The sequence below is a fragment of the Spinacia oleracea genome, chromosome 4 (genome assembly GCF_020520425.1).
Source record: "Spinacia oleracea cultivar Varoflay chromosome 4, BTI_SOV_V1, whole genome shotgun sequence".
NCBI lineage: Eukaryota > Viridiplantae > Streptophyta > Magnoliopsida > Caryophyllales > Amaranthaceae > Spinacia > Spinacia oleracea.
The window spans coordinates 148,403,077-148,475,165 of NC_079490.1; the positions used below are offsets into that span (position 1 = coordinate 148,403,077).

The 72,089-nt window shown below is 39.1% G+C and overlaps 4 protein-coding genes and 1 non-coding gene across 7 annotated transcripts; 3 read left to right on the plus strand and 2 right to left on the minus strand.

The window, feature by feature from the left end:
- Positions 1-2,206: 2,206 nt before the first annotated feature.
- Positions 2,207-2,313, plus strand: LOC130460207 (small nucleolar RNA R71). The gene has a single exon (XR_008920148.1). It is a non-coding gene; the product is annotated as a small nucleolar RNA R71 (small nucleolar RNA).
- An 18,183-nt stretch (positions 2,314-20,496) lies between these two features.
- LOC110778874 (lanC-like protein GCR2) lies at positions 20,497-24,147 on the plus strand. Its single transcript, XM_021983418.2, has 6 exons — positions 20,497-20,968; positions 21,127-21,305; positions 22,495-22,606; positions 22,692-22,808; positions 22,916-23,227; positions 23,618-24,147. Exons 1-6 carry the CDS (start codon positions 20,792-20,794, stop codon positions 23,954-23,956), a joined length of 1,236 nt encoding a protein of 411 aa, XP_021839110.2. The 5' UTR covers positions 20,497-20,791; the 3' UTR covers positions 23,957-24,147.
- Positions 24,148-24,376: 229 nt separating this feature from the next.
- On the minus strand, positions 24,377-26,783 carry LOC110778875 (protochlorophyllide reductase). Its single transcript, XM_021983419.2, has 5 exons — positions 26,324-26,783; positions 25,975-26,073; positions 25,322-25,862; positions 24,833-25,191; positions 24,377-24,733 (listed from the first exon to the last, which is right to left on the minus strand). Exons 1-5 carry the CDS (start codon positions 26,375-26,377, stop codon positions 24,578-24,580), a joined length of 1,209 nt encoding a protein of 402 aa, XP_021839111.1. The 5' UTR covers positions 26,378-26,783; the 3' UTR covers positions 24,377-24,577.
- Positions 26,784-31,906: 5,123 nt separating this feature from the next.
- LOC130459868 (uncharacterized) lies at positions 31,907-36,461 on the plus strand. Of its 3 annotated transcripts, none has more exons than XM_056827487.1 (5): positions 31,907-32,608; positions 33,103-33,635; positions 33,728-33,910; positions 34,001-34,283; positions 35,098-36,461. In XM_056827487.1, the coding sequence occupies exons 1-5, from the start codon at positions 32,059-32,061 to the stop codon at positions 35,745-35,747; spliced, it is 2,199 nt and encodes a 732-aa protein (XP_056683465.1). In that variant the 5' UTR covers positions 31,907-32,058; the 3' UTR covers positions 35,748-36,461. The 3 variants fall into 3 exon arrangements, with proteins under 3 accessions (XP_056683465.1, XP_056683464.1, XP_056683466.1); XM_056827486.1 differs by having other exon boundaries at positions 31,908-32,608; positions 33,067-33,635; XM_056827488.1 differs by having other exon boundaries at positions 31,909-32,608; positions 33,067-33,635; positions 34,052-34,283.
- A 3,312-nt stretch (positions 36,462-39,773) lies between these two features.
- LOC110778873 (uncharacterized) lies at positions 39,774-43,597 on the minus strand. The gene is made up of 5 exons (XM_021983417.2): positions 42,921-43,597; positions 41,540-42,132; positions 41,078-41,257; positions 40,789-40,987; positions 39,774-40,656 (listed from the first exon to the last, which is right to left on the minus strand). Exons 1-5 carry the CDS (start codon positions 43,414-43,416, stop codon positions 39,953-39,955), a joined length of 2,172 nt encoding a protein of 723 aa, XP_021839109.1. The 5' UTR covers positions 43,417-43,597; the 3' UTR covers positions 39,774-39,952.
- Between the last annotated feature and the right edge of the window lie 28,492 nt (positions 43,598-72,089).

The following is a 72,089-nucleotide window of genomic DNA, read 5'->3' on the forward strand; positions in this document are numbered from 1 at the left end:
TTTTTGAGTTTTTTGAGTTTTTTTGGGTGAATTTGGGGATTTTGTGGGGATGAGTGAAAACTTAAATCGATTAGGTGTAGGTTGTAGAGGATGATGAGGGGATGATTTTGATGAAAATTTTGTTGAATTTGGTGGAGAATTGAGGGAGATATGGTGGTTGGAAGTTTTTTTTTTGAGGTTGGGGTTTAATGGAGGGAGAGAGAGAGAGTTAGGTTGAAGATGAAGAAGAAGTGAAGAAAGAAAGAAGAAACCGTGTACTTGTCGCTGAAATCGCATCTCGCCCGATCGGGCGACATTCCGCCCGATCGGGCGGTTTGCGATCCTTTTCTTCTGATCCGTACGCGCCCGATCGGGCGCAGCTCGCCCGATCCGGATCGGGCGATTTGCGATTGCCTCTTTTCTTGACTTTTTCTGCCCAGAATTCCTCCTTGACTTTTCCACGAATTTTCCTCAACCGCCCGATCGGGCAAAATAATTTCGCCCGATCGGGCATTCCACTCGCTAGACCGCCCGATCGGGCAGTATAAAATCGCCCGATCGAGCATTCCACTCGCCAGTCCGCTCGATCGGGCATGCTGCGCCCGATCGGGCAGAAATAAGCTTTATGAAAATCATCCGTGCGCGCCCGATCGGGCGCAGCTCGCCCGATCCGCATCGGGCGATTTGCAGTGTGCTTGGCCTTGAGCTTAATTTCACTTTCTCGAACTTGGGGCTTTAGGCCTGCACATTAAGAAACACCCAAACAGCGTAATGCCCTCTTCTCGCCTCACTAACACCAAAAACAATACTTAAACACACGTAGGTAATAGAAATACTTAAACACACGTAGGTAATGGAAAATACTAACTAAACACACAAAAATTAGAATCAACAATCAAGCTTATACTACTAAGGCAATAAATGGATAATGAAATACTCATCCCCTATTAGATTGATGTAATGTCCCCATTACACAATCTCCGTTTATGCGCAGACAATAGACATGAAAGGGATGAGAGCCACGACAGCTCATCGAATGGGGGCACCAAAGATGGTGCCACCTGGTGTCACATCGATTACCTTGGATGAGCTGTGTGGTGCGGGAAGTGACAGATCACGACCCCGATCGTGAATACGATGTCCACCGTTTACAGAACTTTCGGCCCCTTGGGTCGTGGCATCATCAATCCGTCCCTTCTTTCGAACCCATGCCGAAGAGTGTATACTCCGATCACCTCCACCTGCAAGACAATTTGAAACATGTGCTTTTTCCGAGGAGTTATTTGAGTTAGTATGAGTCAATTCGGTATTAAAATAATCATTAGAAATATTGACTCCAAAACATGACTCCTCTACCATAGGGTTCTTAGCAACATGGGTTAAATTGAAAGTAACCTTATCATCTCCCACATTTAGCGTCAACTTGCCATTCTTGACATCTATGATTGCCCCCGCAGTGTGTAGGAAAGGCCGACCTAAAATAATAGGAATTTGCCTATCCTCTTCCATGTCTAAAACAACAAAATCAACAGGAATAAAGAATTTACCTACTCTAACAGGCACATCTTCTAAGACACCTAGGGGGTATTTTACAGATCTATCGGCCATTTGCAGAGTTATGTTGGTAACTTTTAAATCACCCATGTTCAACTTAGTACATACAGACAGGGGCATGACACTAACACTGGCACCTAAATCACATAAGGCTTTGTCAATAAAAAGGTTGCCAATATTACACGGGATAGAGAAACTCCCGGGGTCCTTCAACGGGTTTTTATACCCCTCATTGTATGAGTTGGAATACGGATTGTTCTGCTTGTAGGACTGGAATGCATTGCATTGTTCGATGGAGCTTCGGCATACCTGTGCATAATGGCCCTGCATCCCACAACTATTACAGACATTAGCAGATTGGGCACTCATTGCAGCGACACTAGCATGTTGGGTGGATTGGGAAGATGCGATCTGTATATTGTCGAGCTTGTGATGTAGGGCAGTTAGCTGAGCAGTAAGTTGTTCAATAGAATTCATCTCATGCTTAACACCTCGGTCGGCAAAACCTCTAGGATTCCCATATTGGGCACTATGGATGGCCATCTCCTCAATCACCTCCAAAGCTCTAGGCACCTCCAGTTGCATAAATCTTCCACTGGCAGCTGAATCCAAAAGACACCTAGACTCATTACCCAGACCATTGTAAAACTGCTGAACCAGGAACCAGTCATCCAAACCATGGTGTGGGCACTCTCTTTGCAAGTCCTTGAATCTCTCCCAAACTTCGAACAAACTCTCATCTACTTGTTGAGAGATACCTAATATCTGACCCCTCAGACGAGCTGTCTTCTCAGGTGGGAAATATTTAACATAGAATGCGAGGGCCAAAGAATTCCAATCGGTGATTTTCATAGCTGCGCGGTTGAGACTGTTAATCCATAGCTTGGCCTTCCCACTCAATGAAAATGGAAAGAGTATCTCCATAGTCTGCTCCGGTGTTAAATTCTTCTGCTTAATGGTGGCACAATACTGAATGAAAGACTGAATGTGGAGATGGGGATCTTCACCCTTTTCCCCACCGAATTGGTGTCTCTCGATCATGTTTATCAGTTGGGGTTCAATCTTGAAATTCTCGACCGCAATGGAAGGCATGATTGCCTTGGGAAGCATAGACAGACTTGGTTTAGAATAGTCTGTAAGCCTTGGCACAAGTGGGGGTGGTGGTGCTTGGTCACCCATCTCTGAATCTGTATGGGATAGATTGCTAATCAGATGGTCGGATTCAGAGTCAGAATAGTCTCTCAACTGTTCAACGAATCTACGCCGTCTACGAAAGGTCCGTTCAGGTTCAGGATCGAACGAAGTCAGATCGCTGGTATGGACAGTCCTGGGCATAAACAAGCAAGAACTAGAAAACAGTCGTGAGATCCGGTCTCAAGGAACGGGAGTCCCTTGAGAAGTGACAAACAATAATCCAGAAAAACAATTAATAACAGAAAATAAAACCGTTTCCCCGGCAACGGCGCCAAAATTTGACAGGCTAAATCGCACTCCTATCAAAGATAAACCTAACGTTCACCAACTAAAAATGTAGCAAGGGAAGCAGGGATCGTATCCACAGGGAAACAATGTTCTTTCCACTATTAATTAACTAATCTAGACTACTGGTAACAAAGAATTGGATTGGTTTGTATATTAAGCTAAGGCAAATAATCAAACTGGAATATAACAATATTAAGGGAATCTAGGGCAGCGGTTCACCATAAATGCAGACCGGGATTGGACAACGGACAATAACAATTAATTAACAATCATAACTAGGAAAACATGCATCTCTCGAATCTTATGAATTCCTTAGGATATAACAACTAGCGGGCTCTCGCTACGTACTAGAAATAATTCCTATCTAATAGCCACAGACCAAAAACATCAGATTTATACCTCTCGGCGCATAATCTAAGGTTAATCAAACTCAAATCAAAATAGTCCGGCCGAACAGAATTGACGAGCAATAATAATAAGCTATAGAAATTATAATCAATCAATCAAATAATCAAGTCCACATATAATCCCAATCATGCATTCATGGATCTCCTAAACCCTAGAAATTAAACTACTCACTCATGATAACTAATAACAAAGCGATTAACATAATGGAAAACATGATCAAAGCAATAGAATAAATTAAAGTAAGAAACAATACCGACTTGAAGAACAATGGAAATTGAAAGCTTGCGTTTTTATATAAATCGAACTAAGTGTTTGAATTGATGTAGAGAGAAAAATAAAACTTAGAGAAATAAACTAAGGGTTTTTTTTTTGGAAAATAAGATGTTTACTAAAAATAAAAGGGCTAGTATTTATAGTTTGCCCAAAATACAAGCCAAAAACCGGAAAGAAAAAAAACGCGAAAAAGCATAAGGGGTTGGCGTCGCCCGATCGGGCGAATCACTCGATAGTCGGCCCGATCGGGCCAAAATCCGCCCGATCGGGCGGATTGCGAAATCTCCACAAAGCCTCCAGATTGACCGCCCGATCCGCATCGGGCGAGCTGCGCCCGATCGGGCGCGCGTTGATGAACTTGCCTTGCTTATACTTCCTTCCGATGGTTGCATTTCGCCCTCAGCTTCCAGGGCGATTTGCAATCTTCAATGTATCTCGCCCGTATCACCAAGTCTAACTCCCGGGGCTCAACCATAAGCATCTAAGGCTCCCGAAAGTCGACGATGGAGGTCCCGAACTTCTCGGACTCATATAGTGGCCTTGATCAACAATGAAACGGGTCTAAAACGACCCATTTCTCATAATCAAACCTGAAACTCAAGGCACACTCAATAACACACATTAGTACTAGAAACGGCTCCTAAGAGCACGTTTGATACATAGAAGTACTAAGGGACGGGGGTAAAAACTCTATATAAAACGCATATATCACTTGGCTTGCTGGGCGATGGCCTGGCTTCGTGCTGGGCCCTCGTCCGGCAGGCTTCGTCCGATGCTTATTCGTACGATACGCTTCCGATTAAATTTCCGATTCCGGAATTCATTTCCGATACGAACAATATTTAACATTTCCGATTCCGGAATTAATTTCCGTTTCGAAAAAATATTTAATATTTCCATTTCCGGAATTATTTTCCGATTCCGGTAATATTTCCGATTCTGACAATATTTCCGTTTCCGGCAATATTTCCGATTCTGGTAATATTTCCATTTCCGATAATATTTTCCGATACGTACCATGTTTCCGTTTCCGGCAACATCTACGACTTGGATAATATTTATATTTCCGATACGATCCATATTTCCGTTTCCGGCAATATCATCGTTTCCGGAGTATTCATTTCTTGCCTGTGACGATCTCAGCTCCCACTGAAACCAAGATCCGTCGATTCCGAATATCCATAGATAGAGTATTTAATGCCATTAAATACTTGATCCGTTTACGTACTATTTGTGTGACCCTACGGGTTCAGTCAAGAGTAAGCTGTGGATTAATATCATTAATTCCACTTGAACTGAAGCGGCCTCTAGCTAGGCATTCAGCTCACTTGATCTCACTGAATTATTAACTTGTTAATTAATACTGAACCGCATTTATTAGACTTAACATAGAATGCATACTTGGACCAAGGGCATTATTTCCTTCAGTCTCCCACTTGTCCTTAGGGACAAGTGTGCATTTCCTAATTCCTTTGTCGCTCGATGCTTGCTCTTGAACATAAGGTAAGAGTTGTCATCCTTATTATGTCCAGAGGTGTTTCTCGGTTTCAGAGTTCAACTGATCAAATAAACAGATAATCATAGCCTATGATTCATCCGAGCACGGCCATGCATTTCACAGTTTCTAGCTCTCCGAGTGGCCTTGTACAACTTTTAAGCATCTCATCCCGATTTATGGGAGGACAATCCCAATCTTGTGATCTTGAGATTAGACTTCGTTTGATAGGTGATTACCTGAGCGTTGCCTTTATAGCCTCCTTTTACGGTGCGACGGTTGGTCAACGTCAAAGCAACCAGTTCTCAAACAAGTAATCTCAAATCACTCAGGTATTGAGGATTTAGTGTCTAATAATTTAATGAAATTTACTTATGACAGATTTTCATCTCTTACAGTAAAGTTTCATAGGTCTTGTCCGATACTAGTCTTCCCAAAGTAAGTATCTATGCAAATGATTATAACATTGCCATGTCCACATAGTTCAAGAAACAGAACTACTAGTCATCTTGCATTCTAATCGTCTAACGTTTTCTATGCGTCCAATTTTATAGAAAACTCCGACTAGGGACCATTTTCAACCTTTGACATTCAAGTTCACTTGATAGACATTTCTTAGTCACAGGACTGGTCCTGACAGTCTATCTTGAATATATCGTCAAATTGAAGGGACTCATCATTTAATAAACCACAAATTAAATGGAAAAATGAATTCTTTTCATTTATTGTGAATGATTAACCAATAATGTTTTACAAAGATTTAAACTCTAAAACTTTAAAACATTAAACAGAGACATCAAAGCCATTCTCCAATATGCTTGATTCCCATAGCTGCAGTGTGCGAGTTGTGCTTCGCCTGCGGCAGAGGTTTAGTTAATGGATCTGATATGTTGTCATCAGTTCCAATTTTGCTTATCTCGACTTCTTTTCTTTCAACGAACTCTCGTAGAAGGTGAAATCTACGAAGTACATGCTTGACTCTCTGGTGGTGTCTAGGCTCTTTTGCCTGTGAAATAGCTCCGTTATTGTCACAATACAGGGCTATTGGTCCTTTAATGGAGGGGACTACACCAAGTTCACCTATGAACTTCCTTAGCCATATAGCTTCCTTTGCTGCTTCATGTGCAGCAATGTACTCCGCTTCAGTTGTAGAATCCGCAATGGTGCTTTGCTTAGCACTTTTCCAGCTTACTGCTCCTCCGTTGAGGCAGAAGACAAACCCAGACTGTGATCTGAAATCATCTTTGTTGGTTTGGAAACTTGCGTCCGTATAGCCTTTAACAATTAATTCATCATCTCCACCATAGACCAGGAAGTCATCTTTGTGCCTTTTCAGGTACTTCAGAATGTTCTTGGCAGCAGTCCAATGCGCCTCTCCTGGGTCTGACTGGTATCTGCTCGTAGCACTGAGTGCGTACCCAACATCCGGGCGTGTACATATCATAGCATACATTATTGAACCAATCAATGATGCATATGGAATCCCATTCATTCGTCTACGCTCATCAAGTGTTTTCGGGCACTGAGTCTTGCTTAGAGTCATTCCATGAGACATGGGTAGGTAGCCTCGCTTGGAGTCCGCCATCTTGAACCTATCAAGCACCTTATTGATATAAGTGCTTTGACTAAGTCCAATCATCTTTTTAGATCTATCTCTGTAAATCTTGATGCCCAATATGTACTGTGCTTCTCCTAGATCCTTCATCGAAAAACATTTCCCAAGCCAAATCTTGACAGAGTTCAACATAGGAATGTCATTTCCGATAAGTAATATGTCGTCGACATATAATACTAGGAAAGAAATTTTTCTCCCACTGACCTTCTTGTATACACAAGATTCGTCTGCGTTCTTGATGAAACCAAAGTCACTGACTGCTTCATCAAAACGTATATTCCAGCTCCTGGATGCCTGCTTCAATCCGTAGATTGACTTCTTTAGCTTGCATACCTTTTTAGCATTCTTTGGATCCTCAAAACCTTCAGGCTGTGTCATAAACACAGTTTCTGTTAAAACGCCGTTTAAGAAAGCAGTTTTGACATCCATCTGCCATATTTCGTAATCGTAATATGCAGCGATTGCTAACATTATCCGAATAGACTTTAGCATTGCAACTGGTGAAAAGGTTTCATCGTAATCCACACGTGGACTTGCCTGTAACCTTTTGCAACCAAACTAGCTTTGAAAACTTCAAGTTTCCCATCCTTGTCCTTTTTCAGTTTGAAAACCCATTTGCTTCCAATGGCTTGGTAGCCATCTGGCAAATCGACCAAATCCCATACTTGGTTTTCAGACATGGAGTCTAATTCAGATTGCATGGCTTCTTGCCATTGCTTGGAGCTAGGGCTCGTCATAGCTTGTTTGTAAGTCGCAGGTTCATCACTTTCAAGTAATAGAACGTCATAGCTCTCGTTCGTCAAAATACCTAAGTACCTTTCCGGTTGAGATCTATATCTTTGCGATCTACGCGGGGTAACATTTCTAGATTGACCATGATTCTCACCAGATTCTTCTAAAGATCTCTGAGTTTCATCCTGAATGTCATCTTGAGCATTCTCTAGAGTTTGTTGTTCGACTCGAATTTCTTCGAGGTCTATTTTTCTCCCACTTGCCATTTTGGAAATGTGATCTTTCTCCAAAAAGACACCATCTCGAGCAACAAACACTTTGTTCTCAGATGTATTGTAGAAGTAATACCCCTTTGTTTCCTTTGGATAGCCCACAAGGATACATTTGTCAGATTTTGGATGAAGTTTGTCTGAAATTAATCGTTTGACGTATACTTCACATCCCCAAATCTTAAGAAAAGACACATTTGGAGGCTTTCCAAACCATAATTCATATGGAGTCTTTTCGACAGCTTTAGACGGAGCTCTATTTATAGTGAGTGCAGCTGTATTTAGTGCATGTCCCCAAAATTCTAATGGAAGTTTGGCCTGACCCATCATTGACCTGACCATGTCTAGCAAGGTTCTGTTCCTCCGTTCCGACACACCGTTCCATTGTGGTGCTCCAGGAGGAGTCAATTCTGATAGAATTCCACATTCTTTCAGATGGTCATCAAATTCATAGCTCAGATATTCACCGCCTCTATCAGACCGCAGTGCCTTAATCTTCTTGCCTAATTGATTCTCTACTTCACTCTGAAATTCCTTGAATTTGTCAAAGGATTCAGACTTATGCTTCATTAGGTAGACATAACCATATCTACTGAAGTCATCAGTGAAAGTGATAAAGTAGCTGAAACCACCTCTAGCATTTGTACTCATTGGTCCACATACATCTGTATGGATTAAACCCAATAGTTCATTTGCTCTTTCTCCAACTTTAGAGAAAGGTTGCTTTGTCATTTTGCCAAGTAAACGTGATTCGCATTTACCATAATCCTCTAAGTCAAATGGTTCTAGAATTCCTTCCTTTTGAAGTCTTTCTAAGCGTTTCAAGTTTATATGGCCTAATCGACAATGGCACAGATAGGTGAGATCTGAATCATCCTTTTTGGCCTTTTTGGTATTTATGTTATATACTTGTTTGTCGTGATCTAATAAATAAAGTCCATTGACTAATCTAGCAGATCCATAAAACATCTCTTTAAAATAAAACGAACAACTATTGTCTTTTATTAAAAAGGAAAATCCCTTAGCATCTAAGCAAGAAACTGAAATGATGTTTTTAGTAAGACTTGGAACATGGAAACATTCTTCCAGTTCCAAAACTAGCCCGGAGGGCAACGACAAATAGTAAGTTCCTACAGCTAATGCAGCAATCCGTGCTCCATTTCCCACTCGTAGGTCGACTTCACCCTTGCTTAACTTTCTACTTCTTCTTAGTCCCTGTGGATTGGAACATAAGTGTGAGCCACAACCTGTATCTAATACCCAAGAAGTTGAATTAGCAAGTATACAGTCTATAACGAAAATACCTGAAGATGGAACGACTGTTCCGTTCTTCTGATCTTCCTTTAGCTTTGGACATTCTCTTTTGTAATGGCCTATTCCATCACAATAAAGACAGCTTGATGTGGACTTGTCCTGCTTTGATTTAGCATTGCCCTTGGACTTTCCACCTTTCTTGAATGGTCTCTTTCTAGCCTTGAGTAAATCTTTGGCTTCACAGTCCAGTACTATTTCAGCCTTTCTGACAAGGTGAATAAATTCTGCAACTGTTTCTTCTCTTGGTTCACTTAGGTATAGTTGCTTGAAGCGACCAAACCCACTGTGTAGTGAATTGAGCAAGAAAGAGACTGCCATCCTTTCGCTTATTGGTGTTCCTAGTAGACTTAGGCGATCAAAATATGAACACATAAGATCCACATGGAACCTCAGTGGGACGCCTACCCTCTGTTTAGTGCGAAGGAGCTGAACATGTGTTTCTTGGACCTCCATCCTATAACACCTGTTGGGAGAACTAACCTTTAGACCAGACATTGATTCAATCAACTCATGGACGTTCAGGTCCCTGTCCTCCGTTCTTCCACGACAGATATCCCTCAGATTCTTGATGAGCGTAAAAGGTTCATAGGCTACAAACCTTTTAGCCCAATCATCAGGGATATTGTTCAGCATGAGACTCATAACCTTTTTGAGATCCGCATCCCAGGCGTAAAATCTCTCAGGGGTCATGTCTCTGGCATAGTAGCTTGGCATGGGATGTGACAGTACATACTCAAGTCCATTGAGTTTGACTATTTCAACTAGCTTAGCTTCCCATTCAAGAAAATTTGTCAGGTTCAGCTTGACCATAAGCTCAGAACCCATGATGATGTTTTGATTGTTGTTTGCCATATTAAAACTACAATTGAAAAGAATAAACAAATAAATAACCATTCACAGTTTCTCTTAATAAACTTAAATTCTAGCATACATGCATAATTCAATGTTTATTAAGCATTTTATTCAAATTATGTGTTCCGGCAGGTGTGAATAAAATGATTCCAAGATCCTAAAATCATTGAAGAACTAAGCACAGTTTGTCGACTTAATCCTAGAACATCTTAGGTAAGCAAAAGCCTTTTGCTAATAGTCTAGAAACTATTCTTGGTTGATAGGTACGTCTAAGAACTTATTAGGTAAACCTATCGAATTTGCCACGACATAAAAGGACTCCTTACTTATATCGTTGAGTTTCACCAAAACTAACATGTACTCACAATTATTTGTGTACCTTGCCCCTTTAGGACCAATAAGTAACACCTCGCTGAGCGAAAACTATTACTAGATTGATGTAAAGGATATCCAAGCAAGTGTATATTTTGGCATGGCACCTTTTAACTCAATTTTTAAGTTTGGAACTTAAGGCTCTTACTATGTTGGTTAGATTTTAAGTGAACTAAAATCCTTAATCATGCAACATAATCAAGCTTTTGATCTCATGCATTTTAAGACATATTTAAAAGCAATAAATAACTTAAAACATGCATAAGATATTTGTGATCTAGTATGGCCCGACTTCATCTTGAAGCTTTAACTTCAAAGTCCGTCTTGAAAATCTCCGTGGGAGGCACCATTTTCTTCAAATAGGATAAGCTATAACTAATTACAACTATTTGATGGTTCGCAGACCATATTTGAATTGAAAAATAACTTTGGTACTTTAGACCAATTACATTCAAATTAATGGTACGCAGACCATATTTTCTATCCTATTTGGGCCATACTAGTCACTTCATAACCTGCAAAACAGTACATATACAATATATACCATTCACCCATTCATTATCATGAATGGCCCACATATCTGGTTAGTAAAACACATTATGCATCACGTAAACATTTGTAGCAATTAATCAAGGGCACCAATAATCTACCAATTATTCAGTCCTTATTAATTCTAATCAAGTTGTTTTAACCTTAAGGATTTGTAGACCTAATCAAGAGTTTATGACTAAAATACGCTCCCACTCAAACCAATAAATTCATATGCTTTACTAATTTTAAACATAAAAATGTATTTCTAGTCTAACCGGAAACATACAAATTTAATTAAAATTTAAAGCTCATATAAATTTATAATTGAATCCAAAAGTTTAATTTAATTTCAGTCGTGTTTAAATTAATTCATGATTTTAATTTTAGTAAAATAATTAGAATAAATAAAATTTATTATAATTACAATATTCAAAATTAAAATCCAAGAAAATAATTTAAATTATTAATTTTAAAATTAATTAAAATTACGTGAACTGAAATTTTCAAATTAAACATTCAAAACGATCTAATCGTAACACAAACACCCTACGCATTGCACGCCCATGGGCCGCACGCACACAGCCATCGCTGGCCATGTGCGCGCAGCCCATGCGCTCGTCGCATAGCTGCTGCATCTCCATCGCAAGCCATCGCACGCTGTGGTGCTTGCTGCGCGCGCGCCAGCGCTCGTCGCACGCGAGCCATTGCTCGCAGTGCGCGCGAGCCATCGCTCGCTGGGCGCGCGACATCGCTCGCTGTGCGCGCGAGCCATCGCTCGCTGTGCGCGCGACATCGCTCGCTGTGCGCGCGAGCCATCGCTTGCTGTGCGCGCGAGCAACGCTGGGCGCAGCGCTCGTGGCACGCGAGCTTGCGCTCGCTGCGCGCGAGGCTGCGCGCTCTTGCGCGAGGCAGTGCGCGTTGTGGTGCAGCTCGCTTGCTGCCCACACGCGACTGCCTTGGCTCGCCCTTCGCCCATGCCCATTCGTCCATTGCTCGTGGCCCACGACACAAGGCAGGGCTGCTGCCTTGTGCTCGTGCACTACGCCCTTGCTCATTGCATTCGTGCCGCACGGGCGACGAGCTCCCTTGCTCGTCGTCGCATGCCCGCATTATACAACACCCCTTAAGGGTAACACGAAGCGTCCATTGCTTTGTGCGTGCAAGTTATATGAACGAATCGCATAAAAAATTTAAAATTTATAAAATTAATGACAAATTAATAAATATTATTAATTTCATAATTTTAGGGCGAAAAATCGAAAATTTATTATCCAATTGATTTCCGATTGTTATGGATTCAAGCCTAGGTCATAAAAATTTAAAATTTATCATAAATATACAATTTTTATGGTGGTTTTTAATCATGGGTTTCTAATTAAATTACAATTAATTATGAAAATCAAATTAATTCTAAATTATTCTAATTTTCAACAAATTAATCATAATTACAAATTAGATTGCATAATTAACAAGACTAGGCATTCAAACTTGTTAAACATATGCAGTAGGTCAATCAAAAATTCAAGATTTATCAACAAGAATCGCAAATATTTAATTTAACATCTTAAATTTACGAAATTTTGCATTCGAAAAACTAAAACCTTCGAAAAGTCATAGTTAGGCTTCGAATTTGAGAATTCTGGGTTCGGCAGAAAAATACCAATTTTGTCAAAATTTTAGAATGCCTTTTACATGCGGAATTGACACAAAAATCACTCGATTTGGATGAGTAACGAAGAAACTGCCGAAAAACTGCGTACGTATAATTAAATAAACGCAATTTGCAATTAATTAACAATTACGAAAATTAATCACCCCTTTTAATTCTTGCAAATTTGTAATATTTAACCATGTTCATGCAATTTAAATTATGAAAATAATAAGGGGCTCTGATACCACTGTTAGGTTATGATACATATGATATTACATAAATCATGCGGAAACAACCATTAACCCAGGATTACATATTATTTACACATAATCATATAGCATAATTTAGATGCATACTCTTTGTTGCGTGCCCTCCCTAGCTGCGCCCGAACCGAGCAAGAAAGGGTCTTTAGGACTCCAAGTGTCGTCCCTCCGTAGATAGTCCACAGCACGTCCGGATCCGCCTTAAGATTGACCAACTAGAATCGCCCTTAAGGTACTAGAATTTTCGGCACTTTTGAGCAAGATGTGTGGCTGAATTTTTCTCTCAAAAACTCACTTTGAATACTTTTAAACTCGTTATAAATTGTGAACCCAGGCCACATATTTATAGGGTTATGGAAAGGGAATTGGAATCCTATTCAGATACAAATTAATTAAACCTAGAATCCTACAAGAACTCTAATTTAATTAATTTATCAAATAGAATTAGGAATTTAATCATTAACCGAACTCTGCACGTTTTAGGAAACGTGCACGAACACAAACACTTACGCACACACACACGGCAGCCACTATGGGCCGCCCATGCGTGCGTGCGAGCAGCAGCCCACGCAGCGAGGCCTGCGCGAGCCACAAGCCCACGCAAGCATCCGCGCGCACTGCGCGCGCTGTGCGCGCTGCGCGCGCTGCCACGGCCTGCTGGGCCTGGCCTTGCGCTGGGCCTGGCGTGGCCTTGGCTGTTCGTGTGGCGCGCTTGGCTTGCTGGGCGATGGCCTGGCTTCGTGCTGGGCCCTCGTCCGGCAGGCTTCGTCCGATGCTTATTCGTACGATACGCTTCCGATTAAATTTCCGATTCCGGAATTCATTTCCGATACGAACAATATTTAACATTTCCGATTCCGGAATTAATTTCCGTTTCGAACAAATATTTAATATTTCCGTTTCCGGAATTATTTTCCGATTCCGGTAATATTTCCGATTCTGACAATATTTCCGTTTCCGGCAATATTTCTGATTCTGGTAATATTTCCATTTCCGATAATATTTTCCGATACGTACCATGTTTCCGTTTCCGGCAACATCTACGACTTGGATAATATTTATATTTCCGATACGATCCATATTTCCGTTTCCGGCAATATCATCGTTTCCGGAGTATTCATTTCTTGCCTGTGACGATCTCAGCTCCCACTGAAACCAAGATCCGTCGATTCCGAATATCCATAGATAGAGTATTTAATGCCATTAAATACTTGATCCGTTTACGTACTATTTGTGTGACCCTACGGGTTCAGTCAAGAGTAAGCTGTGGATTAATATCATTAATTCCACTTGAACTGAAGCGGCCTCTAGCTAGGCATTCAGCTCACTTGATCTCACTGAATTATTAACTTGTTAATTAATACTGAACCGCATTTATTAGACTTAACATAGAATGCATACTTGGACCAAGGGCATTATTTCCTTCACTATATCCCCTATTGACAAGAATTTCAGGAGCAACGTAGTTTGGGTTCAGCCATCACGCTGTAAAATGTTCTTCAGCAAAAGCACGCAGACATCTGTAGGTGGTCTGGGAACTTGAACCATGAGTGGATTAGGGCCAGCTAGAGACATAAATATCACTGCAGGGCCAACTTTGACGTACTACAGCTTATGACTATAAATTAAAAAAAAGCATAATCATGAGGAAACATTCAATAATGGCACAAACAAGAACTAAAATCTATAGAAGATAGCAAATGGTAACAACAAGTGACCTGCTAACTCATAATGTCATGTGTGCGACCAAGCTCAAGAAAACATTACCTAGATTCTGTTAAAGAACCCCATTTCTCAATGCACCAACTTGAGCAGAAACCCTTGCAATTGGATCTGCCATATTCTTCTAATTCTCAGACTGATGTCATAGTTGCTGCAGCCTGCAAGTCGAGTTGAACAATTGCATGATAAACATAACTCGAGAAAAGTTACTGAAATTGAAAGAATCACCATATAAGTCTCAATTCTTAGTACAAAACAAAATGTGTAAAATAGAATTTAAGCATCACAAACTTTTAGCAAATGTGAGAATCTCGTCATTCAGGCTGGTCACAAACCCTAAGACCCACTTGACAATAACACGTGTCGCGATAAAACAAACAGCACTTGGTAAACAATTTAACAGGGAAATATAAGGAAAATAAAGCTATTGAAATACATGTGAATCTACAAAGTTAGTAAAAAATTAACATAAAAGACAAACCCGAAAACCAGTTCCAGAATAAGTTCCAGAATAACAGACCCAAATATCCTGTCTTATTCTGACGGCACAACTTTTTAAAGCTTGCTACTACCCCTGATTCTTATTATAATTGTCAAACCTATCTTGATTTCAAACACATTAGATTGTGGTGGCGAGCCATACTCTAACACTGGTTAATTCAAGAAAAAAGTAAGAAACATGCACCGATAGGACCATTAAACATGCAAATCAATGAAAGAAAAAACGGGAATAAGTTGATAAATTCATATATAAATTCAACGCAAATGAAGCAAAAAAGATATTAAAGCTAGAGAAAGAGACACACACGGAGGGGAGAGAGATAGAGAGGGAGAGGGACTGAGGGGGGGGGGGGGACATCATCATGATAGCCCTCCAATCAATCTTTTCAAAATCATACACACCCATCAACCACATCAGTGTATCAAAAGAGGATGCCTAAAGAAATTATTTTTACTCAAGTACTCCGTATATACTAATTTCACTGTAAGTTAAAGCACAACTTTTTAACTACACTATAAGTTATTTAAAGTCATAATCATTCCATCAATACAAACAATTGAAACGTTTAAAGGGCCAGCTTAGAAGTTGCTTAGTTTTTCGTATTTGTGTTTTCTCCCATTTCCTTTTACCCAATATTAATGACAAAGCATACTAAGAAAATTATAATTGCTTAACACTTTATCTGGCTTCCAAAATTTTACAAATCAGTAAAGACAATAAGCATTACATAACTTCCTATACACCACGAATTGGATTGCCTTCTTACTGGAATGATATGCAACCCAACCTAACACGCATATCTTGCATACCACACCTAAAATTCCTCTAAGATAGCCTAACCTCCTTTATTGATCCCATATTACAAAGCATATCACTATACAAAGATCAGATTTTCATAGCATATCATTATAAAGTCCAGATTAGAACCCCAGACATATCTTGTGGTTTTTACGATTAGTCAAACAAAACCCAAACCATCAAGACCTCAAAAACAAACCCCAGATCAGAAAGATGTAAACATAAACAAAGAGACGATAGCAAAACCTATAATACCTGAACAAAAGCATGAGCATGGGTAACATCCAATGGCCTTTCACTTCAAGACTGTATACATTCAAAGAAACAAAATGACAAAAACAAAAAACTGAATTAATCAAAATTAAAACGATAATCAACAAAAATTCTCAGATTACCAATTCTAGAATTCGAAATATTGTCACAGCAAACTTTAAGATCAAAAAAAAAAAGAGTATTACCTGAAGCAATACATGGAAAAGCCCTTGGTTCTGGAATTGCAAGATTGTTCATCTCCTATGCATCCACAGAAATTAACAGAGCTACAATCAATAATAGAAAAAAGGCAACTGAAAATCAAAGATGAAGAAAATTGAACAAAAGTGGAATCAATTGAAATCAAAATGATACGATTTAATCATAAAATTAACATATTCATGCAACAAAAACGCTAAATCAATTTGCCAATTCACTTAAAAACCCAAATGCAGCAATTACAACCGAAAATAGAACCCTAATGTAACAAAACCAGAGAAGATAGAATTATACCAGGGAGGAAGAAGACGAAGCGAGAGTGTTGATTGCAAGCTGGAGGAGGAGAGAAAAATCCGGCAATCGCAATCCATAGCACATTTTTTTCTTCAATTTCTGATCTTCACATTCGTAGAAGACAGAATAATCTGGAAAGTACGTGAAGATCAAAAATGGAAGAAAATTAAGAGGAGAGATCGAAGAAAATTAAGAGGAGAGAGCACCGACATTCGACATTCACAGAGGAAAGAGAAAGGGTGAAGAAAGAGGGAGCAACTCATCAGGAGTTCTGGGAAACCCGCAAAAGAACAAAGAGGAAGGGAAGCAATGGAGGTGAAGACCGAAGAGGGAAAGTGGCACAAGATCAACGGTGGATGAAGAAGCGACGTGGCATAAGATGGACAGAAGGGCAATGAGTAATAAAGAGATATGAGTGGGGGCAAAAAAGGCAGAACACTATTGCTGCAATAGTAACTCCAAGTTTACATGTTTTAAAGTGTTAGGATACGGTCATACATGGGCCCACATGATTATTTTTAACAATCTCCCACTTGGGCCACATGTATTACCTTATGTAATATGTATAACCTTATGAGCTCAAAATCATTGCTATCGTTACCAAAGGTATCACTGAACAATCTCGTCCACTAATAATGCCAACATAGAACCAAAGCGACTTTCGTCATCTATATTGTGACTAAGCCCTCAATGATCACGTATATTAACATAACCAAATGATATAGATCAAGTATGGATGTGTAGCATGAAAATTTCATGAAATGTGATCCTAACATGCCTATTTCCTACTAGTCCTACCAAAATCTTAAGTGAGATCATACCACAAACTTAAAACTTTATTTCTGCAGAAGCATAAAATCCAAATACTAAATATGTTTCTTTAAGCAAATGAACATTCTAATACAAACTCCCACTAAACCTGAACATCATCGAATTATATAACACCCATATGAGCAGTGTGCTCGTGAAAGACCTTGGGTGGTAATCCCTTAGTAAGTGGATCCGCAACCATAGAGTTTGTTCCTATATGTTCCATAGACACTTTTCCACTCTAAACTCTTTCTTTAACAACACGAAACTTAATTTCAATGTGCTTTGACTTTGAAGAGCTCTTGTTGTTATTAGAAAATAACACTGCAAACCTATTGTCATAAAGAATCTTTAGTGGTATTTCAATACCATCTACAATTCGCAGTCCAATGACCAAATTCCGAAGCATAGAGCATGATTAGATGCCTCAAAGCATGCGATAAACTCTGCTTCCATAGTAGAGGTTGCTATAAGTTCCTGTTTAGCACTCTTCCAGGATATAGCACCTCCAGCAAGCAGATAAACATAGCCTGAAGTGGATCTAGAACTGTCTTGGCATACAGCATAATCGGAGTCGGAGTACCCAATGATCTCTATATGACTCGACCTCCTATATGTGAGCATGCAGTGTTTTGTTCTCTGAAGATATCACATAACCCTTTTGACTGTCTTCCAGTGATCCATTCTCGGATTGCTTAAATATCAGCCTAACATGCCAACAATGTACGCAATATCCGAACGCGTACAAACTTGAGCATACATAAGAGTCCCCACTGCCGAAGCATAAGGAATCTCTCGCATTTCTTTACTTTCAAATTCAATTTTGGAAAATTGATCGAGACTTAACTTATCTCTTTTAGCCACAGGGATATCACCTGGCTTACAATCTTGCATGCCAAACCTTTTAAGAATCTTTTCGATATAGTTCATTTGTGATAATCCAAGAATACCTCGAGAACGATCTCGATGTATCTCAATTCCTAATACAAAGGATGCTTCACCAAGATCTTTCATTTCAAACTTGTTTGATAGAAATCTCTTGGTTTCATGCAATAAACCTATATCATTACTAGCAAGCAATATGTCATCAACATACAAGACCAGGAAAATGTGCTTACTCCCACTGAACTTATGGTATATACAATCTTCAACTGCATTCATCTCAAAACCAAATGAGAAGATTACTTCATGAAACTTGAAATACCATTGACAAGAAGCTTGCTTATGTCCATATATATATGGATTTCTTTGCATACCATTTTCTTTGCATCTCCTAAAACAAAGTTTTCTGATTACACCATATAAATTGTCTCATCAATATCACCATTTAGAAACGCAGTCTTTACATCCATCTGATGTAACTCAAGGTCAAAGTGTGCCACTAGTGCCATTATTATCCTAAAAGAGTCTTTCGATGAAACTAGAGAGAAAGTCTCTTTATAATCAATGCCTTCCTTTTGAGTATATCCTTTTGCGATAAGGAGAGCTTTATATCTCTCTATATTACCCTTTGAATCCTTTTTTATTGTAAATATCCACTTACAACCAATAGGTTTCACACCTTTAGGTAATACAATGACTTCCCATAAACCATTGTCTTTCATGGACTTAATCTCCTCATTCATGGCATCAATCCACTTTTGAGAATTAGGACTTTGCATGGCTAGCTTGATGGAAGTTGATTGGATCACCTTCCTGTATTTAAGAGCCATCCTCATATTCCTGAAGAAATATAACATAATCATCAGGAATTGCACTTCTCCTTTCTCTAGTGGATCTCCTTATGGAATTTGTTCTTGAGGTGCTTGAGTTTGTTCTTAAGGAATGACCTGTGTGACTTGTTGATCTTGATTAGGGATATCTTCGATATTGTCTTACTGCTCTTGGACTGTTTCTTGAACAATTCCAATAACTGCATCTTGATCATTGTTTTCAACAATGGATGAAAGTGGAACGAATTCCTCTTCGAAAACAAAATCCCTAATATCTCTCCCCCCCAAACTCAACAACCTCAAAGAACCGGGCATTTCCCGTCTCAAAGATTGATCTAGTAGTGGGATCATAAAATTTATATCCTCTTGGCCGTTCAGAGTATCCCACAAAATAACTACTAACTGTTTTTGAGTCCAGCTTTTTTTCATTTGGCCTATAAGGCCTTGCCTCAGTTGGACATCCCTAAATATGTAAGTGCCTTATACTGGGCTTTTTCCCAGTCCATAACTCATTAGGGGTTTTAGTAGCTGCTTTTGTAGGAACCCTATTTAGGATGTAAGCAGCAGTCTTTATTGCCTCTCCCCAGAATGATTCTGGTAAGGTTGTGTGACTAATCATACTCCTTATCATGTCCTTTAAAGTCCGATCACGTCTCTTGGCTACACCATTCATGGTAGGAGATCCTGGAACTAGTGGAAAAACATTTAATTGCATCGCTGCATTTGCGTCGCCATTCTAAACATGTGACGCAAATGACAAATTTTAGCACAAAAATTAGTCATTTGCCACAGTGTTGATCCATTTCTTTCTCACATTGTGTTGCTAATAAGACCTCAGTATCGCAAAATATGAACTTTGCGAATAATTTTTAGTGCCTACTATTTGTAAAATTCCGCACGCATCGCGTGCATATAATACTAGTAGAGATATGGTGAATCCAAGAGCGGCGAACATGGCTTGATATGGAATAAACACATGCAACATTATCACACATATGTACATTGTATGGCAAGTTCGCAACCACCCCGTGTAAGAATATACTCCCGAAGAACCCGAACTATATACAACAACTTTTGTGTAAGACCGCCTTACCGAAAAGACCACTTTGATTGTTTAACTAATATGTTGCATTGCTTAACTAATTGGTTTCGGTGCTTAACTAATTAGTTTCAGTACTTAACTAATTGATTACAGTGCATAACTAATTGGTTTTATTGTTTAACTAATTGGTTTTATTACTTAACTTATATGACACAAATGTGGTCTTTTGTGTAAAACAGTCTTATATAAAAGTTTGTAAACTATATAAGCGTTACACATTGAGGAGTAACATTAATGTGAATATTTTGCGAACAAAAAAGGGTATTTTTTTTGGAGAATCTCTCCACAGTTTGCATCACGTTTTTCCTTTCTGGAGTAGTAGACTCCAGTTGCGCATGAATTTTCCCAGTGCTCCTTGTCTCATTCACAGTTCCATACACACGAATCTCACATTATAGTAAAGCAATGCAGAAATTGCATAACCAACAATCTACAATGAACCACCTGTCCCTTCATTTCTCTCGAATCTTCCAAGAACCTTCTTTATTTTTATTCCTTCTTTCTTCTCCTGAAATATCCCACCTCTTTGATCATCATTCTCCTGAAATAGCAGAGAACCAAAACTTCCGGCAACAATTTAAGGAGAGAGAATGGAAACTATGGCGGACCGTTTCTTTCCTAATGACATGCTTAACTATATTCCAGAAGCTACGGTTATCGCTTCTTCATTACCCGAATCAGGGGATTCTCTCACTAGGCTTCTTCATCTTCCCTATAAATCAGTCTGCGAAATTTTGAAGAAAACCGCGTTGGTTATTAAAGACGCTGTATATTTCTGTCTTTTCTTTCTGGGTTTTCTTTACTTTGAACTGCAATTATTGTTTTTATATCTGGCTTTAGTTTGAATTCTCTGAAATTTGGGGGTGCACACCAAGTGTTCGATAATTTGCCTGAACTAAAATTGTGTTTTGAACGTTTTGTTTAGGTGGTGAGAGAAACGTGGACGAAGAGTGGTAAAAGGGTGCAAGATTATTCGCTTTACACTGGTGCTTTAGGGACTGCTTTGTTGCTGTTTAAAGCTTATCAAGTGACAAATAACAAGGGTGATCTTGCTCTGTCATCTGAGATTATTAAGGCTTGCGATTCTGCTTCTCGTGGTTCCAAGTAATCTATCATTTTTCTCTTGATTTCATCTGAATTTGTTTGTTTTGCTGCTCAAAGTTATACGATAGCAGTTGTCATTGAAAAAATAGAACTTTTTAAAAGAGCAAAATTTGGATGATCAAAGGCTTTGATGCCTTTGCAAGATGGTTGATTTAGTACTAGACGAAATTCGGTCCCGAGTCTTCTGACACCATTCCCAACACATGAAACAAGTGAACTAGTTGGCTACACTATATATACTGTTTGGGACAAATATGGGGAACGAAGTAGTTTGAGTTTGTCATGTGTTTGAAGAATAATTATTTCTAGTATGGGTGGAGACTGTGTGGCCTTTTCTGAGTTTGAATTCGTGATTATGATTTAATAGTGGATGTAATGAGAACCGTACCACGCAAGGTTATAACTTCGTATAATGACTACACTGCTATTTCATTTTCAGATTGTGACATAGTCTATGTTAAGTTTCACTTGGTATGCTAACGTGTTCTACATGGAGCCTTTGCTGTGTCTGATTTTCTGCTTTCCGATACGGTTGCCGACACTAATATTTTGGATAATTGATATCAGCCAAAACTATGTTAACTTGTGTGAAGAAATTGTTAAGTTCATGTTTATGGTATCTACATCTTTAAATTCAAATAGTACTTGTATTAGAGTGTTCTCTTATTTTTGTTCAAACCATGGATTGAAATATTCAAAAAAATAATAATTCAATGTAGTGTGCAAGTGCATCAGATATCGGTTGTTTTCATGAAATTACTAAAACATATTGAAATCTACAAGCTTTACTTGGTGAGCTCTTTGGCTATGTTTTTTCCACCAGAAACCCCTAAACTGAACTTATCTTTAGTTGTGAATTGTACTACTACTTACTAGCCCTTATGAGCCTTACTTGACTTTATAACCCTTATCTAAACTTGACCAGAAGCTTATATTTGCGAGGTGATGGAAAAGGGCATAATCATAGGGAAATGAAATTGAAGGAAACATAGCAAATGTATGATGGATGCCTTGCATGAATTCGTAGTTGCTACCTTCACAATATATTATGTAGAAAGGAAGCCTCTTGGTGTTTTTTGTTGCATAGTGCAAACTGTATGTCTGTACGTGACTTCAAAATTTTTAACTTTTGGTATTATGTGTAAGATTATACATTAATTTTTGCTTTTTATTGACAATCTGATCTCAGAAATGTAACTTTCATATGTGGGCGGTCTGGCGTTTGTGCTCTTGGTGCTGTTGTTGCAAAACAAGCTGGTGATGAACAGTTACTGGATTACTACCTGACGGAGTTCAAACAGGTACCTTTTAGATGAAAAGTTATATACATTTTTTATGTAGACACTTTGATCTCAATTTAAGGACTATTATTTTTGTTCTGAGCAGATAAGGCTTCCTACTGACCTTCCATATGAGTTGCTTTATGGAAGAGCCGGTTTCTTGTGGTCATGCTCCTTCGTAAACAAGTATGTTGGAGAAGGCACCGTATCTAGTGCCACCATGGTACGTTCTGTAATCTTGTTTGTATACTCTTTTTACCAGAGTTCTCTCATCTCTGCGTAATAATCCTTACTGAACACTAATCACTAACGTGTCTGTAAACTGTCCAGAGGGAAGTCATCACAGACATCATGAAAGCGGGAAGAAAATTAGGAAAGGGAAGATGTCCATTAATGTATGAGTGGCATGGGAAAAAGTATTGGGGTGCTGCACATGGTTTGGCTGGAATTGTGCATGTATTGATGGATATGGAACTGACACCGGAGGAGCAAGAAGATGTAAAATCTGTGCTACGGTATATGATAAGGGGTCGTTTCCCAAGTGGGAACTATCCTTCTAGTGAAGGAAGTGACTCAGACCGTCTTGTCCATTGGTGTCACGGTGCCCCTGGGTTAGCACTTACCCTAGCAAAAGCATCTCAGGTAAAATCAATATTCTGCATTAGTTTACAGACTTTCTCCTATGGGATGTCTTCATGTCAACTCTCCCTTTTCCCTTTGACAATTTTGGATAAGAACAAAAACAACAACAAAAAATACAATAAGTTTTGCTTGTTATATACGGAGTACTACGTACCTTTTTCTACATCTATGAGAAGTTTTGAATACTTGTGCTCGATTATAGTTACCCTGTGTAATATAGGAGTACTCTGTTCTTCGTATGATGAGTTGTATTGGAATGTTCTTTTTTTTTTGGTTTTATCTTTAATCAAAATTGGAGTGATGTTTAATTACTTATATCTGTTTAAGTAATTTCTTTTATAAATGTTTGTTTGATCATCTATATTAAGAATCACCTTTTGAACTCTGCAGGTTTTTGGAGATAAGGATCTGCGGCAAGCTGCTGTAGATGCTGCAGAGGTAGTGTGGAATCGAGGTCTACTTAAAAGAGTTGGGATCTGCCACGGCATAAGTGGAAACACCTATGTATTCCTTGCACTCTACCGTCTAACTGGAAATGCTGAGTTTTTGTATAAAGCTAAAGCATTTGCATGTTTTCTGCAAGATAGAGCTAAAAGGCTCATTGCTGAGGGGTTTATGCATGGAGGTGACCGCCCTTACTCGTTGTTTGAAGGAATTGGGGGGATGGCTTACCTCTTCCTGGATATGATTGAACCTGCTCAAGCAGGGTTCCCTGCTTATGACCTGTAGCTACATATCCGTCATAAGGGCATGTACATGTGCTGTACTTTTGTAGAAAAATACTCGACCACAGGACAAAAGTTTGTAATTGACCACAGCTTATAGGCATACATATAGTCTATAGAGAGTTCAGTATCTTGTATTCTGGCTTCTGTTTTTCTGTTGTTTATCGAATAATGTTGATTGTAAATTTGGTCCTACCCTGGAACAATTTTTGGCAATAGATTTTCTGATGTTGATACGTAATCTTGAGTTCAACATATTTCAATGTTGTTTAAGCTCATTACAAAATGGGTAGATTTTTTGATCTAAACCTTGGATCAATAATCGTATACACGAGCTTAGTTTGCTTAGCTAAGCTTGAATTGTCCTCTGTAGCTGTTTCAGGCACTAGTCATATACTCATATGCAACCATTCAATCTGGCAAATTAAATAAACAGATCCTCACTATTTTCCAAAGGGGATTAGTAGGTTTTTTATTACGAATTGCAATCAATTAAACTACTTACAAAGCAAAAGTTTCCTTACAGAATCCCAACAATATTCGAAACCCCTGAGATTTTCGATTCTACCTTCTCTCTCAGTTAGCAGACATCTGCTTAACACGCGCGCGCGCACACACACACACACTAAGCCAAACCAACTAGTTTTTCACTGATCTCCCAGACTTTCTTAGCCTTCTTGGGATCACTTGCTTCTTGAGACAGCTGATTCTCAAATGAGGCCGAAGCCTTATTCCAGCTCCAGTATACACCGGATTTTGTCAAACTCGGGTCACTCACAACCTGAATTTCAAACCAAACCGCAAGAATTGGTTATTGAATTTGTTTCAAATCCCTATGATTATAATACTAATTAACTTTAAGATTGTATATTGATGTTACCTGGGCAAGTCTTTTACCAGCATCATCTTCAGAGACATAGCCCTTGGTGACAAACTTTTGGAAGGGAGGGAAAAGAGTCCTAAACAAGGGGATGTGCTCCCTGAACAAGCCAGTTGAGGCAATACAGCCAGGGTATAAAGAAGCGAAGGTGATTCCGGTTTCTTCATGGAAACGGCGGTGGAATTCCTGCATGATGAGCATGTTGCAGACTTTACTATCTTTATATGCCTTTGCACCATCAAAATCTCCACCATCTATCATGGCAGAGCTGTTTAGTCCATTCAATCCACCAGCGAGCCCCCTCAGATCCCCTAGGTTGGCCTTTGGAGGCACATTCCCGGCCAATGTGTTTGTGTTCCCTAAAACAAAAACAGAATTACAAGGAAGCATCATAATCTGACATAATTTCATTCATACAAAATCTAAAAATGTCCATGCTGGTTATTCTTCTAATCTAGATATATGAATTTTGTATATTTCGAGTGTTACCTGTTATAGATCCGACTATAATGAGCCTCTTGGAAGGGTAATCCGACTTGTTCAAGTCCTCGAGTAACAACCTTGAGAGCAAGAAATGGCCAAGATGGTTAGTCCCAACACTGAGTTCAAAGCCTTCAGCACTGTAGGTAGGTTCACGGGCAGTAGGTCGGTAAATAGCAGCATTGCAAACCAACACATCAAGGGGCATTCCTGACTGCCTGAAGTTATCAACAAACTGCTTAACACTGTCAAGAGAAGAAAGATCAAGATGCATTATGCTATAGTTCTCCTTTGCCATACCAGCAGCCTTAGCTGCCCTTTCGGTCTTAAGAAAATCCCTGCATGCCATAATTACATGCCATTTCCCTGTCTCGGCTAGTGATTTCGCTGCTGCGAGTCCTAAACCGGAGGATGCACCGGTGACTATGACACTTCCCTTTCTTAGAGTTTTCTTTTTCTCTGACGATGATCTGGTCACCCCTGGTGTTGCCACTGCTGTGGTTTGTGCTCTGATTGGTCTTACTGTTGGCCTTGTTGCATTGCATTCTCTCTGCCATTTCGAGTATATTTCATTAATATGTTTGATAATCAATCCGTTACAATGATAGAAGTTCATTAATGATTCTATCTAGTGCAAGAAATTGGACTTAATATTATTATACCTTGCACCTCAAAGCAGATGAGCTGAAGTCAGCCTTAACACAGTCTGACAGAGATAGCCCAAACAAGCTAGACTCTTTGAGAGAAGCAGATGACTTTCCCTGTACAAATTAAACGTTCTTAAACATTTATCAGAAAATAGAAAATGACTTCCTAAACATTTTCAATTACTCAGAATTATAGGCCTTGTGTAAAATGTAATGTACGTACATATAAGCATATAACGTGTTAATAGGAAGTAAGACTAATACTTCGTATTAAAAGTGACACTTCAAGTACGTACGGAAAATTTGATTAACCGACACGGGTTGACGGATTTATGATGGAGTGACAATGGATAATGAAATTTACCTCCTTTGGGATGGACAAGGCAGAAGGAAGCAACGAAGCAGCTTGGAGAGCCATTGTTTTGGTACAATAATATGAATTTCAAGATACAATGTCACTCCGTACAACTTTGAAAGTGAAATCTAATGTTGAAAGAAATTGATATTTAAGATATTATGGAGGGGCCAAATATTTATAAGGACGTGTTTGGACAAATGAGAAAAATGTCAAGGGGGAGTTGAGGATATGCGTGGATAAGATAATTTTGCAGGAATGTATCTTCAATTTCATTACTCATTCACTCATTGGCCAATCAAATTCTGAGGTTTAGATTTCATTAAAATCTTTCTATTTTTTGTAAAATATAAAAAGGAAAAGATTATAAAAGGAGTGGAAGGTCCACTTGATTTTTGAGGCTCGGTATTTTAGACGAGCCACTACTATTATGGGCTTGTCATGTAATTTGCAGGATAGCATATAATGGGGAAGAAATTGACAAATTATTGTGCAAAATATCAAACATGTGAATATGTTATTGGACAAAACTGTCGATGATTTTAGTTGGGGGAGTAGAAAGTGCGACAAAAATGTTAAAATTCTTGAAATACCACACCTCTTTCGATAAATTCACAATCTACCTTCTACGTCATAAAAAATATCGATTTTTTTACAGGCCAACACTATATCGCCAACTGAATAAGCGAATTAGGCCAATACATCGCCAGTTGAGTTGGCAAAGTTACATGTCTAATGGTCAATTCAATTGGCTATGTAGTAACTTATATTTGATTCATTCAGTAGTTACAAATCCAATTTTCCCGGCAACAAAAGTCGTGAAACAAATTTTCCAAAAAAGAGAACACAAAGCAGACCACTTGCCGGACTCACGTGGCTCCAACCCTTCGTTGGCCACTACTCGTCGGATATCAAAGGACTCGCCGCCTCTAACCGGACACGCCGACCTCTTTCCCCTCTTCACCTGCCCTGTCTCTCACAACCGACAGTGGTGGCTGAAGAGTAAGTAAATTGCATTAACTTGGATAATCTAACATATATATATAGGGGAGTTTTTGGGGAGAGTAATGAGAGCATCCACGTAGAATTTTCTCATCACAAAATAAATGATAATGCCATTTTTAAATAATAAAATAAAAGTAACAAAAAAATCAGATTAATTATGGAATTTTTGTAAAAAAAATCCGGTAGTTATGACTCACATTTAGCCTTAAATTTCTTTAAAAAAGATAAATATATTAAACTAATTTCCGTTTTTAAATATTGTGATTCTTAAATTAAAGACTTGCTCATAAAAATATATAAAAGAAAGATAAACACTTGCATTTCGAAGGGTTACAAATGTATATATACCTTTGAAATCTATCCAATTAACAACTTCACATCCCAATCTCCCCCCCCCCCCCCCCTCTTCCCTTAAGTACGTCTAAACTCTAAAGCATATTTTGTTGAGGTATGTGTTTAGTACAACGTTAGAGTTGGAATATGCGTATACTATCTATCATTAAGTTAGAGTTAGAATAGGAGTATACTACCTAGAATATGTAATATATAATTATATATTAACGTTTATCAATAATAATAAAGTAGCTTTTGGAGTTAATTTGTCACTCTCTATTGTTATAATAACGTAGCTATTGCCCAGGGCAATAAGCATAGACACCATCACAAATCCATTAAATAAATCTCTACCGAAAGCGAAGCACAACTCGCACACTGTAGCTATGGAAATCAAGCATATTGGAGAATAGATTTGGTGTCCTTTAAATGTTTTAACTTTTTAAAATTTAAATACTTTCACTACAAGAAATTGTACCATTAACGACAGAGAATCCCGTCATTAATCAATGATTATTGGCCTTTAACAACGAAATTTTTGACCCGTCGTAATACGTCATCTGATTAGCAAGGAATATATATATCACATACAACATACATCAAAAATTTACCCCAATAAGATTCGAACATGGGATATATCAAATGAAATGAAAAGTTAATGTCTTACCATCTTAGCCAACCATTAGATATGATCTATATTGCACATAAATATATATATATAACTTGGAACATACAAGAATATAATATATACAAAACTTTTTACATAATGCATACCATATACGGAGTATATAATATCTATATAATATATTAAAAGGCGTTGTGAAAAATGTATATGTGCCACATAGTACTCTCTCCTTTACGCCACATCATCCACTCACCAAGTGTTATGCCATGTCATAGACAACCAAAACTAATGCAATGAGATTTGAACACAAGACCTCATGTGTAGAAGTTAAGTTTCATTACCATCTTAACCAACCACTAATTGTTGTTTATCCATGCACGTTAATTTATAATACATGTTAACATGAAGTCTAAAACAACTAAATTTTTATGTTACTTCTTATTTCGTATGGACTATATTAGAATAAAAAAAAAAATTACAATATTAGGAAAGCCGTGAATTAAACAATTAAAATATTAGAAAAATTACTTTGCATGATGAAGGTAATGTACATGTGTAGATGATGAACTTAATGAATCTTTTCACTTTTATGGTCTACATGTATCTTAGTCAAATATTGAGTTGAAAAAAAAAATCGAATTTTAAATTAATCAAAGTAGCAACCGGGGCATCGCCCGGGCTACACACTAATTCAAAGTAATAACCCGATGCATTGCCCAAACACTAAATACCAGTTAGTTTATTAAAGGCAGATCTGCCAGTGGAACTACTTGAATAAGAAAGTCTTGAAAGTCATAATAAAGAATTACTCGTGTAAATTCATAGTCAATAAAGATTGTTTGTACGGTCTAATATAAAACAATTAATTATTTGGCTTCTCGATTTATTGAGTAGTGAGTACATGCATTACATTTAGTCTAATCACCGTGAGCTCTTCCGTAATACAACTGTCATCTACTCCTCTGTCCTTGGATTTAATGCCAACTACGACAACAATAACAATAATAAAAATACAATTGAAGTTGAGATTAATTTCTTATCTGTCTTTAGGATATTACTACCTTCGTCCCAAAATATAGTGTCTGCTTTTTATTTTGGATGTCTCAAATATTGTGCCTGTTTTTTGAGTGTCCTAAAATATGGTTTAATATTTAATGTTTGTACCTAGAAAATAGCATGGTTTTATTAATGTTTCTATCATGAAAATGTGGTCTCATAATTTATTAATTTTTGTCTTTTTGTTCACAAAATAAAATAAATTGTGTATTTTTCTACTAAAGTACAATAACATTAATTTCAAACCAATTACTTGTTGGTTCAGTGGTGATTGGGGCTGAACTTGGTAGGGAGAACTCGTGTTCGATCCTCCGCAACAACAATAGGGAGGGGACTGGAACCTAACCACCCAGAACTTGCCCCGAATTCGGATTAACCCTAAGGGTGAACCGAGTGCTAACACCAAAAAAAAAAATTATTTTTCAAATTTCTTAATTCCTGTGAAAAAAAATCAAATGAGCACTATATTATGAGACGGAGGAGGTATTAGCAATATGGGCAACGCCGCGTTGACTCACTACGTGGGTAAGTGGTTTACCCAGCTGAGGTGTTGCCGAATGCATTTCTTATTCCCAAATGTTACCGGAGTTTTTTTTAATTTGTTCTTTTTCAAAAACGTAGTAGCAATTTAGTTAACTAATTTTGCCTTTTTCACTCTTGATTACGTTATTTTGTCTTAAAGTAACATTTTCTTTAACAATTAACTACATACAGTAGGGTCATGGAATTATACTTGCCATGATTTTTCATATCAAATAAATATAACATTAAAATTACTCTATGTGATATCTGGATAAAACACTACAAGAGGGGGGGGTGAATTGTAATATGAACATTGCTAGCCAGTTTTTGCGGAATTATAAAGAACATAAGCAAGTAGAGAAACAATGCAAGAGAGATTTTACGAGGAAACTTTCCAGGGCCCAACTGGAAAGAAAACCTCGACCCACTAGGGATTTCAACTCAAACTCTTTTCACTATAGGGCAACAACTCAGTTACAATCCTATAAGAAACTCGGCCATTACTTGAGTTCCTCTACGAACTCAAGTTCCCAATAGTTGTTCCCTCAAACAACTGCGCTCTCACTGACTTCCGTAGAAGTCTCTCTTGATTCTTAGACTTCACTCAAAGCCTCTCTGCTTCTCTCTCATAGACTTCACTCAAAGCCTACCCAAATACATATTAGGAACTTACTCAAGTTCTTGCCCAAAACTTGATACAAGAATTCACTCAAACCTTTGACCAATTCCCCATTACAAGAGTTCACTCAAACCCTTGACCAACTCTCAAAATATAGATGATTGAAGATTGGTATCCCTCTAATATGTAGCACATGAAAGAACAATGAGGAACTTAGAACTTCAAGGAACTTGAAACTATTGGACTGACTCAAGAACGTGGAAACCAAAACATATTTCTATTAAAACGTTTTTCCTCTTAAACCAGACCTACCGGAAAGACTGCGAGAGTCAAACACTTTGGAATGAAGATATAAGCCTCTATTTGTAGCATGCACAAGACTTAACCATAATCCCACTTATTCCTCCACTAACAGTAGGTTTCCTAACTTCTAGACACTTACCCATGATCAGTTAGTTGGGGAGAAATTTGGGGAGTAAGCAGTCAAAGTCTTGGGCACAACTTATACCACGTTTACAGTAAAACAGTTAGAGTAAAAATAGGAAACAAAAAGAAAATAAATACTTGGAGAAAAAGCAACGCTTTATCAAAACATAGTCCAAGAGATATTTTTCCAAAATTCACTTTTTATTTATTTTCTTATGCAAAAATATTTTACTGAAAACCTTTTCATAAACGTGAAATAAATACACGAGTTTCCGTTCGTGCAGGAACTTGCGTTACAAGTTCCAACACTCACAAACTCATTATACGTATCTTAAATTTTGACTCTTTATTTTCCAAAAGCAGGTAAGATAAAAAATAAATAAAAGATGCAATTAAAATCAGAATCCTAATTAAAGTCGATTTAAAACTTATCTTTTATTTAAAACTAAATCTTATCCTAAAATAACTAGTGCATATTATCTAAAACTCTTAACCAAGTAGAGATTTATTGAGAAACAAAACTCTAAATATATCCCTACAGATTACGATAATAATATGCAACATATTCACGGACTCTTAGATGCTTTTGACTCTAAGTTCCACGAGTTCCTTTTGACACCTTGTTCCATTATCTTTCACGCTACTACATACTTACATGAATCCTAGAAAATAAACTCTTATTTCCTGTCTTCATGTTCCATGCTGCTTCGCATGTTAGTTGTTCCACCTCTGGAACTTCTCGAACCATGTTCCCCCTCAAAAACTTATTTATGCCTGCTTGATCAGTTTCTCTGATTGTCCAAGTCTGCATGTTGTGGCCTTCTCTTGTTCCTACTTTGAAACTCCTGATTTTCTTAGCATAGAAACTTAAACATTTATTAATTAAGTTTGTTTGTCATCATCAAAACCATTTAGGTCAACACTATGACACTGCCTTATTGACTTATTGTATATAAAAGAAATATCTAGCACTAGAGATCGAGTAGGTAGAGAGTAAATTAAACATGGTAATTAATATGGCTCTCATTATATTCGCAGTTACTACAATATCTTAAGAGTCTATCCAACAACCTGATCAATTAGTACAAGTAGCGACAATAGTTGATCGAATTATTGGGGAAAAAATCCTTAGATCAAAAAATATAAAATTAGATATTGATGAAAGCGCGCAATTTAAGGGGAGAGGATAGAGGTAGCATTGCCTTCTTCACCACCTATCGACCACCGGTAGCATTAGACATTTACTCATGTCCTCTTTCACCGACCACAAATCCACCTGAGGAGCTTCATCTTACCGATGGAGTGTCGTACAACTCAAATGCTCGAGAAATTCCACCGGAAGCACTTAAACCGATTCTCAAACGAATCCACGACAAACATCCTAACTTGCATTTCAATGGCGATGATGTTGATTCAGGTTGTGTTACGGGTATGGTTTTTATATCGGAGCGTACAAACGACTTGGAGACTATTCATATCGCTATTAGATCTAGCGACAGTGGAATACTTAAAGTGTTTAACTTTGCTCAACTGTTTGGGACGTTCGATGGTGTTCGGATGGAAGACAGTGGTTGTTTTGCTGGAAACAGAAGTCAATATCTTGTTTATGTTACTACTAAGGATGCTTTGCACCATCGTCGTCAGCCTTGGACTTCTCTTTATAGAACTTGTCTTAACACTGCCCAAACTCAACGCCTAACCCCATTCTGTATGTCTTTTTCCTCCTTCAGCTCCTCACTCTTTCATTATTTTCTTTATTTATCGATTCTTTTTTATTTATGGCTATGCTAGCTGCTTTTTGTTAGATACTTGCCAAGATTCCATCACTTTGTAATACATTAAGGCTCTGTTTGGTAGGATGTAAAATGATTTTCCATGAAAAACATTTTTCAAGGAAAAACATAATTCCAAACTAGTTTCCTTTGTTTGGTACCTTAAAGGAAAATGGGAGAAGATGGTAAAGATTGAAGGAAAGAAAAAATAGGGAGCCTAACTGAAGACTGGTTTTCATAGCTAATGAAAATACGTTAATGAATTTTTGGTATATGAACCTTTATAGTTTTGGCCTGAATTGTCTAATGTAGTATGAGATCCATACTAAAAATAGCAAGTTGATCGATTGATTATTGTTGAATTTGTTATTTTACATGTCGTATCAACTTACAGTGCAAGCAGATTTAAGCCCGTCGGTGTCGGCATCAGGGAAGAAGATAGCAGTGGCATCATTCGAGAAAAAAGGGGGCTGGTATGGCGAGATCGAGAACCTAAAGACCGACATTTTCGTGATGGACGTAGAGGAGCCTTTCAACCGTACTTTGGTCATAGAGGATGGTGGTTGGCCTACTTGGGGAAGCGATAATGTTATATATTTTCACCGCAAGGTTGGGGACTATTGGGGTGTTTTTCGAGCAGATATTAGCAACGGCCTCACATCAAACACCTTTCGCGTCACCCCGGACGAAATTGATGCCGTGACTCCTGCTGCCATCGATGATAATCGAGTTGCAGTGGCAACCATTCGAAAGAAATCAGAGTTACATAAGTTCACTCATGTTCGAGAACAAGAGCAGTATCGACAAATTGAGGTTTTTGTATTCAATGGAAATTACATAACACGATGTATACAGATCACTGCAAATATCAGACAGATGGTTGATCGTTTTAACCCTTTCATTATCAAAGGCCACCACGGTGAGACGCGCATTGGTTACCATTGTTGCAAGGGCATTCTTGAGGTAATCAATAATACTAGCCTCGTTTCTTAAAGATCATATCTTGTCACTTTTATTTGTGCCGTCTACTAAATTATAATATATGTTTGTGACAGAGCGGAGAAGATGTACCTAGGAAGTTTGATGGACTGCAATCTCTTCATCAAGATATAGGACTGTTTAGGGTGTCCGGAGTGTTTCCTACATTTTCGCCCGATGGCTCAAAGCTTGCATTTGTTGACAATAACTTAAAAGATGTTTGGATAGCTGATGCCAAAGGATTGCGAGTAGTTCATGAGGTACACAAAACTATATAGAAAATAATATAACCAATATATGTCATTATCTTTGTTATATAAGATTATAAGCTAGTAATAGGATGCTCCCAGGTGCACCTAATTAAGAAATTGGTCGTTCATGAGTTTTGTTCAATTATGCAGATGGATGACAATACTGTTTTTTCGCCTGTTTGGAACCAAAATCCAGATAAAGATATACTATATGTATGCTTTGGACCTCCGTTTGAACCACAACAGCCGGTGAATATATGCGCCATCTTAAATCCTTCTACTGGAAGACATCAACGTAAAGTGCTCACAAGAAAATCCTTTAAACTCGTTTCAGGAAACAAAATACATTCCAATAACGCCTTTCCATCTACCAATCCTCAAGGTAATTATCACTACTAGTACAAAGATTTTAAATTTTTCTTATATAGTCATCCAAGAAAGATAAAAGATATATATTTCTACTTCCAAAGGAATAAGTGGAAATGAATGGAATCATTCTCATTCCCACATTTCATTACTGGTTACCAAATGAACCAGTAAAAGAAGAGACGAAAATAGAAATTGAGTAGCCCGGTACATAGAACATAAAAGTGATAGAGTATAAAATTAATTTTGGATTTCAACTATCAACTTAAACTTTTGGTTGAGTTGGTCATTTGACATGGTATCATAGCCCAGGTTTGTTGGGCGTTTCATAACTGGGTATTTCTAAGCCATTGATTAAGAGACCTCTATTGGATGTTCACTCCTAATGAGGGCTATAATATCTTCTGGTGTGCTCTATATTCTAAGGACACTGACATGTGAGGGGAGTGTTGAGACCTTATGTTATCCACATGTGAGTTGTCCCACATTGGAGAAAGTGGAGTCACTTCCACTATTGTCAATTGGTTTTAGTGTGGAACCTCCATTGGGCTTATAAGTGGACTGGACTCTCCTCTTCCTTATTGGGTTGTCCAGGCCTCGTATTTTCAGCAAACGTGACGCAAAGTCACGGATTCAAATCTCATCCACCCCTCCTTTCAAAGGCCTATGTTGTATCCATACTTCAAGCCCAAAGGTTTGGGATTAAAATAGAACATTATTTTGAAGACAATACTCCATGTGAGACTTGTTATCCATTTTTATGTAATAATGCTTTGACATATTTGGTGGAATATATGTATGGCAATTGAAAACTCTGAACACTTTGACAGGGACAGAACTGGTATTTCGGTCAACAAGAGATCATGTTGAGAGTGGTGGAAGATACAAGAACTTATACATAATGGAGAATGCAAATAAGGGAGAGTTCGAAGGCGGTGAAATGAGAAGATTAACAGAAGGAAAATGGATTGATACACAATGCAAATGGTCTCCTAAAAACGATTGGATAGTATTCTCTTCAAATCGTGACAACCCTGAAGGTGATCGTAAAGATGACAAGAATGTTAACTTTGGATACTTCTCAGTATATCTAGTAAAGGCTAATGATCCTGACGTTTTAGTACGAGTGATTTCAAGTGCAAACGATCTTTCAGGGCATGTAAACCACCCTTTCTTTAGTCCTGATGGAAGGAGCATCGTCGTCACATCGGATCTTGCTGCTGTTTCAGCTGATCCTATGTCGATGCCTCTCTTCCTGCATTCAGCTAGACCTTATGGAGATATCTTTACTATTGACATCGATCCTGATGACATTGAAAAGAACAAGGATTTGAACAAGTTCAACCGTATTACTCATAGTAGGTATGAGAATGCAACTGGTACTTGGACTAAATTCTCAACTGCAAATCCTTCAAATACATTGAATCAGTTTATAAGGCTCCCTCTGAAAAATCAAATCGTTTCAAGAAATAAAGATTGAAGCCGGCCCGGCCCAGTGCTCAATCGTGGTACATCAACTTATGCATTTACTAGTTTTTTTAATCTAAAATTTAGGTTTGTTAATTAGTGGCTTTTCGTTTTCCTATGTAATTTTCGTTTTTTTTTTTCGACTTTTTTAATTTGGGGATTTTTTAAATTTCAGTTTCGCTTTTTAATTTGATTTTTCGTTTTTTATTTTGATTTTCGTTTTTTAATCTGATTTCATTTTTCTTATGTAATTTTTCGTTTTTTTAGATTTGAATTATTTCAATCAATATTTTGGGAAATAAATCTTCAGAGTTGATGGGTTTTTCAATTCTTGTTGATGGATTTTTGTTTTCAATTCTGTCTCTGTGTGTTATTTTTCAATTCTGTTTTCAACTCTTGTTAGTGGGTATTTTTTCTTCTTTTGTAATCAGAGTTGAGAAGAATAAGCGTGAATTTGGTATGCATGTTCCAGAAGAGTACATTACTTGATTGTTTTTGGGATCTACTATCTGAAGTTTGATTTGAAGATAAACCACCACAACAAACTGAGAGTGTGACATTCAGCATCACATTGTGATATGTAAATTGCAAAATTTCCCTTATGAAATTTGGATGTAAATCATTAATTTTCTTGTTATCGTGGTATATATGTAGTGTGTTTGTATTCGTTTGATTCACGAAATACCACCCATTCTTTTTAAATTGTTCTAACATCTAGTTGTCATTATCGATTCATCAGTCTTCAAATGGAAACTAGTAACTGGTAACTGGAATGTCCAGTTACTGATTTCAGTTTTTTTTTAAAAAAAAAGTAATTTTACCGACTACTTTGTTAGTCGGAGAATTACCGACTACCTAGTCGGTAATTTTTCGACTAACAAAGTAGTCAAAAAATTACCGACTAAAAAAGTAGTCGGTAGTTTACCAACTAACAAAGTAGTGGGTAAATTACCTACTACTTTTTTACTCGGTAATTTTCCGACTAATTTGTTAGTCGGTGATTTTCCGACTATATGTAGTCGGTAATTTTCCGACTAATTTGTTAGTCGGTGATTTTCCGACTATCTGTAGTCGGTAAAGTAGTCGTAAATTTTTACCTACTATTTTTTAGTCGGAATTTGGGCAAACTCCGACCAGGATATCACCGACAACCCTATACCAACTATTTTTAATCGGTAAATTTTTTTGCGACCAAAAACGCTCTTTTACCGACTACTTTTAGCGGTCGCCAATTTTTCGTTTTCTTGTAGTGAGATGTAATGATATGATCAAATTAGAACTTATTCATCTGTCTAAAATGCAACATGTAGCTTTGTGCAACTGTAAGCAGTTGAAACAATATTTTTGTGACACTTGCTCTCTTGCAAAACACCATAGATTTCCATTTATGCCAAGTAAATCTATTGCTGCAAAAGTGTTTGATTTAATTCATGTAGATTTATGGGGACCATATAAAACCAAGACTATAACAGGAGCATGTTATTTCTTGACTATAGTTGTTGATCATATCAGGGTTACATGGACACATATGTTGTCCAATAAAGAACAGGTGAAAGGAACTCTTGCAGTTTTCTTTGCTCATGTTGAAAATCATTTCAATACAAAGGTGAAAACCTTGAGAAGTGACAATGGAACTAAATTTTTACAGGAAGAGTGTGGAATGATGTTCAGTGAGAAGGGTATTTTACACCAGAGAAGTGTAGCAGGTGTCCCACAACATAATGTAAGAGTGAAGAGGAAACATAGGTTTCTTCTAGAAACAGGAAGAGTTCTAAAAATCCATGCATGTTTGCCAGACTATTTGGTGGGTGAATGTATTCTAGCTGCAACTCATCTGATCAATTTGCTCCCCACAACAGTTTTGAATTGGAAAACCCCATATGAGGTATTGACTCAAAAGGAACCAAAATATGATCATCTTAGGGTGGTTGGGAGCTTGTGTTATGCAAGTGGGAATAAGAAACCAAGTGATAAGTTTGCTCCAAGAGGGATTAGATGTGTTCTTCTTGGATATCCTTACTGTCAAAAGGGGTACAAACTGTTAAACTTGGAAACTAACAGAGTATTTGTGAGCAGGGATGTCATTTTCCAAGAAGACATTTTCCCTTTTCTGCTCAAGAAAGGAGAAAATGATCTCAGCAATATGCTTAAGAATGTTGAGCACCATGTTCTTACTGATTTTGAAGAACAGGTGAATGAAAGAGAAGCTGAAGAGCATGTTGTAGTTTAGAATGCAACACTGAACAGGAAGAGAAAAATATAGAAGAAGACAGAACAAGTACAAGAAGTAGAAGGTGTTGGGGAATACAGTTAAACATACATAACATGTGCGGAACATCCCCAAAGCCAGGAAACATGTATAAAGCACAGTTTAAGCATACTTACATTCGAAGCGTGTTTTCCCGAGTATTGTATCAACGAACATGAACAAAGAACTCCACTTGTCGTTCCTCTATTTGGTTCACCGACACGTTCAGATCCGTCTTGATTATTGTAGCTTATACAACGCACAAGATTTTTTGCTTTTCGAGATGAACAGTAGAGAAAAACTGAAGAACGTAATTTAGGAATTAGGTTTAAGTACGTCAACTTGGAAAACTGATTATTATGTGTGTGTAAAAATATAATAACCTAATTATATTATTTAGTATAACCGGCCAAGACCAAGGGCCTTGACCGGCCACACTCACACACGAGCACAAACCCGTGCCCAGCGAACACACTGCAGGCCGAAGCCCACAGCGCGGAGCCGAGCAGCAGAAGACAGTATCAAAGTCCTCATGTGAAGCGCGCTGAGTATAGATGCATGTTACAGACAACAAGTGAGCTGAAATGGATTTATGGAGTTCTATCTGAGGGTAAACATTCTTACTCCTAATGATCTCTTCTGTGATAATAAGGCAGCTCACTACCTGGCACAAAATCCAGTACTACATGAAAGAACCAAACATCTTGAAATAGATTGTCATTATGTTCGAGAAAAGGTGCAATAAGGTTTCATTAACACAATTCACATCAAGTCTTTCATGCAACTGGCAGACTTGATGACAAAATCTCTTAGTGAGCATCAGCACAATCATTTATCTTCCAAGTTGGGACTTCTTACAGGAGAAGCTCCAACTTGAGGGGGGGGGGGGGGGGGGGGTGGAAAGAATGAGTGATGTAAGAAGTCCCAACTTGAGGGGGGGGGGGGGGGGTGGGGTGTTGAAAAGAATGAGTGTACATCAATCCCATACACCTCAATGCATGTGATCATTAGTCACATGATCCTAGGTTGATTTGCTCTATATTTTTCTCCTATGTACAACTGTGTTTGAACAGCTTACTTTTTTTTTGTTTGTACATGCTCTAGGTTTTAGCATTACCTTCGTATATATAGTACATAGGGGAGACGGCGTAGCCATAGAAGAAAAATACACAATACTACAGTGAATATAGAAAATCAATCTGGTGTTTACCAGAAACAAAACCAAAAATTTGAGTCTTCAATTTCTTCAGAGATGAAGGTTTTTGTTTACAAGGAAGAGTCTTAAAGATCGATGAATTTGAAGGCAGAGGCCGGACCCATTGTGGTGACTGACGGAGTAATAAGAGCTTGGTCTAATGCCATTATTAGAAATAACCATGGTCGTACGTAAATGTTTGAGCAAACAAAAACATGTTTATAAAGCAACGACTGGGAGGATGAATAGGTGGGAACATACAAAAACCTTGAGAACCCTAATGTATGGGCCTTTTAAAGGAGGATCGGAAGAGATAAGTATGAGAGTCTATGTATAGGTACAAGTGGTGGTTACAAATTAACTTGCAACCCACTAGCAACATGCCGAACTTGTTTAGTTGGTGTTGATGATGGCTATATTTGTTTTGGGGTATGGTGATACTGAAAACAACGTTCTGTTTGCTTTAAAAATGATTCGATTCAGCTGACGAACATAATGTACGTCATACGCAAATAGCTAGAAATTGTCTAAACCATCCATTAAAAGGAGCACATTATATTTGAAAACGTACCAAAGTAGCAAAGCAAGATTACAAATAAAAACAACAAACTCGCTCATTAGATAATTAAAGGGTCAAAGCAACTGCAAACAACAAGGTCTAGATCAAGTTGAAACAAGAAGCAAAATATAAGAAATACTGAAAAGGATAAAAACTAAAAACAATGTTGAAAGAGATCCAAAGAGTTGAATGCATGCGCATGTGATGAGGCTACATTTAACAGCATCTTCTTCCAATGCAGAGGTGGCCAGTAACCAGAAAGCTTTCACCTTTGGACGGGTCAATATAAGGGTGCGTTTCATTACGCTTTTCCAAGTAGGAGTTCCATTTGGCATCAGAATTCTCAGTTGAGTAGTTGGTCCAAACAGCAGTTGAGCACTCATAGCGACTATGTGTAAGCCTTTTAAACTTGTTCAAATTCTCATTCTTGTTGATGTCAGTCATGCTGATTAGATCAACAATAAAGATATCTCCATAAGGCCTCACAGAGTGTGAGAATAGAGGCAAAGAGATAGGCTCACATGACACCGCGGCAAGGTCTGCAGCAACCACAATGCTCTTACCATCAGGGCTGAAATATGGATGGTTCACATGCCCGGCAAATAGTCCCGGTCCACTATTAAAATCATATCCACTGTCTATGATTTTAACCCATGAATCCGGGTTATCAGCCTTTACTAGGTAAACTCCAAAGAATCCAGGGTCAGGTAAGTCCTTCTTTTGTGGCGCATTAGCATTATCACGGTTTGATGCAAATACTATCCAATTTCCGTTTGGTGACCATTGGCAATGTGTGTCAGTCCATTTCCCGTTTGTGAGCCGTGTTACTTCTGCTCCTTCATACTCTCCTTTCTCTGCATTCTCCATTATGTATAGATTCTTGTCGCCGTCTCTTGTAGATCGGAAAACTAGCTTTGTCCCTGTTACACATTTTCAAACCCAATTAAATTAAGCATCCAAATTATTATTATTATTATTATTATTATTATTATTATTATTAATTAATATACTATTCAACTAAAAGCATCCCATCAGTACGTTTAAGAAATTACCATCCGGATTGGTAGATGGAAACGCATTGTTGAAACGTCTAGTAAGCTTTTTATTAGTCTGCCTACCAGTGGCAGCAATTGGGATGGCAATGATGTGCACGGTTTCATTTTTACTAAATGTTGGTCCCTTGCATACATACAATGTGTCTTTTTCTGGATTTTGGTTCCATACCGGTGAGAACACGCCGTTTGTGTCCGCCTATATTATCATCATCATTTGCCATTATTTCAAATTCATAATTAGTTTATATTTGCAAGGAAAATGACTAGGGTATTAGTAACAACATACATCAAAAACGCTACGCAACCCTTTGTCATCGGCAACCCACACAGACCTAAACTCGTTATCAACAAATGCAAGCTTTTTTCCATCTGGGGAGAAAGTTGGAAACACTCCCGATACCCTAAACACCCCTATGTTTGCATCTGGAGATTTGATTTTCACCAACTGTGTCTCCACAACAGCATACTGCCAAGTACAAACATATATTAGACTACATTTAAGTAATGTTTTCGATCTTATAAGACACAAAGGTAATAGAAATTATAATATCATATACAGACCCTTAGCCATAACCAATAGACCAAAACTCATTGGAACCATATTTAAGTAATGTTTTTTTGGTGCAAATGAGCCCTTGTACCTGAAACCGGGATAGAAGCTCTAACCAACTGAGCTATCCATCACTCTCATATTAAGTAATGTAAATGTAAATAAAAACAACAAGAATAGAGTAAGTTTGATATATACCTCGTCAACGTTGTCTGTGACCTTGCAACGATGGTAACCTATACGCTTGTTCGCACTTTTGTCAACCACCACAAAAGGGTTAAAATGGTCAGCCAAAGGCCTAACAACTTGCGTTATTTTTTCAATGGCTTCTTTTGGTCTAGCGGAACCATCGGGAACCTTGAAAACTTCAATATGTCGATATTGTGTCTCTTGACGGATCTGTCCGAATTTGGATGGCTCACGAATAGTTGCAACTGCCACTGTGGTGGCATCGATGGCTGCCGGAGTTATTGCATTGATGTTTTCCGGTGTCACTCGTTTAAGTTGCTTAGAGTCATTAATGTTAACTTGAAAAACACCCCAATGTTTTGCCATTTCAACTTTTTCAGTGTTACGGTGGAAAAATAAAATGTCGTTACTCCCCCACGTTGGCCACCCACCATCTTTTACCACTAATTTACGTGATTTCGACGGATTTTCAACGTCAAACACTACAATATTAGTGTCTAAGTCCTCAATTTCGCCACACCAACCGCCACTTTTTCCCTCAAATGATGCAACAGCTATCTTTCGTCCATCCGGTGACACCGAGGGGCTGAAATCAATTTGCCCTGTTTATAAATAACATCAAATTTATGAATACATTTATCGTTTTCTTCAACAAATTAAGTTACATTGCACAATGGTTATCCTCTATTACTCTAATTTGCCCTGTTTATAATAAATAACACCAAAATTATCCTAACTTCTTCAATAATTTAACACGTAGAAAAGTCTTGACAAAATGTTACCATTCCAACTAAGAACAATTGCTACCATCTACTGTAAGTCTGTTGTCTGTAAGAATACATACGTCAAAGTGAAAACGACACTAAAAATCCCTTTCTCCTCAATCACCTAAAATGTTAGATAAATTTCAAATTAATGAAAATATTTGTTAAATGTTGATATTTAAAAATCCCATTTTTTCTTAATATTTGTACCAATAGTAATTGTAAAAAAAAATTATGAAACGGGATAGTAGTATACTCGCTCTACCAATAAGGTCTTGAACTAAAGGTAAAAAACGTGGACTTGTGTAAAATATACTTAGTAGGCCACATGTTTGAATGCTCCTTCCTCTATGTGTAATTTTTAATTTTTAATTTTTAATTTTTACCCCAAAAGAAACTTATACCCACTCCGAGTGGCCGACTAAGCTACTAGCCGAGGCATACCTTACAAAAAAATAATTAGTGTGTAAGCAATTATACATTATTATTCATTCGAAAGATTGACAATGAATTTATTGGTACAATAAAGTTAAATGAAATTTCAGAAACGAGTTTGGCAAAACATAAGAAAAAGTAATAAAAATGTGAAGAAAGAAATGTAAAATTGGTAGAGTAAAAAAAGTAACCTTTGGGAGTGAGGCGTTCGGTTACACCAGTAATAAGATGTGTTCGGAAAACAGCAGTCCAAGGCTGGTGAAACAGACCTGGATCCTCCATTGTGGATATATAGACAATATAATCACCAGCAATAGAGCCATGATCCTCGAGGCGAGCACCATTGAAGGTACCATACAACTCAGCAAAGTTAAACACTTTGACAGTGTCATCTTTGAAACGAAGGGCTATATGAAGCGTTTCTAGCCCTTGGCTTCGTTCTGAGACAAAGATCAGGCCTGACACCACATGATTAGATTTAGAAGCCAAGTTCGGATGCAATAGCATTTTCTTGAGACCTTCTGGGGATATAGCCTGACCATTGTAATTATATGAGTCTCCGTCGGTTAGAAGGAGTTGATTTTTGTCTGAAGATGAGTTTAATGGATATGGTAATGACAAAATGTCGAGTGCAACTGGGGGTCTGTAGGTTGCGAAGAATGAAATGCTACCTCTACTCTCCCCCATCTCTTCTTTCTAGCTCTTTCTTTTTTTTACTACGGAGTAGCTTTTTTTTGTTTTTTTATTTTTAACTTCTTAGCTATAACGTTTTAGAAATTAGAAGGGGGTTCTTGTTCATTTATAGGTCACTTTGACTCATTAGTCATTAGTGGAGACTGGAGTATTCATCAATTCATTAACCAATTGTTGAAAATTGAAATTACTCATAGAAATATGGATCTTATATTGGAGTCGCAACTTTAATTAATAAACTACGTCCATTTTCAAATTTTAATTTCAAAACTACCTATATTATAAACTTACATTGGTACTCCCTCCGTCCCTTAATACTTGACCTGTTTTTCATTTCAGGCCGTCCCTTAACACTTGACCTGTTTCTAAAAATGGAAATATTTAACTATATTATATTATTTCTCACTCCCCCCATATTAACCCACCTGCCCCCTACTCCATACAAAAAATAATAAAAAATTCAACCCGTAATCTACCCCTTCACACATTTCCCACTAACTACATTAAAATAATGCTCCACTATCTATTAAACTAATAAGTCAATTCAAGTCCCTTAAACTCTGTGCCGGTCAAACTGGGTCGATTATTAAGGGACTGAGGGATTATTAGTATGTTACCGTTATTTAAAATTTTTTTACGTAACATACTAATATCCTTTAGGCCCTGTTTTTTTTGGCAATATTCAGTTTTATGACTTATTTTGTAGTTCATTTCATTTCAGTTTAGTTCAATTAAGTTAAATTCAGTTTTCACTACAAAATATTGTACTATTTTCCTGTCGCTAAAAGCCAATAATTATTGATTAACGACGGGATATCGCGAACCCGTCATAGAAGGGGGTCGTCGTTAAACCGTCGTAAAAGACATTTGAGACGGTTGTTCCCGTCTTTGTTGGGTTGTTATCCCCGTCGCAAAATCCCTTTTGCGACGGGATTTTTACCCGTCGTTATTAGGTTGTCATAAAAAAATACAAATTATTGTAGTGTTAATCCAATTCAATTCAATTCAACTTAATAATAATAATAATAATAATAATAATAATAATAATAAAACGTCCAAAATCCTCTCGATTTGGGCGATTAGGTTAGGCGTCAGCAACGGCCAAGAATCACCGGCATAACGCGTCAACGGCCAGCCACCGGCCAGTGGTTATCTCCGGCATTACGTCCGACGACGGTGTTGCGTTTGTACGGCGGTTTACATTCGGTCTTGTAGCGGTTTTCTTCGGTTTTGCGGTGCACTTTGTTGCCTCGACGGCTGGTGTTTTGTCGGTTTTCATTCAGTTTTCTACGATTTTTTTGGCTGGTGTGTTCGTCGGCAAGGGTGTGTTCTGCGTGTCGGCAAGTGTGTGTTCTGTGCGGTGGTGCTGCGGTTCCGCTGGAGGTCTGGTTCAACGCTGGGTTTCTGTTGGTGGTATGTTCGACGCTGTGGTTAGACAATTCCGGGCAGCTTTCAGGGTGGTGTTTCGGTGTTACGCGGTTTCTCGCAGCTTTCAGGGTGGTTCAGTTTGGGTGGTTTGGGAGTGTACAAGTTCAGCTTCGTCGGTGTTGGTGTTTGGTGTGATTATTGCGCCAGTGTTCGATTCCGGCTGTGTGTGTAGTTGTCCGTTTTAGGATGTTTCTGTGGCGTTTCAGGGTTTCTGGTGGCTTTGTGTTCGTGTGTGTTGCAAGCTTTGTGGGTGCAATGCTGTTGCGGGTTGTTGGTGGGTTGATGGTGCTGCGAGTTCGTGTGGTATTGCTGGCTTTGTGTAGTGTTGGTCTTGTTGAGGTTTGTTTTGTCTTGTTCCCTGTATTGTCCTATTGTGGTGTTGTGTTGGCTTGTTGTTGATGCTGTGAGTGTGGGGTTTCATGTTTTGTTGAGTTAAAGGAATTATATCATTGTGTTGCAAGTTTTCACTTCTACTGCATGCAACAGTATTTGTTGTTGGTGCATAGTTGTTGCTTTGTGACCGTTTACTTTGGTTGTGTTGCCGCGGGCTACTCTAATGCCTACGGGTGTGGTGCGTTTTCATTGTCTGTTTGTAGGTCTTAGTGGGTGTCAGGACGTCGGTGGAAATGGGCTAACTATGAGCTCTTTGATCACTCATCTTCGTGATCGTCATTGTAGGGATGATGCTCAAGTGGTCACTCGACATTCTCTAACCACGGACTTGGCTATTTTTTCTGAGGTTGAGTTGACCTTTGGCCGTATGGGTATTTGGCTGTGTGGGGATTGTTTTAAGACGCATTCTCTTCGTTCTAAATGTCGTCATACAGGTTCTGATTTTGTGGCCCCACCTGATTTGGGGGATGGTATTGTTCGATTTGTGCTCTATGGTATTTCAAAACCGCAACTCAATTCTGATGTACCTAGCATTGTGGGTCCTGCGGTGCAAGAGCAGGATTATGGTTTTACCTTCGCACTCCTTGACAGGTTACTTTCTAAGCGGCTTTGCACTGTGAAATCCATTCCTCCTAAGTGTCGATTGGGTTTTTCCTGGGTTTTGAAAGGCGCTCTTGATAAGGTGATGTGCGGGCCTGAAGACATTTCTGGTTGGGTAGCTCTTCTAGTGTTGCCTCTCTGTATCCTTGGAACATTTAGTCCGAGGAGTAACCGCGAGTGTTCATCTGCCGTTAGGCGGCAACGGCAGGAAGAGAGCATTGCTAATGCTATTCGTACTTGGAGTGAGCCAGGTGGTAGTATGCTTCTTTTGCGGGAAGCTTTGGCAGCTGGATCCCCTCCTTTGATGGATGTTGACGAGGATCTTGAGTTGGTAGAGCGGAATATCAAGCAGTGTCGTCGGAAGATTTGTGATGGCCATTACACCGCCGCAGTCCGTGTTCTTTCTTCTTCTGGTGTTGCTCCTTATAATGAGTCCACTCTTGCGGATTTACAGTCGAAGCATCCTTCCTCTCCAGCTCCAGTCTGGTCTGATATTCCTGTTGATCACCACCATCTCATTTCTACTTCTGTTGTTGTTTTGGACCGGATTAGGAGTTTTCCACCTGGCACATCTTGTGGGAGGGACGGTTTGTGTGCTCAACACCTTATGGATTGCTTGAGTGGAGCTGTTGTGGCTGTTTCGAATGAGTTAGTTGACTCCATTGTTGGAGTGGTTAACCTCTTTTTTGCTGGAAAATGTCCCATGGAATTGGCACAGTATATTGCTAGTGCTCCTCTCACACCTCTTGTAAAGCCCGGTGGTGGTATTCGTCCTATTGATGTCGGTACTGTTTGGTGACGTCTGGTTTCGAAGGTTGGTGCTGTTATGATTGGTCTGTCTCTGGGGAGTTATTTTGATGGTCTTCAATTCGGTGTCGGGGTTTCTGCGGGTGGTGAGGCAATTCTTCATGCTATGAATCGGTTGATTGAGGATCGGGGTTCTGATGTGGGTCTTTCTATGTTGTTGGTGGATTTTCAAAATGCCTTCAATTTAGTTGATCGAACGGCCATGTTACGTGAAGTTCATCTCCGTTGTCCGGGCATTTCGCGTTGGGTTGAATTCTGCTACTCTGCTCCAGCCAGATTGTATTATGGGGAGCATACCTTATGGTCATCTCAAGGGGTGCAGCAGGGTGATCCCCTTGGTCCTTTGCTTCTTTCTTTGGTTTTACATCCCCTGATTTGTAAGATCAGAGATGCTTTTGATGTATATCTTCAGGCATGGTATTTGGATGATGGCACTATTGTTGGTGACACCTTGGTGGTTGGGAAGGTTCTGCAGTTGGTAATGGAGGAAGGGCCTTGTCTCGGATTACATCTTAACGTGGAGAAGACAGAGGTTTTCTGGCCTATAGAGGACCCTCGAAGCAGGCTTCTAGGGGTCTTTCCCGCTGATATTGCTCGTCCTTTGCATGGTGTTAAGTTGCTTGGGGGTCCCGCTAGTTCCGATCCAGTTTTTAGTGGTGAGCTTGTGATGCAGAGGGTAACCAAGACCATTGGGCTTATGGAAAAGGTTGCTCAGCTTGATGATCCTCAGTGTGAGTTGTTGTTACTTAGGGCATGTACTAGAGTTTCTAAACTCTACTTTGCTTTGCGTACTTGTCCTCCTAGTATCTTTGAGGCGGCTCAGCGCTCTTTCGATGAGGCTCTTCGTTCTTCCTTGGAGCGTATTGTTACTGCTTCGGGGCCTGGCTTTGGTGATTGGCAGTGGCGTCTTGCCACCTTACCTTTTTCCTTTGGCGGACTTGGTGTCTATTCGGCAGGTGATGTTCGTCATTATGCTTTTCTTGCTTCTCGTTTGCAGTCTTCTGGTTTGCAGACAAAGCTACTTCGGCATGCAGGTATTGTTGGTCCTGGTCGAGCATTTGAGGATGCGTTGAGTCTATATAATAGAACGGTGGAGTATGACATCCTGCGTAACCCTAGTGAGGTCGCTGCCCCTAAACTCATGAAGAAACTGGCAGATATATACTTTACAAAGGTTACTGCATCTGCAGAATCCACTTTCTCTTTATCTTCTCGACAGTTGAAGTTGTGGAAATCGCAGCAAGGAGATCACACCTCTGCTTGCCTTCGTGCGATCCCCATATCAGGTTTGGGACAGACGATGAATGCTAAGGCTTACCGATGTGTGTTGTGTTATCGGTTGGGGGTTCCTTTGTTCTCTGTTACGGCGCCATGTTCTGCTTGTTCTAGGGTTTTTGCGGGAGACATCTATGGTGATCATGCGGTGTCATGTGCTGGCATCGTGGGTATTAAACATCGGCATAATGTGGTTCGGGATACCCTTGTTGACGTTTGTTATCGCTCTGGGATTTCGGTGGGAAAGAGGTTGATGTTGGTCTATCTGGAGGGAACGATGGGGCACTCAGACCAGCAGACGTATTGCTCTACTCTTGAGATCGGGGATGTGATGTGTGTGTTGACTTGACGAGATCATCCCCTTTGACACAGTCTGGGTTGGCTGGATTTGTCCCGGGCCGGGTTGAGGCTGATGCGGCTATTCGGAAACGGGTCAAGTACAATGCACGTTGTAGGGCCATTGGTTATGACTTTCCTCCGTTCTCTTTCTCTTCTTTGGGGGAGCTGTAGCGTTGCTGAAGCGGATTCAGAAGTTTTCTAAGAATCAGGACATTGGGGCTCGTGCTGCTGCTCATATTTTCACCAGGATAGGCTTTGCTATAGCCAGAGGAGTGGGGCCCAGATTGTATCTCGGCTACCCACTAACTATTTGTAAATTATTTGACTTTGTTAGCATTTGATTTATAATAATAATAATAATAATAATAATAATAATAACCCCTGCTGTGATTTCCAAAGGGCAACATGACGTGAAGATAAGGAGTAGGCGGATACCGCATCAGCAGTAACCTTCGTGAAATATATGTCTGCCAATTTCTTCATGAGAGTGGGGGCAGCGATTTCACTAGGGCTACTCATAAGGTCGGTCTCCACGGTCCTATTGAAAAGACCAAGAGCATCATCAAAGGCCGACCCCGGACCATCAACACCTGAAAGCCGAAGAAGCGAATCCTGCAAACCAGAAGACTGCAAACGGGAACTTGGCTGCGGGCAGTCCCCATCTCGGGTTTAGGCCAGACTATGAACGGTAAGACTTATCGTTCGGTTCTTTGCTATCGGTTGGGTATTCCGTTGTTCTCTGATTCGACGCCGTGTTCTGCTTGCTCTCGGGTTTTCGATGGGGACATTTATGGGGATCATGTCGTGTCTTATGCTGGGATTGTGGGTATTAAACATCGACATAATGTTGTTCGTGATACCCTTTTGGATATTTGCTATCGGTCGGGGATTTCTGCTCGTAAGGAGGTTGATGTTGGGCTGACTAGTGAGAGTGATGGAGCTCTTCGTCCTGCAGATATATTGCTTTATTCTTGGGATGGCGGTGTAGATGTGTGTGTTGACTTGACTGGGTCTTCACCTATGACGCAATCTGGGTTGTCAGACTTCGTTCCGGGTCGGGTTGTGGCGGTTGCTGCGCAGCGGAAGCAGGATAAGTATGCGGCACGTTGTAGGGCTTTGGGTTACGGTTTCTTTCCTTTTTCCTTCTCTTCTTTTGGGGAGTTAGAGAAAGGGGATGTTTCGTTGCTGAAGCGGGTCCAGACGTACTCCAGGGCTCAAGACATAGGGGCACGGACAGCTGCCCACATTTTCAGCAGGATCGGGTTCGTCATAGCTAGAGGAGTGGGGGCCCAGATTGTATCTCGGCTCCCCACCAACTTCTTGTAGTTTACTTGATCTTTGTAGCTTGTTAAGCTTGTAACGTTTTGGTGGTTTCCCATAATAATAATAATAATAATAATAATAATAATAATAATAATAATAATAATAATAATAATAATAATAATAATAATAATAATAATAATAAATAAATAATAATAGTAATATTATTATTAATAATAAATAATAATAATAATAATAATAATAATAATAATAATAATAATATTATTATTATTATTACTCCTTCTGTTCCCGAATATTAGTCCCTTTTGGAATCTTGACACTATTCACAATTGAAGAGAATCTTCTAATTTCTTTTCAATACATACTTCAAAACATATTCATGTGAGATCTTATTTTGTTCGTCTTAATGTGTAGTTTAACAATATCGAATTTTTATATTTTTCTAACATACTACCTCCGTTCCGGAAAGTTCTTTACGCTTTCCGTTTTAGTCCGTTCCTGAAAGTTCTTTACACTTTACTTTATTCCATTTTCAGCATATAAATTTTACATTTATACCCTCATTTTACCCACTAACTTACCTATCACAATACTTTAATATTATTTTTTATCCACTCACAATGTTTGACAATTTATGGCTACTTATTTTCCCATTTGTTACCCACCATCACATATTCTCGAAAGTTCCTTAATTGCCGTATAAATAGTAACTGTAAAGGTCATTTAGGAACGGAGGTAGTACATATTATGAGATACTTACGTTTAAATATTGAGTTGAAACGAGTTGAAAAGTCAAAACAGGACTGATATTTAAGAACGGAGGAAGTATTATTATTTATATTATATTACTTATTATTTAATTTATATTTATATTATCATTATTATTATAACTAATTATTTATTATTAATTACTACTCCGTATAATTTATTATTTATCATTTAATATTATTTTTAGTAATTAATTACAGATTATTAATTAGTTATTAATTATTTAGTTATTAATTATTAATTGTTATTAATATTTATCATTTATTATAATTATGTAGTAATTAATTACAGATTATTATTATTCATTATATAGTTATTTAGTTATTAATTATTCTTTAGTTATTAATTATTTAGTTATAATTAACATTTTTTATAATTATTTTGTAATTAACTAGCGATTACTAATTATTAAAAATTAATTATTTATTATTTATTTCAGTAATATTTTGTTCAGTTCAATTCAGCTCTAAAAAACAGGGCGTTATACTCCCTCCATCCCTTTTATTTTTTTACGTTTGGTATCATGCACGGGATTTAATAAATAACTAGTGCGTGGCTCGGGCGTTGCTCTGAGTTTTACTTTTAGTGGGGTTTAGTTTTTGTAAAAATGTGCCCATTTTTAAAAGATTGTATTTTACATTTATATAGGAAAATATAACATAAGTAGTACATTGTAACTAGTTAAGATGGTATGAAGTGAAACTTTAATCCATGAGGTTTGATGTTCGATCCTTGCTACATGATTTTTTCGTTGTCAATAACATGCCATGAGCCCATGATGCTTGTACGGGTGTGCTATCAGCTGGCAGATAGCACTACCACTTGTCAAGCTAAAAGAATACCAAAACTCACAATCGGCCCAATGACTACTGATTACTACTACCATCCAGCCGAGAGGAAGCTCGGATCCATCGTCGATAAAGTCAACGGGTCGCTATCCCAAGGGTAGGCCCCGATAAATCCGTACACCCGACCCGCTGCTATATATATGGGTCGCATTTATTGTAAAAGGTAGGCAATCCCAATCATTTCATTAAGCCCAAAAACATATATCTCATCATCTCTGACTTTAGCATCGGAGGGGGGATCCTCGAATCACCTTCGAGGCTAGTTTTACCTTTGTCTTATGTGCAGGATCGTACCACGAACTTGAAGTTACCCTATCAACTCGGCCTCTCCAATTGTTCTTCTCCCATACCGGAACAATTGGCGCTAGAAGGAGGGAATCTAGTGTTGCGAAGGACTGCAGCCACTGGCAAGGCCAAGGTGCAAGGAAAGTTAACCCCAAACTGGGAATGACCGTATCAGATATGGGAGGAAATCGTCCCAGGAGCATTCAGATTGATGGACATGGGAGGAGTGGCACTCAAGAATTCATGGAACGCCAGTGTCCTTAGAAAATTTTACGTATGAAGCATCAACTGTAATCAGTAACCCAAAAGGCCGATAGAGCCAGGCCTGTTATGGCCCATGGAATGAAATCGAGAAGTTATAAGCAAATCTACCAAACCCTTAAAGTAGGTCAGCAAGGCTAATACCAGCTTGCTGACTCGGGGTGATACGAATCAAACCCTTAAAGTAGGTCAGCAAGGCTAATATCAGATTGCTGACTCGGGGTAAAGCATAAGCAAAATCCGATTCAAACCCTTAAAGTAGGTCACCAAGGCTAATGCCAGCTTGCTGACTCGGGGTGATACGAATCAAACCCTTAAAGAAGGTCAGCAAGGCTAATATCAGCTTGCTGACTCGGGGTAAAGCATAAGCAAAAGCCGATTCAAACCCTTAAAGTAGGTCAGCAAGTTAGCCAGCTTGCTGACTCGGGGTGATACGAATAAAACCCTTAAAGTAGGTCAGCAAGGCTAATATCAGCTTGCTGACTCGGGGTAAAGCATAAGCAAAAGCCGATTCAAACCCTTAAAGTAGGTCAGCAAGGCTAATACCAGCTTGCTGACTCGGGGTGATACGAATCAAACCCTTAAAGTAGGTCAGCAAGGCTAATATCAGCTTGCTGACTCGGGGTAAAACATAAGCAAAATTCGATTCTAACCCTTAAAATAGGTCAGCAAGGCTACTATCAGCTTGCTGACTCGGGGTAGCATGTAATTATAAGCCGATTCAATAATAAATAAAACAAACAACCAGGAATAATATATTCGACAACCAACACCCAAAAAACGGAGTTAGTCAACTGTTAAAACGGCACTAGATGAGGCTGAATCCAATCAGCCCCCATCCAACAAAAATATTAAATTCGGTTACAAACCATTTATCAATAGTATTAAGGCAAAAGAGTGCCACAAACAGCCATAAGCAAAAACTTAAACATTAAGAACAGACGGCGCCCGACGAGCCGCAAGAAGATTAGCGTGATGACTGCCCGCACCTTCAACCTTGTTTCTCTCCGGCCTGATTTGTGCTGGAAGACAAGAACTCCGGATCAAGATAGTCTTCTTCTTGAATCTCAATGGGAGGAAGGGTCGAGGGATCTGCATTCTGAATTATCTCCTCAGGAATAATCTGGGATTCAAAGCCGGTAGGAATCTTGTGCTTCTTGTCAATGATAAAAGCATCCTCAACACCCAGCCACTCTTCCTCAGAAACGCCAATGCCATGAACATTTACAACGGTGGGCGGCAAACCAACCTCCGTTATGACTATCAGTAACACGCTTGCAGTAAGTCTTTGACCGACTAAAGCGCAAGGCCCCATCCTTGGCACCTTTCCTGTAGGCTTCCTTCATCTTGGCATCAACATCCCCCAATTGAACAGTCAAGTCCTCAGTCTTCTTCTTCTCAGCGTCCAATTCAACAGATACATTCTCCTGCTCCAGATTGCGCCGTTTGACGTTTTCTAGCTCAGTGACAACCTTAGCATAATCATCCTCCGACTGTTTTTTCTCTTTAATCCAGTCAGCTTGGGCTTGCTTAAGAGCAGCATTCTCTTTCTGATAGCAGACATAAAGCTTCACCAGCTCAACACCAGAGGTTACCGCCTGAAATCACGGAAAGTCAGTAATGAAAATAAAAACATAAGGCTGAGCATATGCAGAAAGAATACCTTATACATGTCATTCATATGCTGAGCAGCCGGTGCATCTATCTTAACGGCAGGAGTATCACGAGGAGTAGCCAAACCCTTCAGAGCTCTCCACCCCATACAACCGCCAAATCGGCAGTCATCAGTAAGAATAGATTCACCGCGAAGAAGATCAATCTTCGGATCCCAGGGCTCATCAGGGTTGCCGGGAGGAACTTCAAAACACTTTTTCTTATTCGGAGTCAAAAGGACGGGGGTGGTCTCTATCCACTCCTCAGGCCGAACAAACAAACCCATGTGCAGACTGCTGGTGCCGGCACTCTGACTAGGCCTTACGTAAGCAGATTGCACGACATTCGTAGGAGGAGGAATGAGGGTGTTATCTAAAATACCAGCATCAGTGTTGTTCACCTCCTGATCCTCATGATGCGAAGGACTGTCCCTGATGTCCACAACTGCGACATCATTCTGCACAAACGGAACTTCAGAAGGAGTGTCACCAACACCTGCATTCTGCTCCACAGGAATATCTGACACCTTCTGCGCAGCAACACTCGCTTGCTCACGAGAGATGTGGCGACGAGACGTTGTCGGACGATTATAAGGTCCAGCACGGTTCCGATCCCGCCTAGCAGCTTGAGATGCACCCCGACCACAGTCTAAGGATTGAAGTCCACCAGCCATCTCAGAAGTACCAACAGCAGGTTGAACACCAGAAAAAGGTTGTCTTGGAGGCTCGCGCACACCCCAACCATCCGCACTACGAGAGGAAGGATCGCGAATACTTATCGGCTTCGGAGCCGGTATTGAATTCAATGCTCTCGTCTTCTTAGCAGGAGACTCAGTTGTGGGCTCTTCCCTGGACAGAGAACATTTCCGATTAGCTGTGGTCGAATAGGTGGAAATGGTGGAGAAGACACCCCGAGGATTAGCAGGCGTGTTAGTCGTCGGTCGACCGTCCTTTGCCAAACCAAGTTTAGGGAAATCAAGGGTGTGCAAACCTGGCAAAGAAATCAGAAGAAGAATTAAGCAAGCAGAAAGTCATCCATACCAGCTTTAGCAGAAAGTCAGAAGCAGAATTAAGCAAGCAAAAAGAAAAGAGTCGCATGGCTATCAGCTCACATCCATACCAAGTGGGTGGGTATGGCATAAGCCGACAACAGACAGTGGTCCATTCGCCAATATGTACTTAGCGGGGGGAAGCCAATACTTAGGAACACAAACGGTCTTCTGCAAACCAGTGTCAACACGATTGCAGGAAACAAAACGATATGCCCTCTTCTCTCTAAAACCCAACTCCCTATCCGGGTAATGCTCCATATGAGGACGAGGCAATGAAAATCGAGTGCGAAGGGGAAACTCAGAGGGGACTCTCAGCCAGTAGAACTTTTTCTCCCAACCATGGCAACTAGACAGCTTGGGATATACAGTCATCTTGCCGGCTCTAGTATAAAAAGACCACCACCCTGATTTCTTTTGGTACTTCTTCAGCCAGATCAGCTCTCAAAACAAGTTTATCGTCTGAGGCCATTGTTTGAACGAAAGCAACCACGTAAAAGCAACAACATTTCGAATCACGGCAGGCGTTACTTGGGCCAAGCATACGTTCCAAGCCCGCAGTATCTTCACAAGGTAAGGATGCAAGGGAAGGCGAAGCCCAAAGTCAAAGTGATGGGCATATACCGCCGTGTGACCAACAGGACAATCTAAAACCGATGCTCCCTCTGCAGGAATTACCAGCCGATAACCACTGGGAAATTTAAAAAACTCTTTGGCCCACCGAGGATGATCGTCCTTCACCACCCTTTTTCGCCAAACAGACGATATCTTAGTAGTCTCGACCTTGCTACCAGTCGGAGGACGACACTCTCGCCTGTATTTTTCATCTTCCAGGTCGGAATCAGGATCCTCATCCAAATTCTGCTCCCTCACTACCTGCTCGCACAAAGTTGTTACATCCTCTCCATCAGACCACAGCTCAGGCAAATCGTCCTCAGATTCTAAAATCGAATCACCAATCTCCTCATCCTCCTCTTCTTCCTCGGAAATCGCGGTCTCTGTATCATCGGCAGCACGACTGCTCACCTCGTCGCCATCAGTCGGCCGACTACTACCAGCCACACCCTCCAAATGAGCACCTCTAACCGCACCCTGATCAAATGATACAACAATATTGCCAAGATTAGTACCATACTGACCTTTTCCGGAGCCGGCAGAGTCCATAAATTGCGTCCAAGAACGGAAAGTATAGTCAAGGGCAATTGGAGGAACATCCACTGCCGGCGCAAGTTTAGGGCTACTAAGCAAGTTTAAATCGCGACGTATGTCGGCGCGTACCTGATTTCTCATGCGGGCCCGCAACTCAAACACCGCATCAACATATGAAGGCTCAAAATGATCAGAGTTTCCCGGCCTATCAGAGTCCATAATATTCACATCCACCGACGGAGAAGCACTACCAGCGTCATCATACCCTTCCCCACTTAGCAGGTTTTCACTATCTACCTCACTTAACATAGTACCAAGTATAAACAAAAAAGCGAAGGGAGAAGATAGAAGAGAGACAAGAATATACCTTCAATACGGGCACCAATTTGCAGAAATAATAAAAGGGAGGACTCCAGTAACAAAATAGCCAGCCAACACCGATTCAGGAAGCACAGAAGTAGTTCAAGAGAGAGAAAGCGTAAAAAGAAAAAAGAGGGAAGAAGAAGTAACATAAATAGTCAAAAAGGGAAGCCCAAAAGGCGGGTGATGTGTGACAGTTGCAGGAATCAAAGCGACGGTTAAACTTCAACCGTCAAAAAATAATTTAAGATCGCAACACGTGTCAAGGTTAAAACTCAAAGAAAGACACGTGGCCACCTTTTAGCGGTAAATTTTTAAATTTTAAATTCAAAACCCATGTGTTATTTCGAAGTCTGGGAAAGAGTCTTCACGTCAAAATTCAAAGGGGGCTAGTCTGCGTCAAAGGTCAAGGGGGCTAGTCTGCGTCAAAATTCAAGGGGGCTAGTCTGCGTCAAAGGTCAAGGGGGCTAGTCTGCGTCAAAATTCAAGAAGGGCTAGTCAGCATCAAAACCAATGGGGCAAATCAGCGTCAAAGTACAACCCGCAAAATCAGTAGGCCATACCGCCGGCATTGGAAGTAAAACAATTCTGGAAAGGGCTAGTCAAAGGCTAGTCCACAATATTCACTCCCAAAGCCAACGGCCAGTCCTCCCGATTTCTAAGGGGGCTAGTGAGGGATGAACCGTTTTTTACCTAAGATCAGAGCAAGCGTAGTCATTCAAGAATAACAACGCTCACTCTGAGGGGGCTAGTTGTACGGGTGTGCTATCAGCTGGCAGATAGCGCTACCACTTGTCAAGCTAAAAGAATACCAAAACTCACAATCGGCCCAATGACTACTGATTACTACTACCATCCAGCCGAGAGGAAGCTCGGATCCATCGTCGATAAAGTCAACGGGTCGCTATCCCAAGGGTAGGCCCCGATAAATCCGTACACCCGACCCGCTGCTATATATATGGGTCGCATTTATTGTAAAAGGTAGGCAATCCCAATCATTTCATTAAGCCCAAAAACATATATCTCATCATCTCTGACTTTAGCATCGGAGGGGGGATCCTCGAATCACCTCCGAGGCTAGTTTTACCTTTGTCTTATGTGCAGGATTGTACCACGAACTTGAAGTTACCCTATCAACTCGGCCTCTCCAATCGTTCTTCTCCCATACCGGAACAATGCTTATCAGTGCTGATGTGGCGTAATAAGAAGAGGATATACGTGACACATATAAGTTTTTATAAACGCATTTTAATATATTAGTATAGATTTATGTGGATGAAGATTCTCCTTTTGTTTAACTTAAACAATGTAAATTACTTTAATTAATAATATTTTTACTTTTTTCAAATTTTGACATTTGACAAATGAGAAAGATTTAAGGTTCCAATGAAAAAGAATGAGATACTTATTACTAAAATGGCACAATGAATTTAATTGGTTACAATAATTATTTGACACGATTTTTGACAGAATATTAGGGACTTTTATGCTAAACTTTACTTCATCCGTCCTTTAATACTCGTCCAGCTTTCTTTATAAAGTCGTCACTTAATACTCGTCTGTTTCTATAAATGACATATTTTACTAATATTATACATTTCTCTCACTTAACCATGAAGCCACATATATTCATACTTCCTAAAAAACTATTAAAAAAAATTAACCTCTCCTCCACCATCACCCCTTTATTTGACACATTTTCCACTAACACTACAAAAAAATAGTTTTATAGAGACGAGGGATTTTGTCTCTAAATAATCCAAATCCGTCTCAAAATGATGATTGGAGACGAATTTGAGACTGAAATGGGGCGTCTCTGTAGAGGGCGTCTCAAAAAATTTTGAGACGGATTTTGGCAAGTCCATTACAAATTTGAGACGAAAATTTTGAAACTCTATATACAATCCCATCTCAATTTTAGTTTAGAAACGAAATTTTAGTAATCCATCTCAAGTTTGAGATGCTTATAGTTTCCGTCTCAAATTCCGTCTCTAATAATCCATAATTTTGTAGTGTAACTATATTAAAAAAAAGTATCCCACTATTAAGTATCACCTAATAAATTAATAAATCGATTAAATTATCTAAAACTATGTGTCGTTAAAATCGGGGCGAGTATTAAGAGACGGAGAGAGTAAAAGGAAAGATTCTAAGTGTAAAGATTAAAATAGAACACTAGAAGCGGAAAGCGTAAAGAATAAATTGGGACGGAGGAAATACCTTATTATAAGGTAGTACATTTTAGACTTGTTTTTGCTTATTTAAGTATCTTAGCAAAAGTAAATGTCTTGGTTATACCTTACACGACATGTAAAACCAGTCAATATTTTTAGTACAACTTTTATTCGTAGATCCTTTTGGATCCTCTAGAGTTCTTAAGACTGGGTATTAACTTTCAAAATCTTTTGAGATTATGGGATAATTAATAATGTGCAGAAAGTAATTTAACATAATGCATAATTTAGAAAAGGTATAAAAAACTGTAATTTTAAGATAAATTTGTCAAAACTACCATATAAAAAAATATTGTAATAAACTCCCTTATAAATAATTTACGTTGTAAGATACTACATTTGGTCGGATTATAAGCATTGATTAAATATTCCGGGATCGACTTTACTAGGTGCATCTCACGGAAAATGGGTATTAAATGAAACATGAGATACATATGATAAAGTCAATCTTTGAAATTTTGATTTAACGTTCATAATTCGGGAAAAGATAGTATCTTACAACATATTTTTTTTATAAGGTAGTTAATCACTCACATTTTTTTATAAGGTAGGTTTTTTGCAAAAAAAAACTAAATTTATAAGGTAGTTTTTGACAAATTTACCTAATTTAATTCGGATTCAAATCGGAGTCAAACTAACAGATTATTACAAACTTTTATATATAGGTGTAAGACCACCTTGGTGTCATATAAGTTAAGCAATGAAACCAATTAGTTAAGCAATGAAATGAATTAGTTAAGCAATGAAACCAATTAGTTAAGAATAAAACCAATTAGTTAATCATTAGAACGAATTAGTTAAACAATGGAACCAATTAGTTAAGCAATCAAAGTGGTATTTTCGTGACAGGTTTTAATTCATATTGGATTTGGTAAAAGTTTCGGATTGAATACGACAAAATTGGAATAGAAATGGATTAGGCACAAATCCAAATAGGACCAAACTAAATACGGAATATCAACACAACCTTTTCAGAAACTCCGATCTACGATAATATATTGTGTGGCAGCCCAAAAGAGGAAGGTTATCCAATATCCACAGTTGTTCTATTCTTTTAGTTACCCTTATTGGTGTTATTAGTTTTCTTTATTGTAGTGATAAGTTACCTTATTTTCAAGGATATTAGCTCAAATGGTAGAGTAATGTACAATATTGTACATGGTGTGGGTTCAAGCCTCACATAGCCTACGTACTACCTATATTACACTTGTGTATTGGTGTATTCTCATTATTGGTTTTGTATTGATCATAGTTATAACTTGTAACAAGCATATCACTCTTGATCAGGGTCACTTCATTGTTTGTTAGTAGGGTCACATTTTTCATTAGTTAAAGTCACATGTTCCTTCAGTAAGGTAACTTTAGTACTCGAATAAGGCCACTTACATATTTGGTTGGGTTCACTTTATCTTTGGTGTCACTACAAAAAGTTGTATCATTAACGACGGAAAATCCCGTCGTTAAAGGCCAATAATTATTGATTAATGACGGGATTTCCTGTCGCGAACCCGTCATAAAAGGGGGCCGTCGTTAATGGAAAATCCCGTCGTTAACCCGTCGTAAAAGACATTTTGCGACGGTTTTTCCCGTCTTTGTTTTGTTGTTAGCCCGTCGCAAAAGGGCTTTACGACAGGATTTTTGACTCGTCGTAATTAGGTTGTCGTTAAAGATACAAATTCTTTTTGTGTGTGGGTCACATTTTACCTTGAGTGAGTTTTATTTTTCACTTTTAACGCGCTAAATTGAATGTATAGTAAAATTGTTAGGTTATGATACATATGACAATTCATAAATCATGCGGAAAAACCAATTATCCAGGAATACATATTATTTACACATAATCATATAGCATAGTTTAGATGCATACTCTTTGTTGCGTGCCTTCCCTAGCTGCGCCCGAACCAAACAAGAACAAGTCTTTAGGACTCCAAGTGTCGTCCCTCCGTAGATAGTCCACAGCACGTCCGAATCCGCCTTAAGATTGACCAACTAGAATCGCCCTTAAGGTACTAATAATTTTCGGCACTTTTAGGCAAGGAATGTGACTCAATTTTTCTCTCAAAATTCACTTTGAATACTTGAATAATCTATATAAATATGTGACCCTAGGCACCTATTTATAGAGTTATGGAAAAGGTTTTGGAATCCTATTAGGATACTAATTTATTTAATTATAACCCTACTAGGACTCTAATTAAATAATCATTATCTAATAGTTTTAGGATTTAATCATATTTCGAATCCCGATTGCTTCAGGATTCCCGCACAAGCATTGCACGAGCACCGTACACCCGCGCAAGCCTTGCGGCCCACGCTAGGCGCACAGCGCTCGGCCCACTGTTGTGCTCTCGCGCGCGCGCCCCAGGCCTTGGCTGGGCCTGGCCTTGCGCTGGGCCTGGTCGAGGCTTGGCATGCGATGGTGCGTGTTGGCTCGCTGGGCGATGGCCTGGCTTCGTGCTGGGCCTTCGTCTAGCGGGCCTCGTCCGATGCTAATTCGTACGATACGCTTCCGATTAAATTCCCGATTCCGGAATTCATTTCCGATACGAACAATATTTAATATTTCCGATTCCGGAATCAATTTCCGTTTCGAACAAATATTTAATATTTCCGTTTCCGGAATTATTTTCCGATTCCGATAATATTTCCGATTCTGACAATATTTCCGTTTCCGGCAATATTTCCGATTCCGGCAATATTTCTATTTCCGATAATATTTTCCGATACGTACCATGTTTCCGTTTCCGGCAACATCTACGACTTGGATAATATTTATATTTCCGATACGATCCATATTTCCGTTTCCGGCAATATCATCGTTTCCGGAGTATTCATTTCTTGCCTGTGACGATCTCAGCTCCCACTGAAACCAAGATCTGTTGATTCCGAATATCCATAGATGGAGTATTTAATGCCATTAAATACTTGATCCGTTTACGTACTATTTGTGTGACCCTACGGGTTCAGTCAAGAGTAAGTTGTGGATTAATATCATTAATTCCACTTGAACTGAAGCGGCCTCTAGCTAGGCATTCAGCTCACTTGATCTCACTGAATTATTAACTTGTTAATTAATACTAAACCGCATATATTAGACTTATCATTGAATGCATACTTGGACCAAGGGCATTATTTCCTTCAGTCTCCCACTTGTCCTTAGGGACAATTGTGCATTTCCTAATTCCTTTGTCGCTCGATGCTTGCTCTTGAACATAAGGTAAGAGTTGTCATCCTTATTATGTCCAGAGGTGTTTCTCGGTTTCAGAGTTCAACTGATCAAATAAACAGATAATCATAGCCTATGATTCATCCGAGCACGGCCATGCATTTCACAGTTTCTAGCTCTCCGAGTGGCCTTGTACAACTTTTAAGCATCTCATCCCGATTTATGGGAGGACAATCCCAATCTTGCGATCTTGAGATTAGACTTCGTTTGATAGGTGATAACCTGAGCGTTGCCTTTATAGCCTCCTTTTACGGTGCGACGGTTGGTCAACGTCAAAGCAACTAATTCTCAAACAAGTAATCTCAAATCACTCAGGTATTGAGGATTTAGTGTCTAATAATTTTAATGAAATTTACTTATGACTGATTTTCATCTCTTACAGTAAAGTTTCATAGGTCTTGTCCGATACTAGTCTTCCCAAAGTAAGTATCTATGCAAATGATTATGACATTGCCATGTCCACATAGTTCAAGAAACAGAACTACTAGTCATCTTGCATTCTAGTCGTCTAACATTTTCTATGCGTCCAATTTTATAGAAAACTCTGACTAGGGACCATTTTCAACCTTTGACATTCAAGTTCACTTGATAGACATTTCTTAGTCACAGGACTGGTCCTGACAATCTATCTTGAATATATCGTCAAATTGAAGGGACTCATCATTTAATAAACCACAAATTAAATGGAAAAATGAATTCTCTTCATTTATTGTGAATGATTAACCAATAATGTTTTACAAAGATTTAAACTCTAAAACTTTAAAACATTAAACAGAGACATCAAAGCCATTCTCCAATATGCTTGATTCCCATAGCTGCAGTGTGCGAGTTGTGCTTCGCCTGCGGCAGAGGTTTAGTCAATGGATCTGATATGTTCTCGTCAGTTCCAATTTTGCTTATCTCGACTTCTTTTCTTTCAACGAACTCTCGTAGAAGGTGAAATCTACGAAGTACATGCTTGACTCTCTGGTGGTGTCTAGGCTCCTTTGCCTGTGCAATAGCTCCGTTATTATCACAATACAGGGCTATTGGTCCTTTAATGGAGGGGACTACACCAAGTTCACCTATGAACTTCCTTAGCCATATAGCTTCCTTTGCTGCTTCATGTGCAGCAATGTACTCCGCTTCAGTTGTAGAATCTGCAATGGTGCTTTGCTTAGCACTTTTCCAGCTTACTGCTCCTCCGTTGAGGCAGAAGACAAACCCAGACTGTGATCTGAAATCATCTTTGTCGGTTTGGAAACTTGCGTCCGTATAGCCTTTAAAAATTAATTCATCATCTCCACCATAGACCAGGAAGTCATCTTTGTGCCTTTTCAGGTACTTCAGAATATTCTTAGCAGCAGTCCAATGCGCCTCTCCTGGGTCTGTATCTGCTCGTAGCACTGAGTGCATACGCAACATCCGGGCGTGTACATATCATAGCATACATTATTGAACCAATCAATGATGCATATGGAATCCCATTCATTCGTCTACGCTCATCAAGTGTTTTTGGGCACTGATTCTTGCTTAGAGTCATTCCATGAGACATGGGTAGGTAGCCTCGCTTGGAGTCCGCCATCTTGAACCTATCAAGCACCTTATTGATATAAGTGCTTTGACTAAGTCCAATCATCTTTTTAGATCTATCTCTGTAAATCTTGATGCCCAATATGTACTGTGCTTCTCCTAGATCTTTCATCGAAAAACATTTCCCAAGCCAAATCTTGACAGAGTTCAACATAGGAATGTCATTCCCGATAAGTAATATGTCGTCGACATATAATACTAGGAAAGCAATTTTGCTCCCACTGACCTTCTTGTATACACAAGATTCGTCTGCGTTTTTGATGAAACCAAAGTCACTGACTGCTTCATCAAAACGTATATTCCAGCTCCTGGATGCCTGCTTCAATCCGTAGATTGACTTCTTTAGCTTGCATACCTTTTTAGCATTCTTTGGATCCTCAAAACCTTCAGGTTGTGTCATAAACACAGTTTCTGTTAAAACGCCGTTTAAGAAAGCAGTTTTGACATCCATCTGCCATATTTCGCAATCGTAATATGCAGCGATTGCTAACATTATCCGAATAGACTTTAGCATTGCAACTGGTGAAAAGGTTTCATCGTAATCCACACCGTGGACTTGCCTGTAACCTTTTGCAACAAATCTAGCTTTGAAAACTTCAAGTTTCCCATCCTTGTCCTTTTTCAGTTTGAAAACCCATTTGCTTCCAATGGCTTGGTAGCCATCTGGCAAATCGACCAAATCCCATACTTGGTTTTCAGACATGGATTCTAATTCAGATTGCATGGCTTCTTGCCATTGCTTGGAGCTAGGGCTCGTCATAGCTTGTTTGTAAGTCGCAGGTTCATCAATTTCAAGTAATAGAACGTCATAGCTCTCGTTCGTCAAAATACCTAAGTACCTTTCCGGTTGAGATCTATATCTTTGCGATCTACGCGGGGTAACATTTCTAGTTTGACCATGATTCTCACCAGATTCTTCTAAAGATCTCTGAGTTTCATCCTGAATGTCATCTTGAGCATTCTCTAGAGTTTGTTGTTCGACTCGAATTTCTTCGAGGTCTACTTTTCTCCCACTTGTCATTTTGGAAATGTGATCTTTCTCCAAAAAGACACCATCTCGAGCAACAAACACTTTGTTCTCAGATGCATTGTAGAAGTAATACCCCTTTGTTTCCTTTGGATAGCCCACAAGGATACATTTGTCAGATTTTGGATGAAGTTTGTCTGAAATTAATCGTTTGACGTATACTTCACATCCCCAAATCTTAAGAAAAGACACATTTGGAGGCTTTCCAAACCATAATTCGTATGGAGTCTTTTCGACAGCTTTAGACGGAGCTCTATTTATAGTGAGTGCAGCTGTATTTAGTGCATGTCCCCAAAATTCTAATGGAAGTTTGGCCTGACCCATCATTGACCTGACCATGTCTAGCAAGGTTCTGTTCCTCCGTTCCGACACACCGTTCCATTGTGGTGTTCCAGGAGGAGTCAATTCTGATAGAATTCCACATTCTTTCAGATGGTCATCAAATTCATAGCTCAGATATTCACCGCCTCTATCAGACCGCAGTGCCTTAATCTTCTTGCCTAATTGATTCTCTACTTCACTCTGAAATTCCTTGAATTTGTCAAAGGATTCAGACTTATGCTTCATTAGGTAGACATAACCATATCTACTGAAGTCATCAGTGAAAGTGATAAAGTAGCTGAAACCACCTCTAGCATTTGTACTCATTGGTCCACATACATCTGTATGGATTAAACCCAATAGTTCATTTGCTCTTTCTCCAACTTTAGAGAAAGGTTGCTTTGTCATTTTGCCAAGTAAACATGATTCGCATTTACCATAATCCTCTAAGTCAAATGGTTCTAGAATTCCTTCCTTTTGAAGTCTTTCTAAGCGTTTCAAGTTTATATGGCCTAATCGACAATGCCACAGATAAGTGAGATCTGAATCATCCTTTTTGGCCTTTTTGGTATTTATGTTATATACTTGTTTGTCGTGATATAATAAATAAAGTCCATTGACTAACCTAGCAGATCCATAAAACATCTCTTTAAAATAAAATGAACAACTATTGTCTTTTATTAAAAAGAAAAATCCCTTAGCATCTAAGCAAGAAACTAAAATGATGTTTTTAGTAAGACTTGGAACATGGAAACATTCTTCCAGTTCCAAAACTAGCCCGGAGGGCAACGACAAATAGTAAGTTCCTACAGCTAATGCAGCAATCCGTGCTCCATTTCCCACTCGTAGGTCGACTTCACCCTTGCTTAACTTTCTACTTCTTCTTAGTCCCTGTGGATTGGAACATAAGTGTGAGCCACAACCTGTATCTAATACCCAAGAAGTTGAATTAGCAAGTATACAGTCTATAACGAAAATACCTGAAGATGGAACGACTGTTCCGTTCTTCTGATCTTCCTTTAGCTTCAAGCAATCTCTCTTCCAATGCCCCTTCTTCTTGCAGTAGAAGCATTCGGATTCAGAAGTGGGTTGACTGACCTTCCTCTTTACAGATTTGGCGCCAGTTTGCTTAGTTGGGCTGGCCTTGTTGCCACCTTTCTTAGCATTCCTCTTCTTTCCAGATTTCTTGAACTTGCCCCCACGCACCATAAGCACATCCTGCTTATCACTTTTGAGCGTCTTTTCAGCGGTCTTCAGCATACCGTGAAGCTCAGTGAGCGTTTTGTCCAGACTATTCATACTGTAGTTCAGTTTGAACTGATCATACCCGCTATGAAGAGAATGGAGGATGGTGTCTATAGCCATTTCATGAGAAAATTGCTGATCCAGCCGACTCATATTCTCAATGAGTCCAATCATTTTGAGAACATGTGGATTTACGGGCTCGCCTTTCTTAAGCTTGGTCTCAAGAATTTGTCTATGAGTCTCGAATCTTTCGACTCGAGCCAGATCTTGGAACATGTTCTTCAACTCACTGATGATTGTGAAAGCATCTGAGTTGATGAACGTTTTCTGCAGATCTGCACTCATGGTGGCGAGCATTAGACATTTCACATCCTTGTTGGCATCAATCCAACGATTGAGGGCTGCCTGAGTGACCCCGTCGCCTGCGGCTTCGGGCATCGCATCTTCTAGGACATACTCCTTTTCTTCCTGCATAAGAACTATTTGCAAGTTCCTTTGCCAGTCAAGGAAGTTTTTCCCGTTCAACTTCTCCTTTTCGAGAATTGATCGAATGTTGAATGAATTGTTGTTTGCCATATTAAAAACTACAATTGAAAAGAATAAACAAATAAATAACCATTCACAGTTTCTCTTAATAAACTTAAATTCTAGCATACATGCATAATTCAATGTTTATTAAGCATTTTATTCAAGTTATGTGTTCCGGCAGGTGTGAATAAAATGATTCCAAGATCCTAAAATCATTGAAGAACTAAGCACAGTTTGTCGACTTAATCCTAAAACATCTTAGGTAAGCAAAAGCCTTTTGCTAATAGTCTAGAAACTATTCTTGGTTGATAGGTACGTCTAAGAACTCATTAGGTAAACCTATCGATTTTGCCACGACATAAAAGGACTCCTTACTTATATCGTTGAGTTTCACCAAAACTAACATGTACTCACAATTATTTGTGTACCTTGCCCCTTTAGGACCAATAAGTAACACCTCACTGAGCGAAAACTATTACTAGATTGATGTAAAGGATATCCAAGCAAGTGTATATTTTGGCATGGCACCTTTTAACTCAATTTTTAAGTTTGGAACTTAAGGCTCTTACTATGTTGGTTAGATTTTAAGTGAACTAAAATCCTTAATCATGCAACATAATCAAGCTTTTGATCTCATGCATTTTAAGACATATTTAAAAGCAATAAATAACTTAAAACATGCATAAGATAAATGTGATCTAGTATGGCCCGACTTCATCTTGAAGCTTTGACTTCAAAGTCCGTCTTGAAAATCTCCGTGGGAGGCACCATTTTCTTCAAATAGGATAAGCTATAATTAAAACTAATTACAACTATTTGATGGTACGCAGACCATATTTGAATTGAAAAACGACTTTGGTACTTTAGACCAATTACATTCAAATTAATGGTACGCAGACCATATTTTCTATCCTATTTGGGCCATACTAGTCACTTCATAACCTGCAAAACAGTACATATACAATATATACCATTCACCCATTCATTATCATGAATGGCCCACATAGCTGGTTAGTCAAACACATTATGCATCACGTAAACATTTGCAGCAATTAATCAAGGGCACCAATAATCTACCAATTATTCAGTCCTTATTAATTCTAATCAAGTTGTTTTAACCTTAAGGATTTGTAGACCTAATCAAGAGTTTATGACTAAAAGGGCTCCCACTTAAACCAATAAATTCATATGCTTTACTAATTTTAAACATAAAAATGTATTTCTAGTATAACCGGAAACATACAAATTTAATTAAAAATTAAAGCTCATATAAATTTATAATTGAATCCAAAAAGTTTAATTTAATTTCAGTCGTATTTAAATTAGTTCATGATTTTAATTTTAGTAAAATAATTAGAATAAATAAAAATTTATTATAATTACAATATTCAAAATCAAAATCCAAGAAAATAATTTAAATTATTAATTTTAAAATTAATTAAAATTACGTAAACTGAAAATTTCAAATTAAACATTCAAAACGATCTAATCGCAACGCAAACACCCTACGCATCGCACGCCCATGGGCCGCACATAGCCATCGCTGGCCATGTGCGCGCAGCCCATGCGCTGCGTCGCATAGCTGCTGCTTCTACCCTTCGCAAGCAATCGCGCGAGCTTGTGCTCGCTGCGCGCGCGCCAGCGCTCGATGCACGCGCGCCAGCGCTCGATGCACGCGAGCATGTGCTCGCTGCGCGCGCGCCAGCGCTCGATGCACGCGAGCATGTGCTCGCTGCGCGCGCGCCAGCGCTCGATGCAAGCGAGCCAGCGCTCGCTTCGTGCACTCGCCAGCGCATGCTGTGCGCGCTCGCTAGCGCTCGCTTGGTGCGAGCCAGCGCTCGCTGCGCGCGGCATCGACGCTGGGCGCAGCACTCGTGGCACGCGAGCTTGCGCTCGCTGCGCGCGAGGCTGCGCGCGCTTGCGCGAGGCAGTGCGCGTTGTGGCGCAGCTTGCTTGCTGCCCACACGCGACTGCCGTGCCTTGCCTTCGCCCATGCCCATGCCCATTCGTCCATTGCTCATAGCCCACGACACAAGGCAGGGCTGCTGCCTTGTGCTCGTGCACCATGCCCTTGCTCATTGCATTCGTGCCGCATGGGCGACGAGCTCCCTTGCTCGTCGTCGCATGCCCGCACTATACAACACCCCTTAAGGGTAACACGTAGCGTCCATTGCTTTGTGCGTGCAAGTTATATGAACGAATCGCATAAAATTTAAAAAATTTATATTTAAAATTAATGACAAATTAATAAATTAATATTAATTTCATAATTTTAGGGCGAAAAATCGAAAATTTATTATTCAATTGATTCTCGATTAACATGGATTCAAGTCTAGGTCATAAAAATTTAAAATTTATCATAAATTTACAATTTTTATGGTGGTTTTTAATTATAGGTATCTAATTAAATTACAATTAATTATGAAAATCAAATTAATTCTAAATTATTCTAATTTTCAACAAATTAATCATAATTACAAATTAGATTGCATAATTAACAAGGCTAGGCATTCAAACTTGTTAAACATATACAGTAGGTCAATAAAAAATTCAAGATTTGTCAACAAGAATCGCAAATATTTAATTTAACATCTTAAATTTACGAAATTTTGCATTCGAAAAACTAAAACCTTCGAAAAGTCATAGTTAGGCTTCGAATTTGAGAATTCTGGGTTCGAAATTTTGTCAAAATTTTAGAATGCCATTTACATGCGGAATTGACACAAAAATCACTCGATTTGGATGACTAACGAAGAAACTGCCGAAAAACTGCGTACGTATAATTAAATAAACGCAATTTGTAATTAATTAACAATTACGAAAATTAATCACCCCTTTTAATTCTTGCAAATTTGTAATATTTAACCATGTTCATGCAATTTAGATTATGAAAATAATAAGAGGCTCTGATACCACTGTTAGGTTATGATACATATGACAATTCATAAATCATGCGGAAAAACCATTTAGCCAGGAATACATATTATTTACACATAATCATATAGCATAGTTTAGATGCATACTCTTTGTTGCGTACCTTCCCTAGCTGCGCCCGGACCGAACAAGAACAAGTCTTTAGGACTCCAAGTGTCGTCCCTCCGTAGATAGTCCACAGCACGTCCGGATCCGCCTTAAGATTGACCAACTAGAATCGCCCTTAAGGTACTAATAATTTTCGGCACTTTTAGGCAAGGAATGTGACTGAATTTTTCTCTCAAAATTCACTTTGAATACTTGAATAATCTATATAAATATGTGACCCTAGGCACCTATTTATAGAGTTATGGAAAAGGTTTTGGAATCCTATTAGGATACTAATTTATTTAATTATAACCCTACTAGGACTCTAATTAAATAATCATTATCTAATAGTTTTAGGATTTAATCATATTTCGAATCCCGATTGCTTCAGGATTCCCGCACAAGCATTGCACGAGCACCGTACACCCGCGCAAGCCTTGCGGCCCACGCTAGGCGCACAGCGCTCGGCCCACTGCTGTGCTCTCGCGCGCGCGCCCCAGGCCTTGGCTGGGCCTGGCCTTGCGCTGGGCCTGGTCGAGGCTTGGCATGCGATGGTGCGTGTTGGCTCACTGGGCGATGGCCTGGCTTCGTGCTGGGCCTTCGTCTAGCGGGCCTCGTCCGATGCTAATTCGTACGATACGCTTCCGATTAAATTCCCGATTCCGGAATTCAATTCCGATACGAACAATATTTAATATTTCCGATTCCGGAATCAATTTCCGTTTCGAACAAATATTTAATATTTCCGTTTCCGGAATTATTTTCCGATTCCCATAATAATTCCGATTCTGACAATATTTCCGTTTCCGGCAATATTTCCGATTCCGGCAATATTTCCATTTCCGATAATATTTTCCGATACGTACCATGTTTCCGTTTCCGGCAACATCTACGACTTGGATAATATTTATATTTCCGATACGATCCATATTTCCGTTTCCGGCAATATCATCGTTTCCGGAGTATTCATTTCTTGCATGTGACGATCTCAGCTCCCACTGAAACCAAGATCCGCCGATTCCGAATATCCATAGATGGAGTATTTAATGCCATTAAATACTTGATCCGTTTACGTACTATTTGTGTGACCCTACGGGTTCAGTCAAGAGTAAGCTGTGGATTAATATCATTGATTCCACTTGAACTGAAGCGGCCTCTAGCTAGGCATTCAGCTCACTTGATCTCACTGAATTATTAACTTGTTAATTAATACTGAACCGCATATATTAGACTTATCATTGAATGCATACTTGGACCAAGGGCATTATTTCCTTCAAAAATACCATAAATCGGGGCACACAAAATTTTTTGGAATATCTAATAGACACACCTATAGGTTACAGGGGCTACAGGCTACAAGCTACAGGCTATAGGCTACAGAGCACTCACTAGTCACTATCACAAGTACTGGTGGTTTATTTTAGAAATCAATAGTCTGAAGTGAAGTATAATATGTTTGGAGTACACAAATTACTCCGTATGAAACAAGGTGCATGCACTTGTAAAACTCGTAAGTCGTAACAAGTGATACAGGTCCAACTAGGGGTGTTAATGAGCCGAGCCTGCTCGTGAACTATTCGATGCTCGGCTCGTCAAAGTTCGGTCAAAGCTCGGCTCGAGCAGGCTCGACTCGAGCTCGGATTCGGCCCGAGCTACCCTTAGCTCGGCTCGAAAGCTCGTGAGCAAGCTCGAGTTGCTTAAAATATTAATATTCATAAAGTTTTAATATAAATTTTTTTTTCCAAAAAAAATTACATTGTACAAAGCTACAGATACAGACTACAGTACTTCAATAATTTTAAAAATAATAAACAAAAACCCAATAATCATTTGGGCTTTGGGACTAAAATAAACAAAACAAACCAGACTACATATGTTGGCCTTGGGACAAAAATACACAAAACCCAATAATCATTTAACCAAAACATTTAACCTAAAAAAAAGGATGTATTCCTCGGTTACTCCTCCTCAGTCTCACAAACTCACAATCTCACGCATCCATGAACAAAAGCAAAGAAGCAAAAATCCTAGCCGACGGCGGTGGTAAATTCGTCTACTCTGCAATGATCTTGTTTCACTTGTGATCTTCCGACGGCCGACAACAATGAATATAAAGTCTACGAGATCCGATGACCGACTACCCCTCGTTCCTCGAAGTTACGGCTCTCGCGGTTGTAGATATGTCTAGTAATTCATTTTCTCTGTTAGTTTTAGCAAGTTTTGATTTGTAATATATGTGTTGTACTAGTTTTGCAATGTTTTTGGTACTTGAGTATTGTTTTGTGGATTATTATGGATTTATGGGAAATAGCCGATTATTGTAGATTAATGGTCAAGTTTTAGGTTTTCTTAGTTGATTGATTATCATTGTAGATATCGAGCTTCGAGCTTTAGTTGTTTAGGCTTATCGAGCGTCGAGCTCGAGCCGAGCTCGAGCCGAGTCCGAGCTGGATTAAAATATTTCGAGCTCAAGCTCGAGCCTAATTTTACAGGCTCGTCGAGCTTCGAGCTCGAGCCGAGCCTTGGCTCAGAAGTTCCGAGCTCGAGCCGAGCATACCGTAGCTCGGTCTCGGCTCGGCTCGTTAACACCCCTAGGTCCAACAAGAACGAGTAGTAACTCAATTAGTAAGACTAGTTTCGGTCTAACCTGAAATGGCTGAATTTAATCCAAATTTGATAAACCCATATATTTTATGATTGACCCTGTCTAATATGAACTGAACTGATATTGATTGAGTATAAAACTAATCTTGGGACTTCAACCATCAGCTTAAGCTTTTAATTGAGTTGGTTCTCTGACATAGTATCAGAGCCAACGTGACGTAAAGGTCACGGGTTCGAATCTCATCCACCCATCCACACTTCAAACCAAAGGGCTTTGAGGGGGCGTGATACTGTTTAAAACTAATCTTGGGGCTTCAACCATCAACTTAAGCTTTTGGTTGAGTTGGTCCTCTGACAGATATTTATCTGAATTGGTTGGATTCGAAATTCAGAT

Coding starts and splice junctions, on each gene's coding strand:
- LOC110778874 (XM_021983418.2), top strand. CDS start 20,792: ATGGAAACTATGGCGGACCGTTTCTTTCCTAATGACATGCTTAACTAT. Junction 21,306..22,494: donor TCTGCTTCTCGTGGTTCCAA/GTAATCTATCAT, acceptor ATCTGATCTCAG/AAATGTAACTTTCATATGTG. Junction 22,607..22,691: donor ACCTGACGGAGTTCAAACAG/GTACCTTTTAGA, acceptor TGTTCTGAGCAG/ATAAGGCTTCCTACTGACCT.
- LOC110778875 (XM_021983419.2), bottom strand. CDS start 26,377: ATGGCTCTCCAAGCTGCTTCGTTGCTTCCTTCTGCCTTGTCCATCCCA. Junction 25,863..25,974: donor CATCTGCTTTGAGGTGCAAG/GTATAATAATAT, acceptor TCGAAATGGCAG/AGAGAATGCAATGCAACAAG. Junction 24,734..24,832: donor CTGGTAAAAGACTTGCCCAG/GTAACATCAATA, acceptor TTTGAAATTCAG/GTTGTGAGTGACCCGAGTTT.
- LOC130459868 (XM_056827486.1), top strand. CDS start 32,059: ATGAAAGCGCGCAATTTAAGGGGAGAGGATAGAGGTAGCATTGCCTTC. Junction 32,609..33,066: donor TCAACGCCTAACCCCATTCT/GTATGTCTTTTT, acceptor ATCAACTTACAG/TGCAAGCAGATTTAAGCCCG. Junction 33,911..34,000: donor GATTGCGAGTAGTTCATGAG/GTACACAAAACT, acceptor GGATGCTCCCAG/GTGCACCTAATTAAGAAATT.
- LOC110778873 (XM_021983417.2), bottom strand. CDS start 43,416: ATGGGGGAGAGTAGAGGTAGCATTTCATTCTTCGCAACCTACAGACCC. Junction 41,258..41,539: donor TCACAGACAACGTTGACGAG/GTATATATCAAA, acceptor TGTACTTGGCAG/TATGCTGTTGTGGAGACACA. Junction 40,657..40,788: donor TCCATCTACCAATCCGGATG/GTAATTTCTTAA, acceptor AATGTGTAACAG/GGACAAAGCTAGTTTTCCGA.